The following is a 72,089-nucleotide window of genomic DNA, read 5'->3' on the forward strand; positions in this document are numbered from 1 at the left end:
GATGTTACTGTATTAAGAAACATGCCTTATTGTATTTTGAGTAGCTTCCCCGAAGAGAATATCATCACCAAGAGAATAATGCTGTATTAAGGAACGTAACCTATTGTATTTTGAATAGCTTTCACCGAGTGGATACGAAATTATTATATATTAATAAATTAACAAATTAATAATATAACAATAAATTTTATTTTCAGCTCAAGGCCATATAGTAACATGGACTACACAAAGTACAGACACTAAAATGCACAATCTAGATACATGAGATAACAAGATAAAAAGAAAAAAATGACTAATCGGAAATATCCACACAGTTGCTGAAGTAGTATAAAAGTTAGTAGTAATCATAATAAAGGTAATAACAGTAATAATATTGAGACATAATAATGGTAATAACAGTAATAATATTGACAATAGTTAAAAAATGAAAACTTCCCAATAATACAGGTAGCGACGATTCCAAGAAACGCTTAACGAGGAGGAGACATTCCAGGAGTTAAATCGTCCACTGGCCTTTACATAAATAAAAAAAACTTATGCAATAACGCCTTTCAACCAATTGACATGATTCAAAGTGACAACGTACGTAAGTTTTACAATTATGGCCGACACTCGGTGAAGTCGATCTAATCCTTCTTAGTATCGATTCGCTTCCCCCAATCAAAAGAGCTGACAGAGGACGCTGACGATGATCGAACTATAGTAGATTCACATCAACCGTGCATTTGCCGTCTAGGACAGTCCATTACGACGCTCCTGATTGGCTGTTGATAAGCCAGTCACAGGGCTGGAAACTCTCCCCAGTCTCTCTCGAGAGTTCACTTAGGCAGGATGTATGGTCCACCTCTCCTGAAAGACGCATACCTCAGGAGAGATAGAGCATACATCCTGCCTATGTGAACTCTCTCGAGAGACTGAGAGTTTCCAGCCATGTGATTGGCTTATCAACAGCGAATCAGGAGTGTCGTAAGGGACGGGCCTAGACATCAAATGCACGGTTGATGTGAATCTATTATAGTGTGCTAATATCGAGTCGTTGGAACCGAGACTTAGCAGGAGAAATATGTGCGAGAATGGAGGCTTATTTCAGGTATACTTTTGAATAGAATAGTATGTAGAACTGAGGCCAAGGGCCAAGCGCTGAGATCTACGATGATGAGGTCATTCAGCGCTGAAAGGTTAATTAACAGTAAAAAGTTCTGAAAGGTGTAACAGGAGGAAAACCTCAAAGCGGTTGCACTATGAGTCAATTGTTAGGAGAGGGTGGAAAGTAAGATGGAAGAAAGAGAATATAAACGGAGATACAGTAAAATGGAATGAAAGGGGTTGCAGTTAAGGGCCGATGGGACGCCGCGATGAACATCAAGGAATGCCTACAGTGCACTGCGGGAGGTGCACTGGCGGCTTTTGATACAATTCCTCCTTGGATAGAGGTAACCGGTTGGCAAAATTGGACATCCCAAGGGAACTCGGATACGAAAAGATAAAATACGGGCGATAACTGAATGAATATCTATGGAGGATACAAAACTCTTCCTCTTCACGAAAAATATACAAGATTAAACACCACTGGCATCTCTCAAATACATCTAAATATATCAAATAGTAAAAACATCGGCTATACCATCAAAATAACCTCAAAATAACCAAATAACTGCTATTCGGTACCTTTCTCATCAGACCTTGAAGACAGTCGATTACGCGTAAATCATTAAGTAGGATGTGGGCTGACCTAGTTAAGGACTCCCCTATTCGTCCTTTTTCATCCTGTAGGACCACGACCAATGTAGATGTGGCTAACTAATTAAGGACTCTCCCTATTCATCCTTTTTAACCTTGTAGGACCGCTGCCAAAGTGGCTACTACTGTATATGCATACAGCTAGGCTACTATTAATAATAAACAGTAGTAGTGATGTATACGTATATCTAATAAAAGGAGCACATGAAAACTCCAAAATACAGAAAGTAAGTACTATATTTCAGACACAGCTGTCTCTCTCTCTTCAGGTATAGGTATTGAATGAGAAAAGTTACAAAGAAGGCAATATTTATACCAAAAGATTCATCCACAGGTAGCCGTTTTACTAAGTCACCCACACTGACAATTCCTCTTTAATCTTCGTAAGCATTGGTTGAAGGAAGAGTTTATCTATAATACCTGAATCTCAGGCGCCCTTTGAGATCTTTCTCTTCAGATATTGGGTAATGAATGAAAAAAGTTACAAAAAAGGCAGTATTCACACCAAGAGATCCATCCTCAGGTAACAGTTTTACTAAGTCACCCCCGCTGACAATTCCTCTTTAATTTTCTTATGCGTTGGGTGAAGGAAGATTTTATCAATGCTATCAGAATCCCAGGTGTCCTTTAAGGAGCTCACTGCCTGTCTTTGTTTAATCAAGGCTGAATCTACCATATTCGATGGAATTCTGCTGTATCAGAACATTTTTAACAGTCGTATATGTATATGAATGTATATCTATATATATACATATAAAATACAGTATTTATGCATAGAAATCAATATATATATAATAAATATGTACACATAAAGACACATATATTCGACTTCAAACCTAATTAACTCCTCTGTGCACGAACACTAACAAACTGAAGCCATAAAAGACTCGTAGCAGAATCTGAAATCCCAAACTAGGCTCAACACCCACTTCAAACACTTCCGGGAACCAGACGTCGTAGGCCTACAGAAGACAGTTCATCGGTATACCAGACACGCCTTCGAAACAGGGTCTCGCTGGGGCGCAACTATAGGCCTAATGGAAAGCACAGATTGTCTCAGGAGTCATTTTTCTCCCTTTTGCAATGTTCTCTTACGACTTTCTCTTTATTTGTGAACAGTTTCATCATTTGTTCTCCATGACAGACAGTGGATCTACCAATTACTAAAAAAAAAAAAAGAAAAGAAAAATACTGGTAGGCCTACCACTCCAAGCAAGAGCATTCCTACCTGGCAACAACAAAATATCTGGGATGCAGGATTTTTGCTTTATTTTCAAATGCAAAATAAAAATGTCCCGAGAAAATATAGGGATAAAAGACCTTTCCACATTTAAAGAAATCATTATTACTTAAGGCTATCTACAGATTCCCATTCAATACTAAACACATAAGAATGATTAAACCCATCACAAATTATTAAACCCATAACAATTAAACCCATTAAAAATTATAAAACACATACAAATTTTAAATTCCACAAACTTTATTAAACCCATTACGAAATATTAAACCCATTAAAAATTATAAAACCCATAAAAACTTATTAAACCCATCACGAAATACTAAACCCATAAAAATTATTAAAAACCATTACAAATTATTCAAACCATAAAAAATATTAAATCCATAAAAACTTATCAATTAAATAATTTATTTAGTTATGTGTAAGAACTGATTTTCAACTGTGTCGAACTCAAATGACTATAAATGGACAATCATCTTGCTGACTTACATAAGAAGATTCCTCGAAAAAGCAACTAGGGGGGGGGGGGGGGGGGGGGGAGGGGGGGGGGGGGGAGGGGGGGGGGGGGGGGGGGGGGGGGGGGGGGGGGGGGGGGGGGGCGGGGGGGGGGGGGGGGGGCTACTAAGCTATAATCAAAAGTCACTGAATAACCTTCATTCACAGCTGGTATTCCGTTAAGTACTTGGATGGGTGACCCATTAACAGAACGCCAGCATAAACATCTGGTCTATTTGTAATACTTCAAAGTGGAGCATTTTTCAAGAAAGCAGAGAGAGAGAGAGAGAGAGAGAGAGAGAGAGAGAGAGAGAGAGAGAGAGAGAGAGAGAGAGAGAGAGAGAGAGAAACCCTATCCCCCCAAAAGTTAAATTATGCTCACAAACTTGCAACATTTTAATAAAGATGAGAGAGAGAGAGAGAGAGAGAGAGAGAGAGAGAGAGAGAGAGAGAGAGAGAGAGAACCCAAGCTGACATTTGCTCAAATGCAGCTGAACTTTACCCATGGAGGCTAAAATCCAAGGATTAAATCCTTATTATAAAAACTGTTGTTGTGATTTACCGGAGGGTTTGAAAAGCCACACTGAACAAACTGGATTAAATAAGCCACAAAGGAAAAACGAGAAAATTAAATATATTATCCCGTTCTGAATGAATTAATTTCAATACATATATATTATATTATACTAAAGGCGCGAAAAAAACATAATATACTCTAAAGACTACATATATAATATATATACTCTAAAGACTAATTCAAAATTAAATAGCGTGATCTGACCTCCAGCTTACTCGGGGCCCGTGCTAAAATCTACGGTCAGATAGAGCGTTGGTTCAACAACGAAAATTAAAATGAATACCCTACATTTTATAGGAAATCATTTTTCTGTGCTGTTTAACATGGACGTTATTTATTTTTTTAAATTTTGATTCTAATAAATAAATCATAAATATCCTATCATACAATTCCTGTATCTTTAACTCAACGCGAAACGCCTTTTTTAGACCTATTTAGGCTCCTCCATAGGCCTTTCCTACACCCTCCCCCCAACAACAACAACGAAGTAGTTTGGAAGCTTACTTCCCGAGTAAAGGAAAAGTTCAATCCTACCGATATATATCACACTGTGTAACACTTAAAAAATATATTCTCAAGGTTAATTAAGCGTAAAAAATTTAATCCTACCGATATATATATATATATATATATATATGTGTGTGTGTGTGTGTGTGTGTGTGTGTGTGTGGTGTGTGTGTGTGTATTGCAAAACCAAAAATTCGGCTATTTCGAGAACTAAATCCTTTTTAATATCTGGAACACGAGATAAAGATTTCGTCAACAACTGAAACAAAAGATTAAATTTCTTTCAATAACTGAAATAAAAGCTAAAAAACATTTCAATAATTGAAATAAAAGCTGAATGTTTTTAAAATAACTGAAACAAATTTTAAAACATTTTCTTTGTTTTTAAAAAAAATTTTTCTCAATAAACTGAAAATAAAAGTCTAAAACATTTTCTTTTTCTTCAATAACTGAAATAAAATAATTTCTCAATAATTGAAACAAGGTAAAAAAAATTTCAATAACTAAAATAAAAAGCTAAAAAAAAATCCCAATAACTGAAACAAAAGCTGAAAAAAATTCAATAACTAAAATAAAAAGCTAAAAAAAAATTCCCAATAACTGAAACAAAAGCTGAAAAAAATTTCAATAACTAAAATAAAAAGCTAAAAAAAATAAAAATACCAGAAGATAATAAAATACCAGAAGATAATGCACAAAAAATAAGACGTTCATTTGCAGTTACAGATAAGTCCCTTTCTCCTCTTTCCTTCAGCTAAATGTGACGCCAAATCTCAGTGGCAAAATGGACGGTCCTGTGTTCACGAGAAGCACAACGAAGAAATTCACAAAAGCAGAACTCTGAGAGAGAACAGTATAATAACTGTGACTGGCTGCTTCCCTGACCTTTTGACATTGAGAACAAGCAACAGGCATCGACAGAGAGAGAGAGAGAGAGAGAGAGAGAGAGAGAGGAGAGAGAGAGAGAGAGAGTTCTGTCCAATGCTTTTCTGAAATAGTTCGAGAGAGATAATGCGAAGTAGTGTCAAAAGCTGCCCCTCCCACTAATCAGCTGTTTATTCAAGGCCTTAATACGCATGCGCTGCCACCAGCTGATGATAATACACACACACACACACACACACACACACACACACACACACACACATATATATATATATATATATATATATATATATATATATATATATATATATATACCCACGTTTTACTAAAGGATTGAACTGAATATAAAATTTACTGTCAGTGCATACTCAAAGGAGCATCTGCATAAGAACTATCTCGCGTCAGTCTGGAAAAAACACAAATAAAAGCTAAACCTCTCAAGTTGTTCGTCTTGAATAACTTACGAAACCCCCTTGAATTTTATCACCTGCTTACATTTTTATCTGTTCATTTATCAATTTTCTTTTTTTCTAATAACTCGCCTCTTGATAATCACTGTCTGTTACTTCTTTCCTACGAACCCATTATTCTTTTGGAAGCTTGAATTTCGACCTAATACCTAATCTCCTCTTTCTGTATTGCCAATTACTTTGTTACTTCCTTCAAATGAACACCTTCATATCCTTTGGCCGCTTGAATTTCCAGTCAGTAGCCCCTGTGGTGGGCTTGTTCTGTATACAAACAGGTTTCACCTTCTGAATATAATAATAATAATAATACTGTTAAAAAGAATGGCAGAATTAAGCAAGTTAATTTTATATATAGTTTTTTTCTATTTTCTTACAATAGACAAAACAATATATAAAATCAATTCGCTCAATTCTGCCATTCTTTTTAACAGCATTTGCCTAAAAGAGGGTCTTCTACCAAAATTAATAATAATTAATAATAATAATAATAATAATAATAATAATATGTTGGAAGGAGACTGTCATTAATACTGGTTTTATTGAAAGTAATGGCTAATTCAGCTCCGTTTATTTTGTATAGATGAATAGAGAAACTTCACTTCTACACAAAATAAATGCGGCTGAAATAGCCATTTTTTCAATAAAACCTGAAATATAATAATAATAATAATAATAATAATAATAATAATAATAATAATAATAACAACAACAACCAGTTTTGAAGCAAGCAACGTCTTCATTTAATTAAAATATTATTACATCTTCCCTAACACAACTTACAAAAATCACTTCTCAGTTCCCCTTATATTCAATGCTTTGTTGATCATACGTGATATAATACGTAATATATATAAAGCATTATTCACCAAAGGTTCTCAAATTCAGTCTCATTGGCCATGTGTAGGATTTCGTCTCGATTCGCCAGACCTCCTCAAAACAAACAAACAAAGGCAAAAAACAAAGATAACAATCACTTGTCATAAAAAAACAGTCCTAAAACAAACATAACAATCACTTGTCATAAAAAAAAAAACAGTTCTGGTAAGTCTTTCAAAACTAATTGCGCCCTGTCCCCAACGCCAATTCAAGTTCAATTTTCCCAGGCAAGGAAAAGATTGAATTTCACTCGTCACTGAAGTCAATGAACTGGAAGAGAGAGAGAGAGAGAGAGAGAGAGAGAGAGAGAGAGAGAGAGAGAGAGAGAGAGAGAGAGAGCTGGTGAGGTGACCAAACTGTTGATTTTCCTGTTAGAGACTATCATAAAAACTTGAGAGAGAGAGAGAGAGAGAGAGAGAGAGAGAGAGAAGAGAGAGAGAGGAGAGAGAATTCATCCAGTTCATATGCCAGTCAGCTAACATTCACGTAAAGCAAAAGATGAAAGCAATTCGGATAATTCTACATATTTTCCCAAATAACATCTAACGCCAACAAATTCTGGGATAAGTTTACGACCATTTTAATACTTAGGAGAAATAAATATATTATATGATAGCATTGTATAACTGCACCAGAGTATCTGGCCCCACTTCCCACCCCCCCAAAAACAAAAAAATATTACAAATCGCACAACACAGACTAGAACATTGAAATATAGGCCGAAGGTCAAGCACTGTGACCCATGAGGTCATTCAACGCTGGAATACGAACGGTAGTCCCATAAAGACTCGCTGACGTTACACAGTCACGTTGACAACAATGTCTCCTTTATGCAAATGCAGATGGAGAAGGAGGAGGAGGAGGAGAGAGTTATTCACGACAGGCATCATGAAGAATGCATGAAGTTCTTGCTAACCGTCGCTAATTGGGAGAGAGAAACGTGGATTGGTGCTTGGGAAAAGCAATTTGAATGTTTGCAAGGTCCAAAAAAAAAAAAGCCTCGTGATCTCGAGCGACGAATGAAAAGCGTATTTAACTCACGAAAGGGAATATATACTACTAAAAAATTCCCAACAGCGTCATCATCAGGATTCCCAATTAGCGAACAGCACGAGGCCGAGCGGGGGGGAAGAGAGAGAAGACCCTTTGAAGAGAGGACCGGGAAGGAGAGAGAGGAGAGAGAGAGAGAGAGACGAGAGAGAGAGAGAGAGAGAGAGAGAGAGAGAGAGAGATTGCCACAAAAGGGCCAAAAGGAGTTTCCCCTCTCCTTTGTAAATGAAGGAACATACCCCCTTGACTCACTATACGTTTAATGTTACACGCTGAACGAAAGATGTTGGACCCCATCCTCCCAAATAAATGGAGCTTTGGGGAAGAGTAAATATTTTAGTAAACTTCAGGTAAAACACACTCAAACATACTGAACGAAATTAGTCCCCACATTATACACAGGAATGTTCAAAGAAGGGCTTCTCCATAAATATACTGTCTTTAAAATACTTCAAAAAAAATAATAGTTAAGAACTTATATATATATATGTATATATATATATATATATATATATATATATATATATATATATATATATATATATATATATATCAGCAATAAGTCAACAAACAGCACGTGACAAATATGTACCTAAATAGCCACATGAAAGGTGAAGAATCAAAGACCAGGTACCAAGCGCTTTCGTGTATTGCGTACACATCTTCGGGGTACACGAAAAGCGCTTGGTACCTGGTCTTTGATTCTTCACCTTTCATGTGGCTATTTACGTGTATATATATATATATACATTAACATACATCAGTTATCAACATACATTCACGCATTTCACACATATCAATTTTCTAGACTAGCATCGGAATCGAGCCAGGTCTTTCAAATTGAGAGGTAATTGAACTGAACTGAAATATGGAATTTAGGCCAAAGGCAAGCACTGGGACCTATATGGACAGGGCGCTACCAACTACTGACACCAAGCAAGTCATAAAATATGTATACGAATATGACTGTATATATATATATATATATATATATATATATATGTGTGTGTGTGTGTGTGTGTGTATGTGTAATGCGCGCGCACGCACACACACACACACACACCTTAAGCTCAACAGTATAGATATAGAATACACACCAAAAGACATAGCTTCCTGAAACTACAAAAGGTCTAGAGAGTCTACCTTGACTCACGTCACCTTCCAATATCAGGGCACCAGATCACCAGCAGATGTACTACTGATGATTCCATCAAACGACGTAAACAAAAACCTCTGGAGGGGGAGGAGGAGGAGGGCTACTCCTCAATGGTACTACCTCAGCTGCTCCCTCAATAGAAACTTCAAGACACAACACTGCGGGCAAAGAAAACACAAGCACCCTTCTTCCCTGAGAGAAGAGAGATGAGGAGGAGGAGAGAGAGAGGAGAAGAGAGAGAGGAGCGGAGAGGGAGACGAGGAGAAGAAGAGAGACTGTAACTGATCTTGATAGCTAACAGCGTGTAAATCAAATGCAGCGTAAGTATGCATGAATAATGAAGTGTGACCTACGGAATATGAATAAATAAATAAAAGGTAGGAAGATAGTTGCAAAACATTTACAAATAATATAAAACACTTCATACCAAATACTGATGAACTTAAAGTATGCATAGTTTATATATATATATATATATATATATTACTGCGTATTCCACTTGCTTCATACCTCCCCCACTGGGGAAACTCCCATCATATTTTACTCCACACCCTAGACGAATACACTAATTTTCATACCAACAACTACACATAGCTGACATAAAAAACAAGCATCCATAATGACACAAGCAGAAAGAACAATTCGACGGAAAATAAATCAACTAGCTCACAAAACATCCTGGGAAATCAATTCACGAAGAACATTCAGTCTACAAGAACAATGATGGTGCACGAACACTCGGCAATGAAAGATAGTAAAGATTATACAAGATGACATTCTGTAAACGGTTGACACCACGAGAGAACAAAAAACAAAACAAAAAAAAGGTTATGCGATTAGAGTTTGAAAATACGTGAAAATGTACAAGCTTAACGTGCTACCAATCGAGAGAGAGAGAGAGAGAGAGAGCAGCGTCCATTAGGCCTAGACTCCAGAATCACAGGCAGCCACTTTACATACATCACATACTCCAGAATGAAGGACGAGCTTCCTAAATATACCGGCGCTTAACAAACCTTCTCCAACAAGGTTAAGGTTCCGCAAGAAATAACCCCCAACCCCTCCCCCACCACACACACACACACCCCCGGTGCCACGACCTTGAAAATGTTCCAGAGGTAAACATCAGGTGCGGCAAAGACGTACACACGTCCACACACACGCGCACACAAACAGTAATGAGAGTCGCAATTATCACAGACCTTTTCTTTCGCGAAAAAGGAATAACGACGACGAGACAGAAACAAGGTCATAAAAAAACGGGGCTGACTCACGTCACTCGACGGCCCCTCCGAGAAGAAAGTCCTCCGAGGAGAAGAAGAAGAAGAAAAAGATCATCATATAGGCGCCTAACACCGTTGCCCGAACACGAAGGATGGGTGTAGTTCCCACCGCGTCATCCTCGAGTCGTCGATAATACCGCTCACGCCTATCTTTGTATAGTCTCATTTTCATTATATGTCTGTCCCGCTAACATTATCGACCGCAAAACAACCACTCCGCCGCCTACGCCACCAAAATCAATCCTAAAAAACCTACGAACCCACATTCACCGCTTGTTTATTCATGATCCCTATTCCTAGCTGCATCGAGTAGAATTCCCCTAGCATGCCGTAAGAGCATAATTTCCAGATAGGAGGAATTCCGCTGTGAAATCCATTTGACCTCGAATTCCAGAGGGCAATTCATACATTATTCACTCTCACTTTCAGATACGTAACTAATCTGGTGTAAAATATAGACTTCACTCTATTTTAAGTCACTTACATAACCAGTCTGTTATTTACACTCACGTACAACGGCACAATATGACAAAAGATGCGCAAATACGACGCCAATAACTACTAGTCCTATGGTGAATCTATGCAATTCGACTGTTTCGCTGCAAAAATAAAATCACAGGCATACAAGGAATTAAACAAACCATATAGCATTGAGAATGTAAGACATCAATGACGAAAGCCTTCCAGCTATTCAAAATGTGTATCAGAGCCAAAATCAATATTGACAATGGACCAGGCTAAATGGAATAAGATACAAAAATTTGGCCCAAAGACCAAACACTGAGACCTATAAGGCCATTCAGTACTGAAAGGGAAATAGAGAGTAATAATGTTTCAAAGGTGTAACAGGAGGAAAACCTCAAAGCAGTTGCACTTTGATACCAACTGTTAGGAGAGGGTGGAAGATAAGAGAGAGAATATGAAAGGGGGTACAGTAAAAGGAACGAAAAGGGTTGCAGCTGCGGGCCCAAGGCACACTGCAAAGAACCTTAAGTAAAGCCTACAGTGCACCGCATGAGGTGCACTGACTGCACTACTCACCTACGTTGCACATGTGGAATTAAGGTAAACGATACATGAAAGCTTTCTTCCATCCCGAATATCTCTGCAAATTACTTGATTCAATTTCTCCTAATTTTCAGTTTTAGCATCTGAAACATTTCCGACTTGCATAGATTTGAAAATACTAAATGCATTTACCTACCCATTAGAAAACCCTTCTTTTTATTTTAAAACTGTATTTCATCTACAAAAAATTATATAGGATGATTTACCATTCTCTCCTAGTATCAAGTTTTCTTAATCCACTAAAAGGCATAAAAAGATGCCAATGTTACTGTATAGTTAAATCTAAACTCATGCTCTGGAATATATTACAACCAACTAGTGAAAATCACACATCACATTTCAAACCATGGCATCTTGACTAATGTACACTAGTAAATCTTTTGAAAAAAGAACTGGGCCAGGTGGCTTAAGGTTTTCAATACCACAAACTTATCGTTAAAAAGAACTTATCTATGTCAGAACTTATATTATAGCTAATGCTCACTAGGTATTATAAACCAAATGCAGTTAAATGATTTCATGTTAATAATTTCTCTCCAAGAATATTTTTGTAACACAAAATCTGCGACGACAGTGGACCCCCCCATTCACAGTTCCATCTATTCGAGGATTTTTCTGTGGAACATATATTCACATTATTAACAGAAAATTCAACTGTTCGCGGTATTTTTCAAAGGAAAGTATTCGCTAATATACTGTATTTTTATATAATTTCGTGACTACATGCATTTTTTTTGTGATACTATACTACAAAACTCAGGTTTAAGCATTTGTAGAGGGGTTTTTGGTTTAGAGATCTTAGCTATTGGCAGGGGTTGTGGTACCCATCCCACGCGAATACCAGGGGTTGACTGAAAGTATACTGTACGCAAAAATCTTAAGATTCTTTTCATGTAAGTTGCCACTGAATACTATACGCACACAGTTTTGGTTTTATAAGTTACATTAGAAAATGCATCCTTTAAAAATATCTTAAGATCTCTATACTGTCAACAGGAAATAATGATGAATAATCAACTCTGGCCTCATATAAAAGTGAAAAAGCCTCAACCAGTAGGCCTAGGTAGCATCCTCTTTGATCAATTTAACTGTTGCTCACTTAGAAACAATATTGAAAACCTCAGCAAACCTGATAACGACCACATACACTTTCAATTCCTTCCAGAAAAGGGAACAAGAACATTGGTTCATTCGTTTTGCATCAAACTCTGCTCATCCATGATAAGAGATCATTTTAAGAAGTGACCAAGGCAAGATACAGAATGTCTGACATACTGAGTTACAAAGAATGGCACACTTCCCAAGGTAGAGGTTGTGGTTGATAAAAGTCTCTAGACTTTGAGAACTTCCTCATATCCAAAACATACATAAATCTATAAGGCTTTTTAGATAACTTCCAGCCTTCAATTGAAATGAAATTAATCAGCATTATGACAAAGCAACAGAAAGGCAAGTTTCTGTTGTAAAGGAATTTCTAATGTGGTAGCAAAACATGTGAAAACTCTGTACGTACATCAAGGAAAAACAATGCCAATGTTTTGGTTCATCCTACTAAAATGTTTTAATCTACTAGAATCCTATGAACCCTATTCATATAAAACAAGCCCTCAGGGGGTCATTGAGCTGAAATTCAGGCTTCCAAAGAATACACTGTTCATTTGAAAGAAGTATGTACAGGAGATACTAAGAAACCCTGAAAGAAATCAGTTATTAGAAAAGAAAAAATAATTAACAAATTAATAAACAAATAGGATCACCTGAAGAAAAGCGACCCCAACACACGCTGGGGTCGCTTTTCTTCAGGTGGAAAATATTGGGGTCTTTCTTAAGGTGAGGAATTAACAAGGTAAAAAGCCAGTTTATAAGTTGATGATTATTAGTGTAACGACATAGAGACTACCCAATAAAAGTGCTAATGGTACTTAAGACATATTATTTTTCTTTTATGGCTAAGAAACAAAACTTTTTACTCTTTAACACAAAACCAAGTGGTAAAGCCCTCATGGACCGTGCAGTTTATGAACAAGTTGTGCAGCCACTTTTAACAGATCATCCCCTTCCTGCTATCAACTGGTTGAAGAGCAAGAATCTTTTGAGGAGAGAAATTAAGTGCATTCAGTGCAGAAATTCAATGAACTGGACTAAACTCTCTTCTATACTACAAGATAATTATGTGTGGAAATGCCAACTTAAAGAGTGTACTAAATTTAAAAGCAAAGTTTCTATTCGTAAGGACTCATTCTTTGCTAAATCTAAACGTCCACTGCAGAAGTGGATTCAGGCTATTTATTACTGGTGTAACAACATGAGTGAGAATACAGTGACTAATATTCTAAACATTTCAGAAAAAACCATGATTGATATTTACAGTTTTTTTTAGAGAAATCTGCATGAAGTATTTTGAGGTAAACCCTGTTAGACTTGGTGGTAATGGCATAATTGTGCAAATTGACGAGTCTTGCTTTGCACGAAAAAACAAATATCACAGAGGACGTGCACCAAATCGGCCAATATGGGTACATATTTGGAATGGTCGACACTAGCATTAAGCCAGGTGTTGGATATTAGTATATGGAGATTGTTGAAACACGTGATGCTGCAACTCTACTTCCAATCATAGAAAAAGTTGTATTGCCTAGTTCAGTAATATGCAGTGATGAAAGGAAAGCTTATTCAAAAATACAATCACATCTAAGATTTCAGCATCAGACCATAAATCAATCCCGTAACTTTATTGATCCAGAAACAGGAGTACACACACAGGCCATCGAAAGTTATTGGAACAAGCACAGCACAAATCAAGTATTAAGACAATGCGAGGATGCAAGAGAGAATTTTTTAATTCATATTTACAGCAATTTATGTGGTTTAAAAGACATGTTAATAGTAGGTTTGATTATTTTTGTACTGAAATTGCAAGACAATACGCTTTTCATTAACTGTTGATTGTTTGTCTAAATTTGTGTTTTTAACAAATGTTTAATAAAGTAGTTTTTAATGAATATATATATATTTTTTTTTCTCCTTTTTTCTATAAAGTGGGTCACCTGAAGATTGGAGACACCAACAAGCAGGGGTCATTTGTTTATCTTCAGGTGGAAAATATTGGGGTCGCTTTTCTTCAGGAGGACAATATTGGGGTCAATTTTCTTCAGGAGAGGTATTAGGGGTCGCTAATCTTCAGGTGATCCAACAAATACATATAAAAGAACAGTAAATTATAAAAATACATGGAGAATTGCTTTACTGTACTAGTCATACATAGCACCTTTGCTTCAATGTTTAAGGCTCCAATTGCACAACATCCTCAGGGATACTGTTTCACAATTCAACGAGTGAGGAATAAAAGACCTCTGGAATTGAGAAGTTTGAGTGCATGCGAGACAGTTACTTGAAGGAACCAACATGTGGTCTAGTTACATACTGCAAGACACAAGGCCACTTGTTATCTCCATCAAATGTTTAATCTGAAGCACATTATTCCACATCACTAACACCAATCATATGCAGTATGTAGATGGTTAACATCTAATTTGGAAATCAGCCAGCAACTACTAGCATTGACCTTAAGCAAGGCTATCATAAAATAGAATCCATGTGTCAAGATATAGTTCTCCAGTTGTATTCATGTGTACGTATATATATATATTCACCTTCTACTGATGTACTTGGCTGGGAAGTGACAAGACTTCACAAAGTCCGGGTATTCCACTAGAAGTGACATTATCATTCAAACAAATTTCTCTCAAATAACTGCCCTAAATGTGTAGCCCACACTAAATATTAAATTCCTACCACTGCAAGCAGCACAACTAACAACTCCCTTTACACTCCAAACTAAGACACCTAGAAAAACACAGAATGTAAAAATGACACAATGTTGCAACTTGCACTTAAGTAAGAGAAAACTAAGATGCTTTTCCTAAAGTCAATGCAGTACATCAATCAAAGGATTTCTGATAACTTCAAAGATCATAAGTGTTATCATTTTTAAGTCAGACATCAGATGCATCTACTTGATGTCTGATGGCATGATCTAAGACTTTTGCTAGCAGGTATTAAAAACATTTTACCACTTTTGTTGAATAACATGGTCCAACACTAAAAAAAAATATTCATTCTCCTTCCAGGACTGTCTCGCATATCACACTCAGACTCACTCAGAGGAATATTATTCTGGAACAAAGGTAAACGCATTACGCACTAAGTCAAATCTGTACGAAAACATGAACATCTTGCATCCCAAGGTGAAGATATATCCCACACATTCTACAAAATCATCCTTCAAGCCTTAATTAAACTTAGATGTAGGTCACACATTCTGTTTTCATTGTACTGCATTGGCACACTCTAAATGGCATTAACTTCACATATCTTTCCGACCCGTATACACTAATATACTAGTTGACTTTTGTGAAATGATAAGAGCCACTGACATGGGTTTTTCTAACATGTGATTCAACCCTTCAAGCACTCTTTATACATTATCTACTGATGCCATGCCTCTCAAGGACTACGTCAAGGGTCCCATAAACTTGCTTCTGATGTGGTACACTTCAGTTTGTAACTGGAGTTCTCTTCTCGATAGCCGAGAGCTCAAAAGATCATATGCGTATGTTGCAATCTTCTTCATAAGGGCACTATTTTCTATACCATTAATTACAGGAAAAAATGCATAAAATATAAGAACAAGGAGAATTACGTACAGAACATTAGCTACAATCCTTCAGACTACATCTTGGCAAAAAGTAATGAGTAAATGCATACAGTCGTGTCCTTTTGCGCTATTATCAAATACTGTGTCATACATTCTTACATGAAAAAAAAAAACATCATTCCTCAAACTCTGCATATGATTGACCTGCTTGCATTTTAAAACTGCTTAAGCCAAACATTGCTGAGGTGTGGATGCCCCTTTGCTTGGCTAAATTCAGTTCAGTTCAACCACACTGATAATGATATGACTCAGCATGATGTTTTCATAGCTACTGCAGGCACAGAAACAGTTCCCTTATCTCTGGGAATATAAAAAAATTCAGCCAGTATTAACTTATCTGTTAGAGTAAAAAATGTCTTAAAAGTTCTATAACATGCTGAACTTCCCAACATTTACAAAACAAAAAACAATGACAGTTAATCTACCATTGATGAAGAAGAAAACCTTACAAATAATGAATAAGTTGAACCAGTCAGTTCAATCAATCAATAATACTGAGGATGCCAGTCTCAAGAATTTACTAACTACTATAATAGGAATAAAGTGGAATATCACACAACCAGATCACCAACTACAAAGTTTCACTATAAAGTGAAGGATCTATCAGATGCCTATTCTTCTGACACCTGGTAAAATATTCCACAAATTGACACATGGATGAGCCAGTTGCATACAGGTAATATCCAACAATGCAAGCTGAAATTAAATGCCTTTCAGCAGAGTGTACGAGTGAGAGAGATAAGAACCAGTACACTGATGCACCTTTCTCTTATCAGCTCTTTGTAATCACTGCCTTGTACATTTGTTATAAATGTACTGTATTCATATTTTGGCTATGTGTATTTTCTGTGTACTGTATCTGTATACAGAATAGCTTTAATCCTCCCACTTTTTGCAAGGAAGTGCTTAATTTAGGGCAAGTTTACAACCATTAAAGTTTAACATACAAAGTTATTTTCAAGAATAAGCAACCACAAACCCACGATTCTCTTTGGCAAGATTTTTTTCACTGAATTGGCAGCTTCTATTCTTATTTATACCCTACTCATGTCACTAAATAAGAGACAAGGTACAAAGCCAAATTTCCTACCCAAGGATAAGGATTTTGGTGCCAAATCACAGCAAAAACCACTTTAGCTTTGTCACGAAATACTGTCATAGTTTGTTGCATCGAAAGCCAGCTGTTAAAGGTTGCTCTTAATCATAAGATGACAATCATATACTTGCTTCATCGTTCAGTCATCACCTAGTCTCACCCTAATATCCTTTTTTTTTTTTCTTATTCTGGCGACATAGAAGTGATGAAATTGGTTTTCTTATCTCTTCCACATTATTCAATTCTACTTTTCACTTTGTGACCTCTGAATCCTTGAGTGTTAAATTCAGCACATTGAACAATGAAATTCTCTTTGGTATGAAGATAAAGACTATGAACTCAATCACGCTTTATGCAAAATACATAAATAAAAATCTTAATTCTGTACAAGACACTTAATGAAATCAACATCAAACCCTTCAAAAAAAAAAAATAAATAAATAAATAAATAAAATAAAGCTGAATGAAGCAAGACAAGTGCAGTCTATGTATGCAAGTACAGGGCAAAATGTGCAATTATGCTATATGTAAAAAGTGAACTCTCACAATAAAGAACAGGGATATACATGTGGCAAGGTTAATCACTAGTACAGTACACAGCCAGGTTTGCTAGCCTACATGTACATTAATAAGAAAGGGACTGGATGGGCCATTGTTTTGAGCAGCACAGTAAGTAAGAAGCTTATGAACTAATATACAAGAAAAGCTGCAAGGCACGAGCTGAAAGCGTGAACTCTCATTACAAAATACACGCTGTAATATGACAGTTATGAATAGCATACAGTGATGAAACAAATACAGCACACAACTCTCAAGAAAATGGAGAAAATCTTCAGAATTGAAGCTGTAATAATGAAGACACCTAGGATTCACTGCCTTTAAACACAGTTATGAAACATTTACTTTGGAAAAAATAACTAAATTTACAGCCTTGAAATTATAAGCTACAAATAATATAGTACAAATAATTACCATTAGGCTAATGAAGTAAATTCCACCAAATGACAGACAACACAAAGTAATGAAGAATTGCGCAACCTGGATAATTTCACACATGGTTACGACACTTTACGACTCACGAAAACCCCAAAAAATGAAAAAAGAAATGAAGATGTTGGTAGACCCAAAAGTTTAGAAAGAGGAAAGGGTATACTATCATGATTCAACCAAAATCAGAAAATGTAAGTTGGGTATATTTCCTGTTTCCATAAGAGTTACATCTGAAACACTACTTTTTTATATAACTTCCATTGCAAATGTATCCATGTGCAATGTATAAAATTACCTACATATGCTGCCATATTCATGAGTATTATCCATGTTGTACTATTTGGTCTTATGTGATACCATATGCAACCCTTTTTGTAAATTAGAACATTACCAATAACCACCGACAAATGGTATTGCTGTAGAATAATTTTAGGTCCTCGAATATGTAGGCCCTAATTTTTCCCATATCTCTGTATTTTTGGCTCAAACAATTACCAGCTAAAAGCTCGTGTTGCTTGTCCCATATACTACCTACCAGAATTAATGTGTAGGGATGTGAAGAGCTAATTTCATTCTTGTGAAGAAGAAAGGAAGCGAACATCAAGTTACATTTTTACCAACAAATATACCAAGACTTGCACTGTAATCCAAGTGCACTGCTCTAGCTGTTTAAAAAGTGTTCCATAACTTCCTTGAGAAGTTTTACTTGCCTGTAGCATATGCACAACATACAAGTGTTTGTACAATCTTTTATTGGTTTTGTGCGTTATGTAATAGGAAAATTTTTGGCAAATAAAAACATAAAACCTTCCCTTAGACGAGATCACAAAAAAATTATATCGTTTAAGCTACTTGCAAAATCAAGAGTCAAATGGTTCTTTATCAATTTGGCATTAACTTCTTACAATGTGAAATGAATTACTGCCACAAAACAATTATACTAAATAATCCAGTCAATTACCAGCACTGGAACACAAAACTGTACTACCTTCTATAACTGCATCTCGAACTCTCACACTGATAGGTTATAGAAGGTATGGCTAGAATGAATCCTTGTAATTTAGCCTTGCAACATCCTGTGATTTTGGTTTTGCCCCACCCTAAAAACTGCTACATATATGGTGCTACACAATTGAAGGGAAGGAATCACAAAAAAGTGGCATCTCATACCAATAACAACGATCAGGAATACCTAAAACATGAGATAACCAGCAACAAAAATAAATACTAGTTCATGAAATTCATGAAAAATTTTAGTAACCCATCATAATAGAATTTTACATTAACCCATTACAGAATTTTGGACGTTAAAATATCATTTACCTGCATTTTAAAGTGTCTTGAATTTTTCTGATGTTCATTTCCTAAGCAAATGACCTAACCAAACGCATCGAACCTAACCAGGGGTACCATGTCCTTACCCTAGTGCATAATAGCCTAATAGTTTGACAATGTTGCAAGAACTTCTCTAAATCTGAACAAGACCTATCGAATAGTTTAAGCTCCTATATTTTATTCATTTTATTTCTCTCACACTGGTCCCCCAAATTGTAGGATAAGGAGAAAAGGGTGAGGTCTCTGAATTGTGGGTTAAAAGCCTAAGAAAAAGTTCAAAATCCTCAAAAGCACTCATTTGCTAATGAAACAAATAACATTAATGCTCAAAGCACACATTAAAACTCAGTCAGATGATATTATCAAGTCCAAAATGCAAAATGGGTTAAAGTAAGGTAATACCATACATTATTTTCTTTTGGATTTTATTTCGTATCCAATTTACTCAGTCCCCACCAGTAACTGGAATATGTACATACCACCTTTTGTTAGGGTTTTTCTTAGCATTCAAGTTTATGATATTTGCCATCTTCTCTTTGCGTTTTGGCGCTCATCCCCTAAACACAGCAGCCATTTTGTGCGTAAACTGGTATTTACCAAATTACATGGTGCGGTGGCAGTCTTCCAATTTTCCAATTCCCTTCCTATCGAGCCAAGACACAATAGTGTCTTTATCCAAATATCACTTTTTTCAAACAAAAATTATCACCATATCTCATTTTGAACAAAAATTATTGCCAAATTTGCTTTCAAATGAAAATTATCACCATACCTCTTGCCTTGCGAACAAAAATTTTATATCACCATCTTTGCTTTCAAACAAAATGTATCACCATATTGGCTTTCAAAGAAAAATTATCACCAAATTTGCTTTTAAAAGAAAATCAGTCAGCGGCATATTTGCTTTCAAAGAAAAATTATCACAACATTTGCAGGTCACATCACCAAATCAAAAACACTTATTTCAAGGAGAAATCACCATCTCGCCAAAAAAGAAGAAATTTTGCCAAGAAAAACTAGGCCTAGTACATGTACTGTGCATAAAACATAGGCCTATACAGGAGGATGAATATAATCTGGCCTAAAACTCAATCAGAGTGATTTGCACATAAGCCTGACCCAGCAGGGAATGAGCTAACCGTGGATAAGGTTAGAGCCAATACCTAGCCTATGGCTATCCTCATTATCATACAGACGAATTGTTCATATCAATATTAATAGGCCTAGGCTTGCATGTAATAGCTAGCCTCCTCATATAAGGAAATATGTTATCGATATAGGCCTAGATGTAATGAATACCTTTTTCATAGTATCACCAAAACAAGTAACCTAACATAAGCCTAGACATAAGACATAATGACTACCTTCCTCATATGCCAAAGAAAAATTTCTCGGCTTAACAGGGCTAGATTTAATGGCTATATAACTGATTTACACTAATTTACCTTATTATTTTTACCTGTAATTGAGGAAAAACTAAACACCTATATAGCTAATTTAACTGAATAACTTAGATCTCATATCTCATTATGTTTCACCTTAATACAAACAACAGAAGAAAAATTTACATAACTGAATTACTTAGATCTAAGTATACCTTATCATTTTCACAAAAAAAAAAGAAAAATCTGAATAATTTCCTGAATTAATCAAGTCTACCTGTACTATTTGGTTAATAAAAAAACATAAATCTACATAATTAGCTTTATTACTTAAATGTACCTTATTATTTTTATAATTAAGAAAAAAAGAAAAACCTAGTTAGCTATACACTAATTTTCTTAATTAATTAAATCTCTACCTCATTATTTTTACCCTTAATGAGGGAAAAATTCTATAAAGTAATATCCTAAATGAATGACTTGAGACCTAATTATTATTTTTACACTTCATTACAAAAAATAAAATATAAACAAAATATATGTATCTAGCTGAATTACGCAAAATATTTTTACCCTTAATTACAAAAAAATAAATAAATAAATATAAACAATAGAGGAGAAAATCTACATAGCCTAATTAACAGAATCAAGATCTTATTATTTATATTCCTTAAATACAAAAACAAAGAAATAATAATTATATAATACTCTTAAAATACAAAAACAGAGATACCATTCAAAAAACAAAGAAATAATAATTACTTAGCTATACCCTTCAATACAACAAAACGAAAACAAAAATATAAAGAAAAAAACCTGTCAAATCGACTGACAGACAGACAGACTGACCTATGACGTCGCCCTTGGCGTGCTTGACCACGAAGTAGGCGTCGTCGCCGAACTTGCCAGGCTTGACTTTCTCGAGGGTCCTGTTCTTCGGGAAGCCACTGACGGCCGTCAGGAACCTCAGCTTCTTCCTGCTGGTGGTGGTCGTCGTAGGCCTCCTGCTACTCGATACGACGAAGGTGGAGGAGGAGGAGGAGGCATCAGAGGAAGAGGAAGAGGAAGAAGAAGATGAAGAGGGGGGAGGCGAGGACGACGACGATGATGACGACGGAGTACTACTCGCTGCTGCTGTCGTCGAAGAAGAAGATGGAGACGTCTGCTGTCCACCTCCTCCTCCACCGGTGCTGACTGTGTAGATGCCGTTGGCTACGGCTCGCGAAAATATACGTCCATAGGCAAACACACTCTGCATGATTCGATTCCTTTAGACTGCGCTACTAATCTCGCTCTTTCTTTGGCAAATTGCGATTCTCACATGATGGCGCTCTCCCGCAATAGGCCTTCACCCAACAACAGCTCACCCTACACTGAGAGTGACTGACGAAATCTCTCCTCTCCCTCCCCCCCACCCCCACCCCCCCCCCTCCCGCCAACAAAAAACATCGCTGCTGTTCCTCCGTCGTCTGCTAAGCGACTAAGCCACCGCCATTTTTAAAAGAGGCCTATTTTCCCCCTCCCCATTTCATTCCCTTGCCATCCCTGTTCTAGAATATATATTTACAATTTTTCTCTCTCCCTCTCTATCTCTCTCCACCAGCACCCAATCAATTCCCCATCACTCCCACCCAACAAAAACATCGCCGATATTCCTCCGTCGTCTGCTAAGCCTCAAACGCTACTCACCGCCATTTTTAAAAGGGGCTCTATTTTTTTCCACCTTCCCATTTTATTCATTTCTGTTGCCTCCTGGCTCTAAAAGATGGTAAGAGTATAATACTTTTTGATGAATTTGTCTACGTTGCCATATAAGTATCATAGAGTATATAATCTAAGCATTGTATGTTAAGTGAGAGTTCTAGATTTTGAAAATTATTTTTCGTAATCATCCTTCTTCGGATGTTGACTGAACGAAACTCTTTAACAATGTTAACTACAACGTCTTTTACCGTAATGCAGCATTGTAATACGGAGATGAATAGGCCCATGAAAACATTATTCACACATTTCAACCATATTTTTCTGATAACAAAACTTCTGTAGCATATCCCTGATCATTCGCGTTTATACATAAGTTTTGGTACACGAAATATGCATGGTCGCAGAATGCAGTACGTTTTATGGGCCATTTTTTGGTCTTAATTTCATAACTAAAAATGTTCTGCTTCAAATCTGCAACAATCAGATGAGTTGCCGCTATTTGACCGTAGTATGGACGCACCTTTAGGTTCATGAAAGATAAGAATACATCTTCAAAGGGATCTGGTGAGAATGTTTGCTGTTGTTCCAGTTTCTTTTCCAGGGATTTTCCAGTTTGACCTATATAAAGAACTATGCGACAACACGTCCTTTGGTGTTGCTTTTTACTTTGTGGAATTACTCATAACTGTCGATTAACCCTTAGGTTTTCGAGCAAATATGGAATATTTTTAGATTTAATGCTACGTAGTGGTACTACAAGCAGTTTTTTTTTTACATATAATCATATGTTTCTCTTTTATTTTTAGAAAAGGGATATTAAAATTTGATGTTTGTATTCCTATTTATATATATTCCATCATCAATATTTTCAGTGCTACATAGTGTAATACTTATTTGAATGCTAGTTTCTTTACTTAACTGCTGTTCCCACGGTAGAAACATACAGAGAAGAAACATTAGTATTTTTTCCTGCAAGCACTAAACCTCTGTGGATTCGGCAATCGAATAAAAGCGTAGGTTGGAATAGTTTTTCATTTCCCTAGTAATTTATATATCGATGGCGCCAATTCATTCAGTCTACCAAAGAAAGCGTTTACGTTTTCTTTCATTGGCCAAATACTACATGTTATATTGCTAAAATACGTAAACTATTTTACATTGCGTGGAATGCTATTCCTTAATATAATTCTGTTCTCTAAAAAAAAAAAAAAAAAAATTCCGTGTGCATTGTCTGAGACGGGAGTTGTGGCTTTCCCTGAGCATTCTACGAGAATGGTATAACCAGCTGATGGCTGTCCAAGTTTTATTAGCTAAAATTCTAGCAGATCGCCAACAATTTCTTTGGCGAATGATATCACAGTAAATACAAGACACGTGGGATTACTATGTATCCATATGTTATTCGAGTTACCGGTGGGGTCTGTAAAAACAGCTTAGCGCGGGAGGTCACTTTAATTGCTTTCAACCATGATGACTAGGGATTTCCTGGTGTGTTGTAGTGAAAACTGGTTCACAAACCAAGCCCGTAAATTTGAAGTCCAAGATATCTAAGGGAGTCGCTAAACGTGCGGGGTTTAGTCAGTGTAATCATGCCTTCCTACCCTCTATAGGCCACAAAATCTCGATCTTCATGCAGATACCTTCATGAATATTGTATTCACGTCAGCAAACATACTTCAGTAATTTTGCCTTTTCTCTGGTATATCTCAATTGTGTGTCAGTATAGTCCTGTATGCTTATTGCTGATGGGTGTAGATTAATTTCAGTGAAGATCTCCAGTCACAAAGAAAATTCCACTAAAAGGGTAATCTCTTGAATATCTCCATATTTTAGCATAGATCCTCATCTATCACAGACGGCACCTGACTGAAGAGACTAAGTGTTGGTGTTGTGTGTTGAAACGTCTTTTTTCCAATTATGTGCCTTTATTGGGTCATATATATAGCTCCATTAATGAACAATCGTCTATACCGAGGAGAGTTGTTGCATCTTGAAATGGGATGTTTGGAAGGTCTGTCGTATAAAAACGTTTGTAAGCAAACGGTGGGAAAGAAGAAGATACACATGATCTGACATTATTTTCCTCTTGCAGTTCGACACAGATCACGGTCATATTTTTTCACCAGAAACGTTCATGTGATAATATTTATGATAATTGTGATGATAGAATGAAATGCGAGTATAGATCAAAGGGCGTACATACTTTAACCTCTATTGTATATTAAATTTTGAATAAATAAAAAATGAACCGTACCCAAGGTAACTTTTCTTGGGGGTACAAACTCTGATGCCATTTTTGGAGACATGCAAATGATGATATTACTTATTATCTAATGAAATGAGTGGGTATTATTAAAAATTACCCAAATAAAGATTAATCACGTCTTTTTTTATCAGGTCACACCAAAATATAGATGATTTTAATGCATATATAACTGTACCCAAGGTGACTTTTCTTGGTGTCCAAACTCTGATTTTATTTCCGAAACATCCGGATGATAATGTCTGAGATAATCGAATGAAATACGAGTATGGATAAATAAAATTGAGACAAGTAAAGATTAATCGCGAATTTTTGACCAGGTCACGTCGAAATATAGATGATTTTAATGCATATATCCGAACTGTACCCAAGGTAACGTTCCCTCAGACCCTGGTCGGGGGTCGAACCTTTGGGCTTTGGCTTTGTTTACGTTAGTGAGTCGAAAACTGCAGTCGAAGTGTCACTACTGCTAAATAATTTCCGACTTGTCTACGATTTACGGGTAATTTTGATTTCCTTTTAAAAATTTCGACTTTATTGCTGTTTGATTTCAAGTGATTTCGAAGTCTGTTTCATTTCAATACATTGGGTATCTTGGAATAGCTTCAGGTGTAGGTAGCCTAAGTTAATTTGGTAGGTAGGTACCTACTATTACTTGCCAAGAATAGCTTAATGTACCTAGATGGTACCTAGGCTAGCTACCTACTAGTATGGCAGTTGAGTGTCTTACGTTATTTAAATTAATTAATAGGTTTTTCTAAGCCGGCTTGTTCTGGTCCGGGTTACCTGCTTATTTTCCACGCCAGTACACTACCTAATAGACTTGACCAGTCCCAGTAGGTTATAGGGTAGATCACCACGGCAGGCCAACCAGGCCACCTACATTCAACGTTTGCCACCCTCCGAAAAAGTACATTATAACGCGTCCTGACACCCGAGATGGGCATCAGTCGCGACTTGTTGTTGGTGAGAAACGGAGCTAAAGAACCTCTACCCTCCTTTGAAGTAAGTATTTTCTCCAAAGTTAGAAATTAAGGCCAAATTTTCAAATTTTAAGATTTAAACAGAGGGTACTGAAAATGGTGCCCCACCGCAGTGGAAATCTCACCAAAACGCTTTTGAAATTTTTACTTAACTAAAAATGTTTTCGAAGATTGACGCCATCTCGATGTTTACGGAGTCGCTTGTTGTCAACAAAACTTTCCAATTCCTGTGATAAATCCGCACACCACTTGTACCCACAGACGCTGGAGCACTTTATCACAACAATCGAAACACGATTCTCACCAACAAACAAACCAGGAGTAAACAGCTGTTTTGGTAGAAGATGACGAGAAGCGTCCTCTTAGTAATTTTAATTTTTAAATAAGTAGTAAAAACATCAATATTTTACATATTTATGATGATTAATTTGAAATATTCGTTATTGAAAAAGTAATTCGACTCTGACTCAAATTTAAGTAATTATTTTTCTGAATTAGAACGTTCTTTTAAGTTCCATATTATGACGTCACGAACATCTTGACTTTCGTACCTATTGTAAATAATTGCTATAACTCAACTGTCATTGCAGAAACAGTTACCAGTTATTCAATGCAGAATTGTTTTTATCAGCTATACATGTAATTGTTATAATCGTAATGCGCATATATATCTTTATTATTTACTTTTGGATATATGAAGATGTTTCTTGCTGGATTATCGCCGTAGTGTGACGCAATCGTTTTCGGTCCATGGGCCTCTGTCTGTTTTCGCACCATAAGAAATTATGGGGCCGAATTTGCAATGACCAGAAAGTCGTTAAAAAGAGGAAAGTTAGCATTGAGGGCATATGTTTTTGACTGAGAAAAATACAAATTTATTCAATAGCTAGCTTGTAAAAATACTTGGTTATAAAACTTGATTGACAACCAAGCAGCATGTCTACTATGGGTTTCAGAGACAGTGCAAGCACATTTTTGGGCAATACCTATTTCTGTAACACTCGTACAGAACGAGATTTTTGCTATAGTGCATTACACCCAGTGCCGTAATTTATAAGGGTATCGTGAATCACTAATCGTAAAGAATAACGACACTTGCCTTGTACCAAGAGACAAAAACTCCATTATGCAGAAAGGATACGAACACGCGTATCCATTGGTTATAAAAAACTTGATTGACAACCTAAGCAGCATGTCTACTATGGGTTTCAGAGACAGTGCAAGCACGTTTTTGGGCAATAACCTATTTCTGTAACGAACACTCGTAACAGAACGAGATTTTGCTATAGTGCATTACACCCAGTGCCGTAATTATAAGGGTATCTGTGAATCACTAATCGTAAAGAATAACGACACTTGTCCTTGTACCAAGAGACAAAACTCCATTATGCAGAAATGGATACGAACACGCGTATAAAAGCTCCACCTACCCTCTCCCCACCCCACCCCCCCTCCCCCTCCACCGCCATCCCTTTTCTTCTTCGTTCCTCTGCCTTCCTTTCCTCTCTCTCTCTCTCTCTCTCTCTCTCTGTCGCCATTCGGTATGTGTTGACCCTCCAAACTGGGTATAAGACTACACACAAAACGTTTGAAATTGGTGAAATTAGGCTATGTATTGGAAGTATATATACATAAATATTAAAGCAATTTTATCATTATTGCATTACTATGACAACTAGAATTCATGGAAAACAGTTTATAATAATGGAACGGCGTATGTGTGAAGCCTCACTAATGTGGCAACGATGATTTTGCCATTCTTAGCATGCAAACATTAAAGCATGCAAAACATTAAGGTTACATTTATTTCTGGCATACGATTATTAAAGAAATTCAAAATATTAATAAAGACTGAAATCAATGAAAAGTGCTAGCAAAAACAAAAAAAGCAAAAAAAAAAAAAAAAAACATAGTCGTTCCTCTATGCACTTTTCCGTATTCGTTCCTCTATGGGTGGTTTTCGGCAGAGCAGATGTACGAAAAACGTTAGAAACATTTGATTTTATCTACTTTAGAAATATCTGTTAATTTTTCGGGGTAATTTGGTTGCAAAAAAAGGGATAATATACATGAATTAAATCAAAATTTTTAAATAACAAAGTAAATTTAAACTAAATAACGAGTAAAGTAAACAGTTTAGGGAATAAAACTTTGCAGTTTCGTCGTCGTCTGTCGTCGGCTGCTGTTCGTAATTGTGTTTATGGCGCGCGCGCTTAGAAACAGGAACAGCAACGGGTTTAAAGTGCAATGTGGAGTGAACTGAGACCAAAATGTGTATAATAACAATCAAATAAGCACTGTGGAGTTTCAGTTGTGATGGCCAGTAAGGATAAAAAAACCGCCGATTACAAGGTATAAGAATGAATTCAGTTCAAACCATAACCCCGCGGGAATAACAAGGTTTCATACTTTCACTAATATATGGCAACAAAATGTTGTTTTATTGTGCTGATTACAACTGCAGTCTTGAGTAAGATCAATAAACGTTACATACATACGCTAACATTGTTCAAATGAGTGCTGGGAAGGCTGGGGAAAGATGGTGGCCGTCACTGATGAGAACCGTCCATGGAAAACGTAGCCGCCATATTGGATTTCAAAACTGCCTTGAAAACATATTTTACGAAGAGCTCACATGCTTATTTTAGTTCGTATGGGGCTTTCATATATCACAATATGTTGACGAAACTTCAGTCTTTTAAATGGTATGCTTAGAGTTGCAATTGTATTCATGTTTCACCAATTAAATATCGAGTGAATAAGACCCGTCCACCGTGATGAGGGTTGGCCTGTCGTGATATTCTACCCTACTACCTAGCTAATCTTTTCATCAAATAGGGTAAACAACCGCATGGCCTGACTCAACTCACTGACGATCACGGCTGGACACCCTCCGAAAAAGTACTTATAACGTGTCCTGACACCGGAGATGGGCATCAGTCGCGACTTGTTGTTGGTGAGAGACGGAGGTAAAGACCTCTACTCTCCTTTCAAAGTAAGCATTTTCTCCAAAGTTAGAAATTAAGGCCAAATTTAAACCATTAAACAGATGGTAGTGAAAAGGTGTCCAACGCAGTGCAAATCTCACCAAAATGCTTTCGAGATTTATGCTTACGCTTAAATATCATAGTCTCAATGTTTGTGGAGACGCTTGTGTCAACAAACTTCCCATTTCTTGTGATAAATCTACACACCACTTATACCCATAGATGCTGGGGCACTTTCATCACAACAATCGGAACACGGTCACTGGCCGCAACGTTTTTAAGTAAACAACTGTTTTGGTAGAAGAAGACGACGACGAAGTGTGCACTAGATAATTATTTAAATAAATAGTAAAACATCAATATTTTACATATTTATGATGATTAATTTGAAAATATTTGTTATTGAAAAAGTAACTCGATTCTGACTCAAATTTAAGTAATTATTTTTCAGAATTAGAACTTTCTTTTAAGTCCTGTATTATGACGTCACGACATCTTGACTTTTGAACCTATTGTAGGTGAATTGCTATACTCAACTTTCTTGCAGAACAGTTTACTAGTTATTCTTGCAGATTATCAGCTATGCATGTAATTGTTATAATCGTAATGCGCATATATATCTTTATTATTTACTTTTTGGATATATGAAGATGTTTTACTGCCGGATTACCGCCGTAGTGAGACGCAATCGCTTTCGGTCCCTGTGCCTCTGTCTGTTTTCGCACCATAAGAAATTAATGGGGCCGAATTTGCAATGACCAGAAAGTCGTTAAAAGAGGAAAGTTAGCATTGAGGGGCATATGTTTTGATTAAGAAAAATACAAATTTATACAATAGTTAGCTTGTAAAAAATACTTAATTACAAAAAACTTGATTGACAACTAAGCAGCATACCTACTATGGGTTTCAGAGACAGTGCAAGCACGTTTTTTGGCAATATTTCTGTAACAAACACTCGTATCAGAACGAGATTTTGCTATAGTGTATTACACCCATTGCCGTAATTTATGAGGGTATCGTGAATCACTAATCGTAAAGAATAACGACACTTTTCCTTGTACCAAGAGACAAAACTCCATCATCCAGAAATGGATACGAACACGCGTAAAAAGCTCCACCTACCCTCTCCCCCCCCTCCACCGCCACCCCTGTCCTTCTTCCTTCCTTTGCCTTCCTTTCTCTCTCTCTCTCTCTGTTGCCAATTGGTATGTGTTCACCCTCTAAACTGGGTATAAGACTCACACAAAACGTGGAAATTGGTGAAATTAGCCTATGTATTGAAAGTATATACACATGAATATTAAAGCAATTTTATCATTATTGCATTACTATGATAACTAGAATTCATGGAAACAGTTTATAATAATGCATCGACGTATGTGTGAAGCTCCACTAATGTGGCAACGATGATTTGCCATTCTTAGCATGCAAACATTAAAGGTTACATTTATTTCTGGCATACAGTTATTTAAAAAATCAAAATACTAATATAGACTTAAATCAATGAAAAGTGCTAGAAAAAAAAAAAAATTATAATCCACTTATCCATAGTCTGTTCTGCTATGGTTTTCAGCAGCCAGATATACAACAAGGTTAGAAACATTGGATTGTATCTACTTCAGAAATATCTGTAATTTTTCGAGGTAATTTGGTTGCAAAAAAGAGGTAATAGACATGAATTAAATAAAAATTTTAAAATAACAAAGTAAAGTTGAACTAAATAATGAGTAAAGTAAACAATTAAGGGAATAAAACTTTGCAGCGTCGTCGTCTGCTGCTCGGAAACTGTTTGTTTGGTGATTTGTGAGCGCTTAGGAACCAGGAACAGTAACGTGGTTCAAGTGCAATGTGGAGTGAATTAAGACCAAAATGTGTATAATAACAATCAAATAAGCACTGTGGAGTTTCAGTTGTGATGGCAGTGAGGATAAAACCACCGATTACAAGGTAAAAATGAATTCAGTTCAAACCATGACCCCAGGAATAACAAGTTTCATACTTTCACTAATATAGGCAACAAAATTTTGTTTTATTGTGCTGATTACAATGCAAGATCAATAAACATTACATATATACGCTAAGTGTTCAAATGAGTGCTGGGAAGGCTGGGAAAGATGGTGTCCATCCGTGACCAGACCTGTCCAGCCACACGATCGCTGCCATATTGGATTTCAAAACTGCCTTGAAAACATATTTTACGAAGAGCGTCGCATGCTTATTTTAGTTTGTATGGGGCTTTCATATATCACATTATGTTGACAAAACTTCAATCTTTTGAATGGTATGCTTAGAGTTGTAATTGTATTCTTGTTTCACCAATTACATATCGAGTGAATAAGACCCGGCCAGCTTGTGATGGTGGATCGTCCGTGATTGTTTCTCCTAACTTACCTAGGCTAAAACATTTTTTCCAACTGCCCACCTCGTGTATTTTTGTAATTTGACCGTTATTGTTCGCTAGACCACACGTTGGGTCAGTGCAGTCAGTGTACCTCACGTGCTGCACTGTAGGTAGGCATTACTTAAAGGTCTCTGCAGCGTCCCTTCATTAGGCCCCTAGCTACAATCCCTTTCATCCGTTTAACTGTGCTTCCTTTCATATTTTCTCTCTTCCATCTGGCTTTTCACCCTCTCTGAAACTTATGGTAGTTTGTGTATCTGCGGTACACAGTTACAGCTCCTATCTAAGTACCCAGTTGATCTTAACCCTGAGGCTAGCGTATGCAGCGAAACAATTGCCAGAACAAACGAGCTTGCCAAGAGTATTTAAATATGTGGATAAGGTGCGAAGCCCCGTTCCGTCACGTTTTTACTGACAGCACACATTAACAAGAAAATCGGCGGACCGCGGATATTCACTCGCTCTGGAAATTGTTTCGTAGTGCAGCCGAGAGGTTTTCCTCCTGTTACACCTATCAAACCTTCTTACTATCAATTTCCTTTTCAGCGCTGCGTGACCTTAGGGTAAACGACCAAATGGCCACCATTTCACTTGAAATGACCACTTTTTTCACTCGATATTTAACTGATAAAACAATACAATGACATCTTTAAGCATACCACTCTAGAGACTGAAACTTAATCTTTTGAATGGTATGCTTAAAGATGTAATTGTATTGTTGTTTCACCACTTGAATATTGAGCGAAATGGTGGTCATTTGGTTATTTACCCTATAAGTTCCAGGGCTTTACCATTGGCCTAAATTCTGTATTCTATTCTAGTCCCCTAAAGGCCCAGCTTATATAGGTAACAATTATAGGACACCCTGGTACGAGACTGGGTTGGAGAAACCAAAAATGAGCGTATTGCTCCTACACTATTATTCTGAAATACAGAAACCACATTACAAACAGTTGGACCAGGCTAATGCATGGTTCCTGTTTTTTAATATCTTATCAGTTGCACAGTTCTTTAGCATGTAAGTTAGAGAACAGAAATGTCACAAGGCCAATTGCATGGATGCTTCTGAACCATACCTTCCCCAAATTAACCTAACGTAGGTACCAGATCCTATCTAGTTGGGGCCTTCATAGCCTGGGAACCTCCCACCATCCTAATGTGACCAAGACTGCCATAAATCATACAAGTGAAATAGGCGTACAGGAATTCATCTCAATTTAACATTGCATTCTGGCTCCCAACTTGCAGGGGGCTACCAGCACCCTTTGTGAGTTTTTGGATAAAAATTAGGTTTTCAGTTTATAAGATAAGACAGGGCCAATACCAGTCTGTAGATAGGAAATAAGTGTGCTGAGGCTGGAGCCCCCAAAGGGCCAAAGGTTATTGAATTATTGGTGCTCCGCACTCGCTTCTGGCGATCGTGACAGGCAGGACAGAAGTTGATTTTTTTTTTTTTTTTTTTTTTTTTTTTTTTTTTTTTTTTTTTTGTGGGGAGGGGGCAGACAATCAGTCTGGTTAGTACTGATGACTCTAATGCCAAGCAAAGCTTGATTGGTTCAATTTTTATGGCAATTTGATTTTGATGTCCAAAAGGCACCTAAATTTAAAGCAACTCTCTTGACTCAACTGAGTTAAAACAATATGTACAGGCCATTGCTTCACAAGTTGTAGAAGGAATATTAGGTTTGTTAGCACTTTTTATTAAATACAGTGGTCCCCCCGTATTCGCGGGGGATGCGTTCCAGACCCCCCTCGCGAATAGTTAGAATCCACGAATGTGAAAATAATTCAGTCCCCCATAAGTATTCAGTATGCACATTTTCTTTCATACTGTTACTATTTGAGACATCCATTTTCTTTTTACAAGGGACACAATTGTATGTGAAATCACAAATACCAAATGTCTACTTGAAGTATTATCCTACATCAAATATACCATTGAATTGGTATTATTAATATCATTTTAAAGTCATCTTAAACATTTTACCATTAAAAATAGAGAGAGAGAGAGAATAACTCCTTACGATTTCAATAGATTGAAATGAACGTCTGTAGGCAACTTTTTTCCCCTCCCATAAATACGTACATATATTTCTCCAGAGAAGAGAGAAAGAGAGGACTGTGCAATTATGTTTGTCTGTCTATCAATTCTTTTGCTGAGAGCGAGAGAGACAAAAGAAGGAAGAAATAGAAACGCCAAATGTATACCTTATGTAACATCCTGCATCAAATTTACCTTAAATTATTATCATATTACTGTATTAATCTTAGAGATTGTATTAATATAATTTCAAAGTAATCCTAAACATTAGTAGCCTTAAAGGATACGTACTTATAACACTTGCAGCCAAGAGAGACAGAGTTACCACTATGACAATTATCTTGTGGAGGAGAGAGAGAGAGAGAGTTGTCCTTACAGTATTTAAAAGAGAGAAATGGAATGATTATTGTATTTAAAATACTCGCATATGAATTTTGTACTTACAGTTATAGTATTATTATTGGAAAATATTAATGATAAACTTGTTACATACATGTCCATGAAAATGATCTCATCTCAGTAAGAGAGAGAGAGAGATAGAGATATTACATAAAACCATTAAATTCGTTAACCATTGTATGGCATCGTTACTTTCCCAGCTCCGAGCGTCACTGGAGTTGAGGTATGGAAATTGATACAGGAAAAGACGAAGGGAAGAATTTTCATTTGAAATTAGTTATCGTATTATTACTACTTCTATTATTATTATTTATTATTTTATTCTTATTATTTGAAAATAAAATGAAACACGTACCATCACCCATAAAAAATTCTCTCATCTCGGTAAGAAAGAGGAGTTATCCTTACAAGTGAAATGGAAAGGTCATTTTCATCTCTTTAAAATAGTACCATTATGAATTTTGTAATTACAGTTTTATCATTATTATTATTATTATTATTATTATTATTATTATTATTATTATTATTATTATTATTATTATTATTATTATTATTAAATAACTGAAATTATCAATAAACATTTACATACTAGTACCATAAAAATTCTTTCATCTCGGTAAAAGAGAAAAGAGGAGAGAGAGGAGAGAGGAGACGAGAGAGAGAGAGAGAGAGAGAGAGGAGAGAGAGAGTTAACCTTAATTTAAAAGTGACATGGATAGATTAGTATTGTATTTCTTTAAAATACTATCACATAATATGAATTTTGTAATTACAGTTATTATTATTATTATTATTTGAAAGTATTAAAAACAAATAGTACAAGTACTATAAAAAATCTCGAGTCTCAGTAAATGAGAGAGAAGAGAGAGACGAGGAGAGAGGACGATGAGAGAGGAGAGAGAGGAGAGAGTGAGCGAGAGAGAGATGAGAGAGAGGGTATGATGAGAGAGGAGGGGAGGGGGGGAAATTTCATGAGCACTTGATGGCAGCAACAAAACAGCTCCTTCCCCCTCCTGTCACTTAACTTGATACATATATCTGACAGTTTTAGAGAAAGAAGACTGGGATTTCCTTCATTCTTCCATAGTTTTTTAAATTTATAAGCTAAAATCTTACTAATTCACTATGGTATTTTCTTTAATGAATTGATATTATTGCTGTATAAATTAATTTTAATATTTGAAAATAGTAAATCATTTATTTATCATACAAAAAAACATACATCTTTGTAGTAGAGAGGGAGAGAGAGAGAGAACGAGAGAGAGAGAGAGACCGATAGAGAGAGAGAGAGAATTATTATTTTTATTATGAAATTTACTTATTATTACTTACAATACAGTATTTATCAAAATTAATATTTGAAAATTAGTAAATCATTTTTGTATCATAAAAATGTATTTAGTCATGAAAATAAACATCAAAATACACTAATTAGTGATTATTTTCGTCGGAAAATTCCGCGAATGGGCGAGTCCGTCCACGAATAATTTCTAGATAGGTTCCAAAGAAAAATCCGCGAATGTGTGAGTCCGCGAATCCGGAGAACGCGAATACGGGGGGACCACTGTAATTATATAATGTAAATATTATGATTGTTTAGAGCCTGTGTTTGAAAATTATCTCAACTAGACTAGCTTAATCCAAAATGAGTAAATCTCACGTACGTATAAGTATCAATAATGTAATGTTAATGTTTGAACTTATAGCTAAATTTTGCCCAAAATTTTACCCAGCCAAGCTACAGACACAGGAAATCTGTCGGATATCTCTGATGCTACTTGAAACCCAAAAAAGAACCTAGGTCTTAAAACATAGGCTGCACCAGCCCAAGGGTAGATCACATTTTACTAGAACAAAATATATCCAGCCCAGACAAGCTACAGACAAAAATAAGTGTCAGATATCTCTCTCAAGCTACCTTGAACCCCAGCATATATATTGACAATAGCATAGCCTACATTAAACTGGAAAGTATACTGAATTCTTATTTGAAATCAATTGAGAGTTTAGGACAAGCAAGTCAAAAATGTAATAAAATTAAAGTACCATGGATAAGGCCAGTTAGAATGCCATGGAAATCATGAAAAGGTGGAAGGTGGAGTTAGAGACCAGCTTTTAATTCAGGTTGAAGGTACATAGCGCAGAAAAGAATGTAGAGAGCTCAGGATATCTCTAACCCAGTTAAGCAAACATATGATGTAAAAGCATAAATGATGGTGATATAGCATTGTCAAAGGTGATGTTCAAGATTATTTTTCACAAACACAGCATTATAGCTCCATCATTTAACTTTTTTCATGTATATGGTATTCAGGTATATATAAACTTAAAGTCGATAATTTGTACAAACATTTCAATTTTAGGCCCTTTCTTCCTTAGCACATGAACTAATATCATACTTTTATTTCCTTTTCCAACTACTATTTAACAGTGATTTTCAATTTTAGGTCGATGCATTTTGCCATTTTACTTTTAAATGTAGGCAGTTCTGTAATATACTGTACTGTACTCTGTATGCTGGTACTAGTCACATTAGTCATGGTTACATTTCAGCAAGGCTTTGGTTTTTAAACTAGTCATATCAAAGTTTGGTATATTTGATTAAAATTTGAAACTTATTTTTTGTATCATTCTTGTTATGGAAGTTTTATGTTGCTGTTGGGTTGTAATTCAACTGGTTTTTCAGTCTTGAGTTTTGTTTCAGATCTTTAGTTTTATTTTAGACTCTCTTACTAACCAAATAGAATTCCAGGGAAATACTGCATTCACTAATGCTATACAGGCAGTCACCAGCTTACGACGGGTTTCGTTCTTAAGACGCGTCATAAGCCGAAAATCGTCGCAAGCTGGAAAATCATCAAAAATACCCAAAAAACTTTACTTTTAATGCTTTTGGTGTATTAAAAACCATGTTAACTGCATTTTTATTGCATTTTTCATAAAAAAAAACTTTTTGGAGTCATATTTCTTCCATCAGATCAACATCGTAAGTGATGTAACCCTGGAACATGCGTCATAAACCCGGAAATAATTTCTGATGAATATAATTGAAAAGCATCGTAACCTCAGAACGTCGTAAGCTGAATCTGTCATAAGCTTGTAGTCTTTTATTTCTGTGAAGAGCAAACGCATAGGGCCTTGAAAATGTATGATTTGCAGCATTATAAGCTCATGTATTGAAAATACTAGAAAAATTATACAATATTCTAATTGATGGAACCAGTAGCAGCCATATACTAAAACCAGAAAAAATAGTTTGTTGACAGGTAATGTATTCTAACTCAAGTGTGTATGGATATAGTTTCCATTATATTTTCTTTATATTACATTTAAATTTTAATTTCAGATCACATCAAAATGGACCGATCACTGATGAGAGAAAAGGAGGCCTTTATGAGGCGTGCCATTGCTAACCCGTCGTAAGTACAATTATATTCCTAATAGCTGCTAAATTAATTATAGACTAAAATATACAAATTCCAGGTAAATTTTTTAAGATTTTTACCAAACATAATTCCCATTCATGGCAGTATTATTAAAGTTATTCTGCCAACAGATTATGTAATTTTTTTGCTTTCATATTACACATTTGCTCCTAATTTTTAGACAAATGCATGGTACCTTATTAGCCAAATCTGTTCAAGTCTTTACATCAGAAAACCAACACGTCTTTACATCAACCAACATTATAAAAAGAAGTATAAAAAAAAATCCACAGAACAGATAAGGTACTATTTTTAAAGTGAAGGCTTGAAGATAGTACAAGGTAAAACTAAAGTACTTGAGCATATGCATGTGATATTGACATTTACCAGTAGAACAAAAGGTACATAGTTAGAGATGAGCATTAATTACTGATGTCAAGGAGGTTATACATATTTTTCTTTATTTGTTGGTAAGGAGGATTATGTAAAAATTAAATGGTAAAGTTTAAATATTTTTGGTTCACTTGGAACATGTTTATTGGGAGTTATTAAAGAGAATATTTGAAGTAAATGGTAGGTTCTTGCTTTTTGTGAAAGACATTATTCATGGTACAGTGTACATTGCCAATTCAATATTGAAGTTTACATTCATCCTTGCAATCATCATTACAGTACATATTTCCTTTCTTTTGGGATGTTTTTCAATTGCAAAAACTTGTCTTTTAGATGTCAGTAGTACAATGTTATCTGCTATTTTATGATGACCTGTTCAAGACGATCATTATAACAACCCTGAAGTGTATTCCTCAATTTTATTTTTCATATCCTTAAAAGATTCATGTGGTTTATAGTATACAGTTTTATTTCTTTATTGAGAAAGCTGTGTGTTTAAAGTGTTTTGCACGCCTCTGATTTTGCTGTATATTTTTCAGTGTTGAAGTTAAGAAGCGTAAAACTGAAAGTTCACATGTTGATTCGGCCAAAAAGAAGTCTGCAAGTAAACCTCCTACAACCGACACTGGCGGGTAAGTCATGCGTGGTTTCTTTCCCATTAAGGCTATTTCTAAAGCTTTAATATTGCAGCTGCTACCCAACCAGAATTTCATTTCTGTTTTAAAATTATGATTTTTTTTGTTTATCTTCAGCAGCTAAATCAGTCTTAAAGTATTACTTTTTGTTATAGAAACTTAAAGAATGTTCTATAACCATTTTATAACGATTTATTTTATAACAATTTTCGACTGAACATGAATTTGAATAGGAATTAAAGCAGAACTCAGTTTTTTCTGTTAAGTAATAACTAAACTGTTAAGAATCAGATATGAAATTGTTCATATTTTGTAACTTTAAGTACACATTGAAAGATCAATTGTAAAATTAAAATAGATAGAGACAGTTTAAAGAGTTATAGATCCTAAAAAAACTCTCTTTACAGTTAATGGATATCAAAGGAGTAAGGTGTAGTAAACAGCATTACACAGATTACAGTAGTACTGTAAACAAAAGTCATAGCATGGCTAGTAGTATAGTAGTAGTAGTAGTAGTGAGTTACATTAAACTTTTTTTTTCTCTATTGCATCACTTCAGTTGAAGTACAGTAGCTTATATTTGTAAGTGTGAATTGTATTTAAACTTAATTATTTATATTATTAGGTACAAAAGTATGTCTGGTGCTGGGCAGCACAAATTTACAGCCTTAGCCAGAATTGTCAAGCACATGAAAGCCCGTCATCAAGATGGTGAAACTCACCCTCTCTCCATTGACGAAATATTAGACGAGACAAACCAACTTAACGTTGGGTCGAAAGTTAAGCAGGTATATAAATCTTTTATATATTCTAAATGAACCAGTCAAATTTTTATATTGATCTGAAATGTTTGAGAATTATTTCTTGTTTTAATGCTTAGGTGCTAAGAATTATTGTTGGAAGTTTATCCTTGTATTATATGAGGCAGCTCTGAAACATTGTTAGTTTTTTTATTTTTAATGCTTTAGTACTGTAGTATATGATATTTAACTAGATCACTGAGGCAGAATTCATAGCACTTACAGGAGAGAGCATAAATAATCTTATTTAAGAGATAACAACATACCAGAAAACTTTCTATCAGTTGGGCTGTCATGGTTTATGAATTACTGTAGTACGTACTTAGGTATTTGATTTTCAGGTGTGCTTTATTTTATGGCAACTCTAGTTATTTAGCATTTTTAAATTTTGGGGTTTAAATTTGATTCAACAACTTTTCAAGGTGATTCCTGTGTTTTCTTCTTGAGGTGCTCTGTTGATCTTGGAAGGAATTTGTACAGGGTTAATTTTGCTGCTGAATTGCTGTGATTGCTTTGTAGTTTGGCATTTCTCTTTAAATTGCCTTGTGGATAATAGGTGGTAGAGCCAGCATTCCTGAATCAAGAGAACATTAAAATTTTGTAGTCATAGAATTGTATTTATTGTGCTGTAATAGAATTTTCATTGGAGGTTCATTTCTTACATCAGTGATGTATGTATAGCAGTACTACATAGGAAATTTCTGTAGTATCTTCAAATATTGAAGTGAAAATAATAGACAACTTGAAATGGTTCAGATACATTTGAGTATTTTTAGGTGTTTCCATTAAATTTATCTTTTCAGTATCTAGATCCAAGTACCTAATGATTTTGATAACTGTTAGATGTGATCATGAAATGATATGAACTTTTTAGTATGAAGATCCAGTTTTTTATTGACCTTTAATATCTGTCTAGATGCATATTTTAAGTGTACATTCTGTCTTCCTGTGACTTGCCCTTTATGCATTAATCATTTCATAAGCATAGACAGATGCATATGGTAAATAATACATAGGAATGTATGTATACGATGTTGACAAAAATGTGCGGAACATGAGAACTCAGAATTAAAGAGGTTCAACCTGTAAAACTAAAGATATTGGGGTAGGAGAACTAGTTGCTTTGTTGTGTTTATCACATCAAACTGAAGTTAATACCAAATATATGTATTATGAAAGAACTGATTACGTATTGAAAAATGCCAGATGTAACTCATTTTAATAGAGTAAATTAAGAACATTGATATAGGTAACAGTAGTAAAAAAAACAAGCCATTAACGATTACGTATGTTATTTGTATAATGTGCTTCACTGTATATAATGTATACAGTAACTGCATTTGTATATATAACAGTATAGTATATATACATACACTGTCTGGATATCCCAAATGCAAACATAAAAATATAGCATTCAAGCACAAACTGTCAGTACTTACATAATCATGTACGTGTTGAAAATGAATTGACCAAAATACAAATCATTGCCAGTTTAGATTTTTTTAGCCTCATATATAGTAATTTGTTGGTTCTAAGCTTTTCTTTTAATTTTTTGCAGTGGTTGGTGAATGAAGCCCTCCCAGATAATCCAAAAATTCAAGAAGTAGATGGCAAATATCTTTTTAAACCTGCTTTGGCAGTCCGAGATAGAAAGACAATGCTCAAACTTCTTCGTCATCACGATATGAAAGGTTTTGGCGGCGTTTTATTGGATGACATTCAAGAGTCTCTTCCTCACTGTGACAAAATTATGAAGGTTTGTAGATTTGTTTTTAAGTACGTATGAGTAATTTGATTCAGTTTTCTCCATGTAAGAGATAGATATAAAAATTGCAAGGTAGGCTTAGAAATATCAAGTACTTCATAGCATTTGAAATGCATCCATAGTATGGGAACCTGCCTTTGAAAGGGAGGAAGCAAGCTGTGATTATGTTGAAAAATGTTTCTTGAATTACAGTGCTTTGTATCAGTCAAAAATTTTTTTTGTAACGCATAACACATTTGCCATGGAAACCATTTATTCATACTGCAATGGACCTCATTTGCACCAATCAAGATCCAGATACCTTCATGACGATGCCTAGTCCTGTGGTCCCTCATCTTCCCCTCATTCTTTAATGTCCACCAGGAAGTAAGGTCGAGTGTTGGGGAAGGTAGAGGACACTGTGATTCAGTGGTTTATAAGAAAAACATGATGTATCCATGAAGATACAAACCTCCTTTTATATAAATATATATACCTCAGAAAGCTAGCTGGTCAGGTTCACAAAGCTTGGTCCCCTTTAGGGGGGGTTGTGCCATCAGTGGACCTCATGCGGTGCACTGTAGGCAGTACTTAAGGTTCTTTGCATCGTGCCTTCGGCCCTAGCTGCAACAATTTTAGTTCCTTTTACTGTACCTCCTTTCTTATTCATTTCCACCCTCTCCTAAGACTTGATTCATAGTGCAACTGCGAGGTTTTCCTCCTGTTAAACCTTTCAAACCTTTTACTGTCAATTTTCATTTCAGCGCTGAATGACCTCATAGGTCCCAGTGCTTGGCATTTGGCCTAAATTTTATATTCAATTCAATTCAACAAAGCTCGGGGATGAGGTAGTTTAGTTAACTAAGAGGGGGTAGATGGGGGGCCCCATCCACTTCAGCTCTCGGCATCAGCTTTCCCAGATGATGTCCCGTAACCTTTTGACTTTCGTTGATGGTGTTTGGCATCATTTTCAGGATTGATACTTATTCAAATGTTGGTACCTGATTCTTTTCCTTTGAGAAAGCATGATCTTTTTGTGTGGATGCTTCACGTCACCCCTGAGCATTTATTTTTCTACTTGAAATCAGAAGGTAAAGAAAAGGAGGGTGCATGATCCCTCATCATCATCAGAACATGTTCCAGTGCAGCAATTGGACAAAAAGAGAAAAACTGTTGGTATGTATATAAGTAATATTGCATAGAGAGAATTTTGAAAGGTCTATTGGCATCGACATGTACTCACTCGAAAAATGGCAATGAGTTCCAGGTTATAATTAAAAGCCAACGAAGAGGAAAGATCACAACCCTATGATCCTCAATCACCACAGTCTTGGCTAAATATACAGTAACCAAAGCTCCCTGACCAGGTAGACTTAAAGGTTGCTCAGTTAATAAAAAAAGAAAGAAACAATATCAATGGAAAGGTATGACATGCACATATGACTTGAAGACAAATCTGAAAAAGTTTATGCACTTGCCAAAGCGAGAATATACAGCATTCTGCTAGTTTGTATGGTGTTTTTATGTTGCATGGAACCAGTGGCTATTCAGCAACGGGACCAACAGCTTTAAGTGACTTCTGAACCACATCGAGAGTGAACTTCTATCATCAGAAATACACATCTCTCACACCTCATACTCGCTGCCACCGAGGTGGTATGCCAACACCATACCGACCACACCACTGAGGTGCTTTGCATTCTGCTAGTGGTGAGTGAGCTGATGAATGGGGTTATTCAACTCTGCCAAAACAAAACACTTGCAAAAATACCATATCAACCAGAAGACCACTTCCAGTGAATATTTCTGCTTTGTCCCTAATTATTTCTGCTGTATAATTTGAATGGATGCATTGAATCATCGACATCATCACTGATGAAGACAGACCTCCTCTGTAAGAATTTGAAATGTTGACTGGTGGTATGCCAGGCCAACACTACATTCACTCGACTACAGGAGGGATTAAATGAATGGAAGCAGTGAGTAGTGAAAGAGAAGCGGCTTGGGAAAAATTTTCCTAGTGGTTACTTTCTAAAGGAATGGCTCAGAGCCTGAAAACAGGAGGTGGTTCATGCACAGAAAAGTTTGTAAATAATGTGGTTTTGCATAATCTACAAATGCCAAGTCTCTCAAATCTTCATATCGTTACTCGTCTAAACCAGTTCTTCTGTCTCCATCCACCTTTTTAATTATAAACTGTATAAGAAGGGCAAACCCTAGCTTTACATATTTAACAGAAAAGCCATAGTGATAAAAGACCTTCCATAATAAGGGTCTGTGGTACTGGTAAATGCCTTCTTGTAAATCAGCCAAAGACATAGATATGCATTATGCAGTACCAGTGCACAGTATCTTAACAAATGTTTAAACCCTGCAACTCCTACCTTAAGTAAAAACAGCTTGGTCATCAAAGTTTTTCATCAGTTTCTTTCCTGTAATTTCTTACTTACATGTTAAAAATTGTCTTATATTAAGGTTCTTCACTGCAATTTGATTGGCTGAAATTTTTGTTTGAATTTGAAGTGTAAGCTTTAAATTTGAGCATTGTGATGTAGGGTAACATTACCAGCTGAGGAGTATTCCATATCCTCCAGAAAGCACAAGTGCTGTATTTGAATATATGTACAGAATCTGTTCCGTCTGTCAAGTGCTCTGGTAAGGCATTGGTATGTGCCTGCGTAACATTAAATTGTTTTATATGTATATTTTTGTCATATTATTATGGAGAACATCTCAGATTTCAGTGTTATGGTTTTTACTTAGTAGTTCACATGAAAGTTATCATATTGGGTTTGATGCCTTAATGTCAAATGCCCATCATTCAAAAGAAAATTGATCAAGGTTGCCATGGTATTGTATGCACTATAAATAAAATCCTGTGTACTTTAAAAGAATGTTTGTGTACATTTTTCTTTCGTAATAAAAAGAAATGCTTTCAATCACGTGACATTTTCAATCATGTGACATTATTTTTCAGCAACTTGAGAAAGATATTCTTCGCATTACACGACAGACTGATAAAAAGCAGATCATATTTTACCATGACAAAGGAATACAATTTCCTGTTGAGAAAGAATTTCAAAATCTTTGGAGGAATACCTCGGTTGATGGCCTTCAAGATGACAATATAGAAGAATACCTTAATAAACAGGTAAGATATTGACCATTAAAATGGTATCATTGTTGTGTAGTTTTTTTTTTTTTTAGATGAAAGTTGTCTTGTAATTAACTTTATGAAAATGGTATTTTAATAATTTTTATCTCATTGGTAACACTAAATGTTAACAATGACCAGATTTTTAAGGTAAAGTATCGGAGATCTATGCGAGCTCGGGGATATGCAGTTAGGTGAAATCTTGTTATTTTTTAGAATCATGTTAAAAAATTGAGTTAATTTCCACTGGCTACATATTAATAGTAATAATGACACACCCTGAGTGAAGATGTAAAAAGATTGAGTGAAACTTATCTTGCTAATGTCAGTAAATTTTGAATGGACTTTTTTCCAGTAAACCAATTTCAAGAAAACATATTTTATAGGTAGTCTAGATTTGAATGCGTATGATTGTAACTTTCACAAACTTTTTAGTTGGATATATACTTGTTTAGCTAATGTTTTTCACACTAATTTGTATCTTAAGGCCAAATTTTAAAAAACCGTAGATTGATTTGAAGTGTTTGAAATTTCATTTTAAATGGAAGTTCATTCAATTTTTCTTTATACACACCATCTAACTAGGGTGGATGCGAGACGTACTACCAGGACATTTTTCAGAAAAGGTCATCTATTATATTTTCAGGGGTTAGGGTTTATTTATTAGGCTACTATGTTTCAAGTGTGCCTAAGTAGATGCATAAAACTGAGTGGAGCTTCAAATCAAACACAAAACTGACTGGAGCATCAACTCGAACAAAGTGATTATTGTACCTCTCTGTCTCATGGAAGAGGAAGATACGTGGTAAATCTACATTGCTATTCTCTTCAAGTGCATGAGTAATGTACTGTGAGAGACTTCCATATATCTACCTTGCTTGAGGGGTGTCACAGATTCTTATGAAGTTAGTCATTATGGTCAATATTCTTTGGTCGTTCCCATTCCAGTGTAGGTAATGTTATGGACATTGCAAGACAAGTGTGTTGTAAAAAATATAGCTTTTACAAATGAATTTTTATACAATATTTTTATTTTCAGGGTATCAAATCTATGCAAGATACTGGACCGAAAGTGAAGCCTATCAGAAGAAAAGTCAAGAAAAGTAGACAGAGAGCCACTAAAATCTCCGACAATGAGCATATGCAACACGTGCTTCAAGACTATGATGCTGTATGATCATTCCAGCTCTATGGGATATAAATACTACATATATATATTTTTGCACAACATTTAAGAGAATGGATTGCTTAGAAAGTAATTAAACATTTCTAGAACTTAAAACAGCTGGCTTTCTTTGACCAAATTTAACTTTTCAGTCTGAAGCAAAGGATATTTCAAAAAACAGAAAATTTTTTGAAAATTGCTGGGTCTAAAATTTACTGGCAAGATAACAGTCATTGGCTAAGGACACTACTCATGTCTTTTAGCTTTTCCTCCCAGAGTGCATTACTAAATTCATTTATTGCTATTTCACCTGAATTCTGATGCTGTGGAAATACTATAGCTCTTATATGTGAAAAAATTAATTTTTGTGGATTAACATTGATTGCTTCCTCCAATTCTGAGGATGCTAGAAGTAACCAAGCATACAAGTAATGCAAAAGGCATATCCTTGAGTGACCCCCAAAAACTTGTGGGGCAGAGGTCAGTCTGAAGAACAGGATTTTGAAGTGGAAAATAAGTCCCTTGAGCACTGATGGATGGGTTTCTGAAATACACATCCTTCAGTTCCACCCTCAGCATGAAATTGCATTCTCTAATGGAATCCAACATAATGAGTTTTTCCATCTTGAACCAAGTTTGCAGCACAAACTCATTCAATGGAGAAGAAAGATCAATAACTGACTGGCCTCCAGGCCCCAGCTGACTTCTCCCCCAGAAAAAGATAACTAGAATCCAGGAGGGTTATCTTGTCTTTGAGCTCATTTTGTCCCCATATCATCCTCAACTCTGCCAACAGGGGCCAGACATGGGAGGTCCTGGCAGGTAGGCTATAAATGGGATGGCATCGGAGCGGGGGAGGGTGTTGGAATGACACATAGCTCTAAGGAAGGAGCAGCCTGAAGTTGTCTTGCTTTCGAGGAAGGATGACCCCTCTTGACATCAGATGTAGGTGTGACTGCCCAAGGTTTTGACCACAGTTCTTTGAAGTCCCCAGATGACTTGAGGGCTGCATGGCATGCAGAGGAGTCCTGAGTATTAGAATGCCTTCTCTCCACTGTCTACTCTTAAGAATGAAAGAGGCGCTTAGAAACTGATCAGTTTCAAAAACAGGGATTACTGGTTACATTTTATATAGGCTTCTGGTATTGTTCCTGGCAGTACTTTTTACCTTGAGGTCTTGACCAGTCCCTGGAGGGTTTCTATAATTTTCTTTTTCCTTTGACCTATCATCACTCCATTTGCAGAACCCTTCAGGCCAACCTTAGCCCTCATGTCAAATGTTCCTCAATGGTTTGGTTACAAGAATTTCTTTCATAACAATGCATGAAAAATAAAAAGATGTGATTTAATGTATAGTACTACAAGTCAACAAAATATAACAATAATAAACAAGGTACATACATAAAAGCAATAGTCAATCCCTCACAGGAGGAAAATTAAATATCTTACTATATGTATTAACTGATCACCTTCACTCACATGAATGACAGAAACAAGTCATGCTGCTTTATAATCAATGACTTCAGAAATCAATTGAGGACAACTTTCCAGTAACTATACAAATGATAAATAACATAATAAAGCTGAAAACTGACATATCCTAAAAATTAATTGAAACTGTACATCACATACTTACAAATGACAAAAAAAAATTCCAATCTAAAACACAGCATTTACAGGCTTATACAATTTACTTAATATTTTTTTATTCTGTACACTAAGGCAAAGAGGATGTTAACTTTCCTAAAACAACATACATCTACTTAGACAAAATATAAAACAATTTCCTCATATATCTTCAACCAGAGCTCATGTCATAGTAAAATGACAAATTTTTAAATCAACTTGTATCTTTCAAAGCTAACAAACCCTCGGTCTTAACAATAGGATAATCTTCCGCCAGCTGGAAACCGGTTAAATTCAATCAAAGATTGTAAAGCATGGAATTTGTGGCATCTGGCAACTCTTGCGTATATGAGGTGGAAGCTGGTCGCCGACCAGGCAAAGGTTGTGAATTGAGGCTATTTTCTGAAGTTTAAAAAAAAAAAAAAAAAAAAAAAAAAAATCTGGCATGAAGCTTACCTTTTTCATCTCAAAACATTTAAATTATCAGTTAGTTTCCCAACCCCATTTGTTCAGAAGGAAATGTTAAAAGATTTTTCTCAAAAACATCATGAAATATTATGGAACATAAGTACTATCCACAAAAGGGTAGATGATAGATACAGGTCAAAACTTCAGAACTGTGACCATATATTCATAAATACTCTTGAAAGGTAAAGAAAATCACTTCATTAAAGCAAATACATATATATTTCATTTTTTCTTTCACTGCGACTGACTTACAAGAAACTAGAAGCAGACAAGACAAAAAGTCTCATTTTGGGTAATACCTTACAAGCTTGACTGAAATTCTTTGAAAGGCAAATGTGGCTGAAATCAAAGCCAACTTACTTTAAGAAATGAGATGCTGCAATGAGACTTTCCGCTCCATCAAAACTGATATCACAAAAAGGGTTTGCTTGGCTCCTATCTCCTGGAAAATTTCCATTATTAATTATAAACAAATCTACAAAGCTTGTATGGAAATATACAGGTTTTATAAAAGAGAACAAAAAATAATGCTTCCTTTATCCAAGATCTTTTCAGAAAATCTGATGTATTATCAGCCAAAACCATTTCCTTTACTGGAAAATTATTTTTACATAAATGAGCTCCTACAAGATGAAATAAAAAGTAGGCATTTTAAAAAATAATTGTAAACAAAGCTTACCAATGTAGACGTGTAGTATGTACATAACTCATAATTCCATCAACTGTTTTCACGTGAGGCTGCATCCAGCCATTTGTAGGTAATTCACAATATGAGCTTGTACTTCTTGATTAGTCTGTGCTAGACGAGGTTGTACTGTGCCTGGCTGCACCTGAGAGAGCTGGAAGAGCCGTTGTGCTAAGTATATCCTTGCGTTCTCTACCTGGCCCTTCAGAGGATCCATATCACTTCGAGCTGCATGCACCAATCGTGCTGAGGAGCCCTGATAGGCAGGAATATCTTCAACTTCAATGTAATGCTCCCCTGAAGGCAAAGCATCATCTTCAGGACATTCAAGCAATTTGATTAGTGTTTCTAACAAGGCATTCCAGTGTGAAGAGTACGTACCAGAAAAAACTACACTCTCGCTTATGATATTACTTAAACCTACAGCACACAGTTTTCGTTCTATTTCTCCTGAGACTTTTTGTAAATCTGGAATTATCAACCTTTCTATTACCATGCCAAACATTCCAGTTTGAAGGCTGTCAATGATCTGAATAAGCCTTGCAGATGACATCTGACAGGTAAACAAACTGAAGAACACGAGAAGCGACTTCACATACTTTGTGGTCTTGCTGGAAGTTAACCTCTTAAACATCAAAGAGAAGAGCTGACTCCAGTAATTTTCCAATATTTCCTTTGGCATGTGAAGTAACATACACTGAAGTAAATAGAAACCTTCATGGTCATTTGTCTTGGAGGCATTAAGCTTATTAAACACTCCAAGCACCGGTTCAAGTTTCCCCAACTGCACAATCTTAGCATGGGCTTTTTCAATGTATGCCTGTAAGAGCCTCACCATTGGGACAATATAGCCTGGCCGCTCCCAAAGGACTGGCATGACCAAGAAAGGGAGGAGTGACATATAGGCCTCAGGAACATCTACCTTTTGTCTTTCTAACAGCAGTGATATGATCTGGAATATATATGGAATAAGACTATCAACCTCATTCTGAAGGATTTCTTGAAATATTGGGAACAGATTTCGGTCAAACTCTCCAACTGCATTGTCCACAGTATTACACACTGTCTTAATAACTAACGACAAAGTTTCAAACAGGTAATGGACGTAATGTGGCTTGGATGGATTTTTGGCGACCTGCTGAAGTTTGATCACTATTTGAGGAACAATCAAACCTGCGTGTTGCATCAAGTCATCCTCAATTATATTCGTCACTCTCATTAAAGCCTTCATCACATACTCATTTTGTTCAGATCCAGGGAGCGTTAGAGCTCCTAGCAAGTTAGTATACAAAACGCCAGCCATTGGAGAGACATTATTCTTCTGAACAATTGGCTGATTATTGCTTTTAAGCAGGAAGATTTTGTCTAAAGCTGCAGCAGCATAAGTGTGCACTACCACTGACTGGGCAGTAATAAGACGAGTCAAATCAGGTACACACAGCTTCACAGCATCAAAGGGAAGGGCACTGCGAAAACTGATAACATACTTGATAGCTTCTGCCTTCAGTATTGGAAGTCTGTTCACTGTAAAAAGAAAACACAGATTACAAAATGCTCCAAAAGTAATTACTAATTACTCTAACTTCTTAGGATCTATTGAGATCCCCAATCAACTAAAATTTCAATGCAGCAATGCTTCAGTTGGGACTAAAACATTTCTATACACTCCCCCATAATAATGCATAAAATAATTACTTTTTAAATGATATTTTTGTCACATGGAGTTATAATAGTAAATTTTCAGATTGCCATTACACAGACACCTAAAGAAGATGGTCTCCATTCAATTTTCCTGTGACTAAAAACAAACAACTGTACAAGGAAAATTCTTGAGTTGGAATGAAGGAAAATAGGGAGCCAAAGCAATGCAATTAAAGAATTAAAAACAAAAAAAGAAAGCAATCTGAAAGTTAAAGAAATAGTTCTTAAAACACACTTAGCTTTTTATATAATCCTCTCAATCACATTTAATTCACAATTGTGGTGTCAAATGTCTCTAGACACAATAGTCTTTTGTCTACTATGAGATGAACATTTCAAGCGAGAATGAATCTACTACCCTTTTCAATATCCGTGTATTTAGATGTGAGGCAGTGAGAACAAGGGCTAGGAAGTGGGAAATTGGTAAGACTGATGGGTTTGTATGAAAAACTAAATTGGTGTTATAAAATCTGTTTGTTTTATTATGACTATCAATTTTAATTAGCCCACTAATGGGTGGGAGGTTGAAGTCCTGAGTACCTTAGGTTGTTTGAAAGGGGATGTGCATGTAGGGACCATGTGAGTAAAAAAACCCAGGTTTAATTAAATTGAAGGGTTATTCACAAGAGAGGAAAACCTGGCACCTGTATTGGTAAGTTCAAGGTAGAGAGGAGACATTAACCTATCATTCAAGAGATGAAGATGCCAGTAACCCTGTACACTTACATTACTAAATGACTTGAATGAAAGACTGAGGAAGTGCAAGAAGTATGAAGTTTTAACTTTTGAATATCTTTTGCCAAAGGCGAAGCTTGGGCCCATGTGATCTACCATTCCCAAGCATAAATCCAAAGATTTGGGTATATTACCTCTTAATACAGGTACCTGCATTTGTAATTGAAACTATAAAAATAAGCTTAAGGGGGCCGGCCGGCTAATGCCGTTTTTTAACGACAGGACTTTGACATTCATACCACTTAATAAGGTGACTTGGGACATCTCCAAACCGCATATGATTTTCGCCTCTGACCTTCGGTTTTGTGACGCCAGGGCAATTTATCCCGAAAATAACCATTTTTCAAATTCTATCTCCTCCTTTGATATTTAATATTAAGACCTGGGATTACTACCATATATAGACCTGATGTAGACCTCCAATCAAACGGAAAGTTTTTTTTCTAAAAGTCATTTTTTTGCTAGATATGAATTTTTCAATATGGTAAAAAAATAAACCCTATAAATCACGAGAAAAAAATTTATAAAAAAAAGACGAAATAAAAACTGGAAAAAAGGGCTCTATTTGATTGTTCTATAATGTCTTTCTGAGTTATATACCAAATTCCAATGTTATAGCTTTAAAACTAAGTGAGGAGATAGATTTTGAAGGTCAATAAGTATAGTTTTGAGATACGGGCGTTCAAAGTTTTCCATCGTATTTCTATAAGGACAATGTTAATAAATAATGATTATTATGAATGTATATTTCTTTTTTGTGTATTAATAAACCAATACTATTTTATTTATCATAATTTAATCATAAATGATGATCCCTTTGCTCATATATCGTAGCCTGGGGCACTGCTTCCTACGTAACCCCCTCTCTCCCCTTCACTAACTCGGCTTATTACAGCGAATTTTCTTCTGCATGTTAGCGAGATGTTTTCCTTGTATTTTCTTCTTTGGCATGATGACATTCTTGCCGAAACAAAGATAAACAAACGTAAATGCAAGAGAATATCAGAGGTGAGACTCGAAGGTGTACTCTCTTTTTACAAAGACAATTTAATAAATCATGATTATTATGAATTACATATTCCATTTTGGGTATTAAAAAACCAAAACTATGTTATTTATCATAAATGAAGATCTCTTTGCTCAAAGATCGTAGCCTTGGGCACAGTGTGACGTGTGCTGTCAGGCAAGAAGGGGGCGTTACTAAGCAACCCTCCCCTCTCTCTTCACTAACTACGCGTATATTATGATATTCTGTAATAATACTTGAGCGATTTTTCTTCGTCTGTATGTTAGCGAGATGTTTTCCTTGTCTTTTCCTCATTGGCATGATGAACTTCTGGCCGAAACATACATAAACATACGTAAAAGCAAGCGAATGTCACGAGGTGAAACTCGAACGTGTAATCTACTTGAAGTCTATGGTCCAACTGATTCATGATTGAACCAGATACTCGCTTATGCGAGCCACGGAATCTCTACAGATGCCATTTCTCACAATTTCTTTGTCAATAATTATAAAAATTTACGATAACAGAAGAAATATTGCATTTTCTTGTACGGATGAATGTTTTAGGCTTATTGAGTTATGTTTACTAATTACCCTGTAACTACGAAAGTAAGAGGAGTTTTGACAAAATATTTGTATACGTATTCTCAATTGCCATATGAAGCTCCATGAATTTTTTCATGACTTTGCATTTTTCGCCCTATACCACTATATATAGGAGTTCCGGCCGGCCCCCTTAAACAGAACAGATGTGGCCTCACTGTCTAATATATTTCCTAAATGCTGTATCATGTTGCCAATGATGGAAGGAATAGGAAAAGCATAAATCATATGATTATTATTAGCTGTTTGAACTCTTGAGGCATGAAATGAGGACCAAATGACAAACCACCCAGCAACCAGCCTCTGCCATGTACAACTATTCTTGATGCACATGTAGTTGACTACACTGCCTCAAAGACACAAAAGCCAGCAGAAATACTATCTAAATACAGTGAGATCCAGCAATGAAGAAAACTGGAGCTCAAATATTAGCTTAGAGTGACTTCTGTGAGCAAGAGAAGCTGAAATTACTTTTGTGAAACCTCCTTCGGAAAGTCCTGATAATACTTTTCAACTCACCTGAAGTGCCCACACCTAGACCTAAAAGTCTGAGCATCTGCAAAGCATCAGGTATACAATCCTAAACTTGTGGACTGCACAACGTAATTAATATTAAGAATCTTAGTAGTTTCTACAGAATATTGAGTATTTTACCACAACCTTCTGATAGCTGCTGGCTTTCTATGAAACATAACTTTCTTTCATAGAAAGTACTTGATAGCAGACACTTGGTGCCAAATATTAGCCCTAGTTGCTTTCCCAAACCATCCCATAAATGACTAAGCCTGATTACCTCATAAAAGTACCTCTACAACTCTAAGCCTGCAAGAATTCTTTTGGCAAGGGACCACTAGGTTCAACGGAATCTAAGACAAGTCAAGAAGGACCCTATGTCAAAGCAGAAAGTGAAGACATGGCAGTCTGACCCTGCACCTATCCTGAGGATGGTGCTGAGTCTACAGTAATCCTCACATAAAATCACAGTTGAAAGACATTAAGTGATAAACACAAGATCACCTTCAATACTTTTAAGCTTTATGTTGAATATATCATGCTACCTGACCAAGGTGAACAGGAGTGCACTTTTGTCTCGTACAGCATGACATGGAACTGTGCACAGGCCAGGATAACCCTGGCTTAGCTCCAAGCACAGGAGTAAAGCCATACTTGCGACAGTCCAGGGACCAGTCCCAAGCATGTCCCTGGATGTACTGAGCTACTCCCAAATATCTAGCAAGGTCACAATCCAGAAAATTTGAACTCTTCCTTTTGGGCTTCCAGAGAAGCACAAGCATATGATGAGCCAGGGCTGATCTTCCTCTCCCTACAAGGTCTTGAAGGTAATTGTTTTTTATGTTTATAACTTCATAGAAGTGTTTGATGTGGTTATGGTAATAGTAACAAATTTGTATACATTTTATCTTTAATAACTGCAGTAGTAATTTCTTGTTTTCTTATTTAAACTGTAACTTGTAACTGCAACTTTCAATAAAAAATCAATAAATAGTCATTCATTATAGCTTACTTACCATCTTGATTTTGCAGTTCAGGAAGTACATGATTTTGGTAAAATTCTGTGATGTTGACAAGTTCATTAATTTGTGTTGCTCCCTGCCTTGCAGTGCTTCCCTTAGCAGAAAGTGTGGTCACAAGGTATATAGCAGCTACTTTATTCCGCCAGCACTCGTTGGGTTTTTCATTATAAGTGACGAGCATTGACTGGAAATAAAAAGATTATTTCTATTATTAAATAGCTTAGTCATACTACAGTTAAAAACTCACTTCCTTATGACTAGAATGACAGATTTATACTTGAAAAAAAACAACTGGATTCATTAAAACCTTGATAATTTCTTGTCAAGGAACTGACACTACAGTAATAAATATGTACTAAACAGTGTTTTGCTTCTTATATTTGTTTTTCCTTAACTTAGAACTCTTTTATCTTACTTTTAATATACTCATATATAAAGAACATCTTGGACGTTTTATTTGATTTTCCATTTTGTTTCTATAAGAAAAAATCAGAAAACCATATGTACATCTATGAAGCTTACTATACTTAAAAGTTTCTTTTGATGACTAACACATAATGACAACTTAACAACAACCTAAGAAAAAAGCTGAAGACCCTTCTACAAAAACTGGAAAAACATTTTCTTGGAGAGGTGGATAAGTTTTCCTAAATGAAGTTATTCATATTTTTCCTTTGATCTGAGATATCAACTCTAACATGGACTAACTTTGATAACATATGCACTTACCTGAACATACTGACCAAATACTTGGGTCATTTTGGCTTCAAAGTGACGTGACAAAACTCTTACAAAATCAACAGCCGCTCTACGTCGAGTTTCAGAATCAGCTCCTTCCAATTCCTGTGCAACCCACTGGTCTGGACTGTCCTCAAACAATTCTTCATCACAGGCTGGATAAATAAATAAATAAATATATGATTAGTGAATCAATAAATAACAGACTTATTTTCCACTTAATACCCTCTTCCTCCAATATAAACTATACATTAAACATTGCACACTCCGAGAGAGAGAGAATAATACATTTACTTGTTCATTTATAAGAAGTACATAAAAAAATAAACAGCCTATCATATTCTACAATAATTCCAGGCTTATGTTCAAATGACAAAATATATATGTATTACTTTCCACTCCTCTTGACAATAAAAATTCTAGCTCGTCTACGACACCCAACAAAGAAATTTAAATTACAGTGCAGGCATTAATATCTTTTTACAAACTACACAAGGTGGGCTTGATTAATATATTAAGTCCAAGTGTAATAACACTGAGATGACAAAGATTCTTGGGACCTGATGAGGTACATGCATGGTCTCATGTATAAACTTCTTGTACAAGTTAAAAAGGCCACGGTATTAACTTGCTTAACAAAACTAAAGAAAGAATGCAACAGAACAATGTCCAAGATAATGAGAGAAAAGTACACTACGAGAAGTATATTTGAAAATGATACTTTTATAATAAAATAAGGTTTTGTATATATACTTACCCAGTAATTACATAGCTCCGATCATATAATTACTGGGTAACCCTCATAGAAAATGAAAATTGTAAAAGATATAAAATGTAAAATTATTAACATCACTTACTTCGAAGATGCATGTTTGGCAGTATGACTTTTTCACATATGCCTGACAACACCTGCTCATTTTCAAACAGACGTTTACTGTGATCTCTTTCAGCAACTGCACAGAGGAACTGTATAGCATGGCTGACCATCTGAAAGACAATACAGGTTTAGTTTTTCTTAAATGTACTCTTTATTTGTGTAATAACATTTTACAGTCTTTCATTTTATTTATACCACAACTAATGTATACAATAAATACCTAACGCAGCGAATACAAATTAGCATCCGTCATATGTGTAGCAATACAAAGGCTTCTGAAAATATTCTAATTCCTCCAAGATTAATTCCCACTCTCCTTTTTTTTCCCTTCTTTTTTCTTGCTGCCTGACTTGAAAAGGGAATTATTTTGTCCATACCATTGGCCTCTGCTTAGAAAACAAAAAATTTACATAAGCATTCATTACCTGATCATATTTCACTGCAAGTGTCGTGGTAGACAAGAGATTCCATACTGCTGTGACAAAGTTTTCTACAAAAGGTTCAAATTCTTCCATGTACTTTGCTGCATACATTGTTAGATCCTCACAAACTTGACTCTTCACCTGATGTAGGAGAAATAAAAATAATTACATTAAATCTCAAGGCTCTTTTCCAAAGCTCAACCTGCAAAAACATGTTGATTCATTCTGTAAATAATAAAATCCAACTAAAACATACTTATGATAATAATATACTTTATAACTACAACAGACAAAGTTTGATACCAGGATGCTGGAATATAGGGGGATGGCTGAGTCAGTAAAAAGCAAGTGATTGCTTTATCATCAGTTTTAAACAAAAAATGCTCCAAAATTGTTTTCCACTAGTATAATTATTAAAATTGTTCAATAACTCTAGTTGAAAAAACCCATATACAACCAATGAATTAAGTTTTGAACACTAAGCATGACTTCTTAATTATGGCTATGGTATTTTACATAAACTACCTTGTAACCAAGCTTCAACAATTGGACCCACTTTTGCTGAAACTACTATATCCACTTAAGAAAATAAAATTTGTATTGTCAAAGCAGCAGCAAAAAGGGATTTCTAACTCATATGAATACAATGAAAACTACTTACATTCAATACTCCTATGTGCAAAACAAACAATTCAGCATAGTTTAGACCACCAGTCATTAAATTTTTAAGTATGGGGGCCACATAGCATATTTTACAGACTTTTGCAGGCCAAAACCAAAGTTTTAAGATAAGACAAAAACTGGTTGAAGGAGCATGTTAATTTACTTATTTCTTGAAATCAGCTTGTGTCCAGAACATGAGAAATTTGAGCTTAAATGGAAGAATGCAGTAAACCAACTGTAATATCATAACCAGTAAAAATTTCACACATTAGTAGGTAAATGCCTGACAAAACAATGATTTTCAGTATTTAACTGCAGATGAGCAATGCAGCCAATAAAAGATATATTATCTTACCACAACTTTGCAAATGTTCATCTGGAATTAGAATCAAGATATATTAATGGTGCACATGAAAAATAAACTCACTTTAGGTAAAGGCTTTAGTAAAACCAAGCAGACAAAATGAATCTGGACACAAGCAAAGGTTAAAACATTACGTCCAGATATTCCTGTAATTCAAGCAACTGAAGTTTCCTATCAGTCAACAAATCGGGAAGTTTTGGGGTATAAAGGGAAGGAGTACAGTAGAGCCCCGTATTTGCGAGGATGGGTACCAGCCACACCTGAATAGCTAAAATCTGTAAATAAAAATTCCTATTAAAAAAGCTTAGAACTGCCTATTTTGATACTTAAAACACTAAAACACCCTCTAAAATCCTTATACCTGAGTTTTTTAATAGTTTTATCACAAAAAGTGCATTCAGTAACAAAAATTATATGAAAATACAGTCATTCATGAAAAATAGCGCAAATAGGCAAATTTTTTGTGAAAAATGGGTGTATACGGTCCAAGAAAAATCTGCGAATAGGCGAGTCCACGAATCATGAGCTGGGGAAGACTGCACAGCAGACAGGAGCTGCATCTATAACTGGAGGTTTAGATGTACAGTTTGGAAAACTGGCCTACACCAGTCATACAATAATGGTATATAATGAGAATCTTCAACAGTTTTACAGTTAACTATTTCTTTTGTTCTTCACATAAATGCTGCTTTTTCAAACACAATTTTGGAGTAATATGTTAACATCTAATCAATTTCCCTCTGTTAATGCTTTAACTACAAACAAATAACAAACAACCAAATCAATAATAATGAACTGATCAATGATGAATGCTTTTTCTTCAAGCGTCATCACATAACTTATGCTACTTAAAACATACAAAATAATCATAATATGTACGTATAAACATTCTTAGTGGGTTTTTCTTGAGTCTTAACTAACAAAATAGGCAGTTATAAGCATTTTTATTGGGGTTTCAACTATTCATGGAAATCTGGCTATTCGCTGGTGGGTCTGGTACACTTCCCCCACAAATACAGGGGAACACTGTACATTCATAGCAAATCTATACACACAAATTAGAGCATAATTCCGTAAATGTCTCACCTGTTCCAAAACGCCAACTTCTTCGTCATCAGTTGCTAGTAGTGGACTTGAGAAATTCAAAAGTGTAAGAAAGTTCTGCATCCAAACCGTCATATTGTCTTCAAAGAACTCGGGCAGATCTTGTGAATTTAGAGCTAAGAAAAGTTTACCGACTGTTACCAGAGAGGACATGATCATCTTCAAGGCTGCTGCATTATTAACATTTTCTGCAGTAAACTTCATCAACTCAACAAAGAGATTTGTGAGAGGCTGGGCAAAATTGTTCAGTACGAACAATATTTCCCTCCACAAATCTTCGGATTTGTTTTCATATTCGTACCTCCTCATAACAGAGTAGGACGTTTGCAAAACTCCATTTATAACGTTGAAATCGCCCGACTTGAATTTTTCAGCCATGTATGGAATAAGTTCCTCCCACTGGGCAGGAAAATCATATTTCCCGATTATAGATATTGCTTCCGAAAGCTGTCGCTGGATGCCTTCTGGGGATCGTAACATGAGGTCAACAATCTCTCTTTTGATGACCACTCTGTCATTGGTGCTGATTTTGTTCGTTCCATCCTCTTCTATCATCCAATATTTCTTCACAAGATTTTTAAGATTGATGGCAGCTGCCAACTTCACTTCTGCAGGCACTTGAATATCATCACGGGTTAATAAAGTCAGAAGGAGAACTGGGTAGTTTTCATTTCCTTCTACTTGGCTCACAAACTGCTCAGCTGCAAAAATTCAAAACATGTAAGATTGCATCAAGTAAATAAACTTAAGTAAAACTGTGCTAAACACTAACACTAAATCAATGTCAGTGTCTTCTTATGATCAACAGAAAAACAGTCACAAAGGTTATACAAAGAGTACATGCCTGAGGTGTATGGTTACCATAAAAACTGGCGCCAATACTATAATTTCTGATACAGAGCTAACTGTGGAGAAAAAGTAATATGACCAACAGAAAATAAAATTGCATTAAAAAAATGTTTCCAAATGTATTTATACAACTTGTAATTATCTAAACTTTAAAAAGCGAAGTAAAGATTTTTTTAAAATAAAAAATCTTATTCAAATGCACAGAACTTTACAAAAATGATCCTGGTGGTCACTAAAAGGTTGAATAACTTGAATAAAAAAGAAAAAACTCGCAGAAAAACGAAGTCTAATATTGCAACATAAGAGGGACTTACCAGTTCTCCTTTGGCTAACTTCTGGAGACAGAGTATGTGTAAGAACCTCAGTGAGCCTCTTCAAATTTTCTTCAGTGACCTCCATGTCTACAAATAAAAAAACATTTCAAGTAATTATTTTAATATTCCAGGAATTAAACATCTAAAAAATTTACTATACACAACATAACTCATCATGCTAAACATATCTGAAAATTTTAGAAGAAAATTCTTAAAAAAAAAGTAAAAAAACAAAAAACAAAACAAAACTATTACAATCATAAAAAGTAATTATAATATTAGCACATAAGTGACAATGCTTGTCAGATGAAAAGTTGTGTGTATTCATTGTAAATTCACCATTCAGAAATTAACCAGGTCACATGAAGGTATTATTATCCAGTAGTGCATAAAGCCTAAATGATGGTGAAGGGGCAACAGCTGAAAGGGCGCAATTTCAAATGCAATGTCCTCTTGTCTCTACAGAGTTAATTTCCAGTGGGACCCTTCACCAACTAAGATACAAAGATATAACCAAGATGAAGAATCTGATACTATAAGAAACTCATTTGCCTCATCTGGAAAACTATCCAAATACTAATCCATACTTTGATGATCCCCATCATGGCAATAAAAATCAAGATCCGGAAAATGTCTGTGACAGCAAGACTACAAAACCCAAATAGAGGAGCAAGGAGAAAAAAGTATGTAGAGTTTTGAAGTTGGGGCTACAATAATAATGAGCTATAAGACAAATAACTTGACCTTTTACAATGATCTAAACATACTGCTTCACTCACTTCTGAATTACACTACAGTATACATACTGCACATACTTCCCATCAATTTATTAACCTCCATTCTCTCCACGTAATCAATATTAATTAATATCTATTGCAAAAAACATGCATCTGCCATCATTTTTTCATCTTACTGGTCCACGTATAATATGCAGTCAGAAAAGATATAGTTATACACTGTGAACCATGAGCTTTTTGATTTTGGAAATAAGCTGTCAAATAAACATGCTTAGCTTAAAACAGTTACATTCAGTGATTATTTGAATAAGGTAACAGGGCAACCTTAAGCAAATGCTCGAGCGAATTAGGATGGGTGTGCGGAAGCAAAACCCGAGTAAGAATGCTTCAACAAGGGTGGGGTAGGTATGAAATGTTTACAAAGTGGAGGCAAGGTCAGGCCGTGTTATCTAATGGCAATAATTAGTAATCATTCTTAAAACGCATCTTAGTTTTAGTTATTTTCCATTTCTTCTATATATTTAACACAATACACACTCTTGAAGTGTTTCATAATTTTCACATTTTTTACAATTCAATACCCCCTGGGTCTGCAAACAAGCTCAAAATAGTGTATACTAGAAAATAGCCAGGTCAGACACAATGCTAGCCTATCAATCCGTGTTACACGAACTGTGCTCATGACCGGCTGGCTATGGTGGGTAATTCTAAGGCCCCATCCACAGAGGTGAGCTTTGCTCAATGTGACATCAGAAGTGCAGATACTGCAGGAAAAGTCCCGACTTTCCCTGCTTCTGACATCACATCGAACACAGTTCATCAAGCAAAGCTCGACCGTGTGGACGGGGCTTAAGGGACTTAAGGAAGAGCTCTGCACAGATATTTTATAACTGAATTTTTTTTTACTGAATAACACAGAAAAGGGTGTATATGGTGCAGTACAGGTGAGATAACTTGAAAATCTACCATACTAATCTGAAACAATTACCGTCCTTTGTTTATGGTTTTACGCTGATCCCCTAAGGGATAATGCTAGTCTGTTTGTGTTTTTACATTAATCCACAAGGGGGTAATGCTAGTCTCTTTTTGTTTTTACATTAATCCAGGATGGGGCTAATACTAAACATGGAGTTCCATAAAAGTTTTCTGTACACAAAACATAAAGCAAAAGATGGTAAATTTCTCACATTATTTCTGTATATGTTCTAAAACTTAAGATTTCCTTTATATATACAAATATATATATATATATATATTTATATATATATATATATATATATATATATATATATATAGATATATATAGTAAATATATACATAATATTATAATATATACATATATATATAATATATAACCTAATATATATATCATATATATATATATATTTGTATATATAAACTGTACAGTATACTATTTCCTTACTTTTAAGTATAAAGATGCCATAAATTTTAATATTTTCTCATTAATTCTAAGTCAATTTTCTTCACAAAAATCCCCCAGGAACTTCCAATAAGACAAATGGTTGGTTGACATTTTGAAAACATCTTTTGAGTTTTACTGTGACTGCTGTGATACTGTTTTCGATGCCTAATCTTCCTCTAGCCTAAACACAAACTGCTCTCCTTGTCTGTTCTGTATGTAACTGAACAGATGCCATGTGCAATATTGCATAATTTGCTATAGGGTAAAATAACAAGTGGCCAGCCTCTACCATAGCGTGACCATCTTCCCGAAAAAGTATTTTAACATGTCCTGTAACCCAGGATAGACATTACTCCAGAGCCAGCGTCCGTCGAAGCAACACCTCGAGACCTCTACTTTCCTCTCGAAGCACAGTGGGGCACCCGTATTTGTGTTCTCCGGATTCACGGATCTCTCTCTGGACCATATCTACCCATTATTTGCAGGAAATTTGCCTTTTCGTGGTATTTATCTATGAGAAATATCCATTCCATCATAAAATTCGTTTGCTTGTTTGTTTGTATGGTGCTTTTACATTGCATGGAACCAGTGGTTATTCAGCAACGGGACCAATGGCTTTACGCGACTTCCGAACCACGTCGAGAGTGAACTTCTATCACCAGAAATACTCATCTCTCACTCCTCAGTGGAATGGCCGAGAATCGAACCCGCGACCACCGAGGTGGAACGCAAACACCATATCAACCAAGCCACTGAGGCGCTCTTTTTTCACAAAAAGTACATTTTATCATAAAATGCACTTTTTGTGATAAAACTATTAAAAAATCTGAGTATAAAAATTTTTAGATGGGTTTTTCTTGAGTTTCACCTGACAAAATAAGCCATTTTCAGCGTTTTTATAGGGATTCCAACTATTTGCGGATTGTAAACAATCACGGGGGGGGGTGTCTGGTATGCATCCCCCACAAATACGAGGGACCTATGAAAGTTTTTTCGCCCAAGTCACAATTTAAAGCCATAATTAATTTTTCGGTAAGGTGGTCACGCTATGGTAGAGGGCAACAATTCAGTATTTTACCCTACAACACTTTTTTTTCTGAAGTAATAATGCTTGTTCATTCATGCTACACTGTGGTGTCATGACGTTTCCATTTCATTCTGTTACACTATGACTACTACTACAGCCTGGTTCCAGCCAGTCAACGAACAGAACAGTTTTGTTTATGATTTTGTATAAGTTTATGCTATCTGGGCCTGACATCTTTTGTTTATGTTTTACTTTCTTCCCCAATAGGCTGGTACTAAACACAGCACCCATTTTGGAAGTATACTAGCGTTTACATAACCAGAGGAGTGCCGTAGTTTTCAATTTTACCAAGAATGGCTGCTAGGTATTTTACGGGCTGATCTATGAGCAAGAGCCCGTGCTGACACATGGCCAGCTTAATCTCAAACATGCTATATAGCCTATACTTATTCTTCTGTCGTGAAGCTGAGAAATGGAATACGAAGTAGCGTGTCCTTTGTCATAATGCAAGTTAAGTGTTCAACAAAGGAGATCTTAGCTAGTAAACATTAAGAAACATGGATTTCTCTTTAAATTTATGTGATTCTAACAAATAAGAAGTCTGTTTCTATCGTAAACGCTTGGTTAACTCAATACAGTCGCCCACGTCTATTACGGTCGGGACGCCCCGCTGAGAAGCCATATCCAAAAACTAGCCTAGAGGGAAGGATGCGCCAGGTCTATAGAACCAGTTGTTCCAAATCATTGCATAAAATAGGGGAAAACAACATTTCAACAGGTTTAGAAAGAATATATAAATATATAGGTATCCTGGATGCATAAATTACGAAGGTAGGCCTGTCTGACCTTCGTCAGCATGGAAGATTAGAGTAGTTCTGCCAATTCATACCAACCTAGCCATGAATAGGCTGCTAAAATATCGAGAAAAAAAACAAGTAAAATAAAATAATAAATAAAATAAAACAAAACCGTAGGATTACGTCGTAGATCACAAGGCCAGGATCCTTCATTAGCGAGCCTGGCGGACACGCGCGATCAATTCTCCTGGTCAATCCTACGCCCTGGATTGACCCCGTCTGCGTAAAACCTGATTAAATCGACGGAAACGTGGATTTATTTAATCGCTTTTAATCCTAATCAACAAGTTTGCCCTCAGGGCAGGGGGAGGGGGAGGGTCATACTGGAGGAGGAGGAAATTCCGAATCCCGAAGGTGGCGGCGTGACGGGGAGGAGGAACTTCGCCCAAGGTCGAGTTTGACCGATATTTTAACGTCGTTTCTCATCGCGACGACGCCCAAATTCGTCTAAATTTCCCCCAGGACTTAAAACGACGTCATGACAAGGGAAAGTTCACGAGGAAGGACGGGGAAAACTCACCTCAGGTCTTTTGTTTACCGTCGCATCGGAACCTCACCGCAGGTTTTTAAAACACTGTCAAGGGAGAACTGTACTCGTCGCTGATTGGTCGGGAGTCCCACGTTCGACCAATCGGCGTCGAGCGCTGTTCTCGGTTTAAATAACCGCCGGGTTTGAGAGTGACGTTTTCTCCGTATTTTATTAAATTTCGTTTATTTAATTTAAAACATAATTTCACAAATCGTTACTTGTTTATTTATTTAATATGCACCGTAATTTTATAAAGCGTTACGTCTTCATTTTGGTTACGGTTAAAACAACTGCCGAATTTAGAAGTTGCAATTTCACCATATTCTGCAACATGGTTAAAATAATCGCCGAGTTCAATAGTGATATTTCTCCGTAATTTACCGTCTTTATTTATCTATTTTAAAACATGGTTGAAATAATCGCCCGAGTTCAAGAGGGACAATTTCAAAACTTTACTGTGCTTTCTTCATATATTTATTATTTTGCAACCCGGTTAAAATAAGCGTCTAGGGTAAGCGTAACATTTTCACCGTATCTTATTCTTCATTTGTTTAATTTGCAACACAACTTGATATACCGCAATCTCTTCATTTATTTAATGTGCATCATAATAATTCTATACTTGTTTCACTTGTTTGTCCAGCGCTCCACATGAATGATTCCCTCTCTGGCAGACCCTAGCTTGTGTACGTTTTCTAAATAAGTTCTTATATTTTATAATAATTGTCTTTTAGTGTTTTCTCCTCAGTATCGTAGCTCCTGCAAATGTTCAAATGCTCTCTCACCTGACTTATAATTTGTCCTAGGTTCAAATATCTTCTTATATGCTTCACTTGCACGTCTAATCACAATATTCATTCCAGATCTAAAGATTAGATTACGTTGGTTCACCATAAGACTGTAGGAAGTATATTGTATCCTATTCTTGCTTTTACTGGGAGCCAAATGTAGCTCGATTGGTGCCGGGGTTATTCTGTCATGATAACGTAATCCTTTTATTATTATTTTTTTCTCTCTATCACAGTCCTCCAATTCGACTGGGTGATATTTATAGTGTGTGGTTCCGGGTTGCATCCTGCCTCCTTAGGAGTCCATCACTTTTCTTACTATGTGCGCCGTTTCTAGGATCACACTCTTCTGCATGAGTCCTGGAGCTACTTCAGCCTCTACTTTTTCTAGATTCCTTTTCAAGGATCTTGGGATCGTGCCTAGTGCTCCTATGATTATGGGTACAATTTCCATTGGCATATCCCATATCCTTCTTATTTCTATTTTCAGGTCTTGATACTTATCCATTTTTTCCCTCTCTTTCTCTTCAACTCTGGTGTCCCATGGTATTGCGACATCAATGAGTGATACTTTCTTCTTGACTTTGTCAATCAACGTCACGTCTGGTCTATTTGCACGCATCACTCTATCTGTTCTGATACCATAGTCCCAGAGGATCTTTGCCTGATCGTTTTCTATCACTCCTTCAGGTTGGTGCTCGTACCACTTATTACTGCAAGGTAGCTGATGTTTCTTGCACAGGCTCCAGTGGAGGGCTTTTGCCACTGAATCATGCCTCTTTTTGTACTGGTTCTGTGCAAGTGCCGGGCATTCGCTTGCTATGTGGTTTATGGTTTCATTTTTCGTATTGCACTTCCTACATATGGGAGAGATGGTATTTCCTTCTATCGTTCTTTGAACATATCTGGTTCTTAGGGCCTGATCTTGTGCCGCTGTTATCATTCCTTCAGTTTCCTTCTTTAGCTCTCCCCTCTGTAGCCATTGCCATGTGTCATCGCTGGCTAGTTCTTTAGCCTGTCTCATGTATTGTCCGTGCATTGGTTTGTTGTGCCAGTCCTCTGTTCTGTTTGTCATTCTCCTGTCTCTGTATATTTCTGGGTCTTCGTCTACTTTTATTAGTCCTTCTTCCCATGCACTCTTTAGCCACTAGTCTTTACTGGTTTTCAGATATTGCCCCAGTGCCCTGTTCTCGATGTTGACGCAGTCCTCTATACTTAGTAGTCTTCTCCCCCCTTCCTTTCGTGTTATGTATAGTCTGTCCGTATTTGCTCTTGGGTGTAGTGCTTTGTGTATTGTCATATGTTTCCTGGTTTTCTGATCTATGCTGCAGAGTTCTGCCTTCATCCATTAGACTATTCCTGCGCTGCATCTGATTACTGGCACTGCCCATGTGTTTATGGCTTTTATCATATTTCCGGCGTTGAGTTTTGACTTGAGTATCGCCTTGAGTCTCTGCATATATTCTTTCCTGATCGTGTCCTTCATTTCTTGGTGTTTTATATCCCCTCCTTCCATTATTCCCATGTATTTGTATCCAGTCTCATCTATGTGTTTGATGTTGCTCCCATCTGGTAGCTTTATCACTTCAGTTCTCGTTACTTTGCCTTTTTGTATGTTGACTAAGGCGCATTTTTCTATTCCAAACTCCACCCTGATGTCCCCAGATACAATCCTTACAGTCTGGATTAGGGTATCTATTTCCTTGATGCTCTTACCATACAGCTTGATGTCGTCCATGAACATCAGATGGTTGATTCTGTTGCCTCTTTTCTTGAGTTGGTACCCGGCATCCATCTTCTGTAGTACTGTTGTCATGGGAATCATGGCTACTACTAAGAGTAGTGGGGACAGTGAGTCGCCCTGGAAGATCCCTCTCCTGATATTAACCTCTGCTAATCTTATTCCAGAGCTTGTAAGTATTGTATTCCAGTTGCGCATATTTTTGAGGAAGCTGATGGTGTTTTCCTCTGCCCCATATATTTTCAGGCATTCTATTAGCCATGTGTGTGGTATCATGTCGAAGGCTTTCTTATAGTCTATCCATGCCATGCTTAGGTTGGTTTTCCTTCTCCTACTGTTCTTCATTACCATTTTGTCTATCAGGAGCTGGTCTTTTGTGCCCCTACACTTCCTTCTGCAGCCTTTCTGTTGGTGGGGGATGGTGTTTGTCTCCTCTAGGTAGTTGTATAGCCTTTCACTGATGATACCTGTTAGTAACTTCCACATTATTGGTAGGCAGGTGATAGGCCTGTAGTTACTGGCTATATTTCCTTTACTCTTGTCTTTTATATAGTCTAGAAAGGAGAAGAGAACGCTACATGATAATTCAGGCATGGAAACAGATAGAAGGAATAGCAGAAAACATCATGGAACTAAAAATATCAGAAAGAGCAAGCAGAGGTAGATTAATAGTGCCCAAAACTATACCAGGAAAAATAAGGAAAGCACACAGGACATTAATCCACTACGTACCAGCATCGATAATGCAGCGTCTATTCAATGCGTTGCCAGCTCATCTGAGGAATATATCAGGAGTGAGCGTAGATGTGTTTAAGAATAAGCTCGACAAATATCTAAACTGCATCCCAGACCATCCAAGATTGGAAGATGCAAAATATACCGGAAGATGTACTAGCAACTCTCTGGTAGACATTAGAGGTGCCTCACACTGAGGGACCTGGGGCAACCCGAACAACATGTAAGGTCTGTAAGGTAAGGATCCATTTGGGTGCATGGTGATTTGAGATACAATGCTGGAGTTGTTCTGCTATTCTTGGGTGTAGGGCCTTGAAGTTTTTGACTCAGTATCCATGGACTTCATCGGGACCTAGGGCTTTCCAGTTTGGCATTTTCTTTAGTTGGTGTCTGACTGTGTCTGTCGTGATCTCTGTGAATCTTTGTTTTATTCTCCCTGTTTCTTCAGCCTTGACTTCCTGGAGCCATGTTGCAAGTTTTTTGTGTGATACCGGATTGCTCCAGAGGTTTTCCCAGAGTCTCTTACTTGGTTCGGAGCGCCTCAGCGGCGTGGTTGGTATGGTATTAGCGTTTCACCTCGGTGGTCGCAGGTTCGATTCTCGGCCATTCCATTGAGGAGTGAGAGATGTGTATTTCTGGTGATATAAGTTCACTCTCGACGTGGTTCGGAAGTCACGTAAAGCCGTTGGTCCCGTTGCTGAATAACCCACTGGTTTCATGCAACGTAAAAGCACCAAACAAAACTTACTTGGTTCGGCTTCAGGAATTTCTTGGTGGTTGTCTTCCCCTCTTAGTTGGCTGTATAGTCTTTTCTGGTTGGTTCCGAATAGTTTGTTCTGTTGGTATCCCTTATTCCTGTTCATGTACCGTTGAATCTTATGTGCTTTGGCCTTAAGCTTCTGTTTTACATCTTCTATTGTGTTGTTCAGTCCCCTCTCTTGTACTTTGTATTTCTCGTTGAGTTCCTCCCTTGTTTTCTTGCTTCTTAGCCTTTTTTCTGCCATCTCTTTCAGTTTACTCAAGTCAGATCTCATCACCATGATTTGCTTTTCCAGGCGCCTTTTCCGAAGAGGTTGCTGTTTTGGTTTCTGTTGGGTTGGTTGTGCTGGTGGTGTTAGTGTTCGAATCCCCATCAGTTCTGCTACTAATCTTGCTCCTGCATATGTCAAGTTATTTGTTTCTGTGATACTGGTGGTGTGTATTATGTCCATTATTTTCATCACTCACTTATTAGTTATTATTATATTATTATTATTATATTATTATTATTATTATTATTATTATTATTATTCTTATTATTATTATTTAAATTATTATTATTATTATTATTATTATTATTATTATTATTATTATTATCATTATCATTATTATTATTATTATTATTCTGTTAAAAAGGATGGCAGAATTAAGCGAGTTGATTTTATATATTGTTTTTTCTATTTTCTTTACAATTCGCTTCTCAGGCTCCGCGATGTTTCTGAGTAACTGGCCAATATTCACATTGGGAATTTTCAAAAAATTGTAAATGCTGAAGGTAATCTTTATTAGAACAGGATATCAGGTCCAGGTCAAGCAGGGGTCGTCGTCAGTGCCGATATTATTCCGTAGGCGTGGTTCAGTTCGGGCCGGGGTCGTCTTTGGTTTTTAAGGGCTGGTATTGGTGCTGGTATCACGTGACGTTTCGACCTTCTCGCAGGTCATCTTCGAACGAGTCGGTTGAGGAGACTAGCAAGGAAGGTTTGCAGGGCGGTATTTATAGCGGCTCGGACCTAGAGTTGCATTCTCATTGGTCGGGCCGGTCTTGGGCGAAGTCGAGGATCTCGTTGTTGTTTTTGATTAAGCTGACCTTGTGTCAGCACGGGCTCTTGCTCACAGAGTAGCCCGTAACACGGATCTCGCCTCGAAGGTCTCGGGAATGTGTAACGGTTACACATGCCCCGTCCGAGGATGCCTCGGCAAATACGTCGGTATGACCTCCATGCGTTTCTCCAAGCGAATCTCCTGCCACGCCCAAGAAGGAGCCATATTCAACCACGCCAGGACTGCTCATAACAAACGGATAAAAAGTAATGATATTATCCCTAATATCGAAATAACAGATCAGACAACGGATCCCCGACGTCTACGCCTCCTAGAATCCCTCCATATAGGTAAGGAGAAACCAAATTTAAACATCACTCAAGAAACGTCTCTCCTTCCTACCGCAGCCCGAAGAGCAGTGAACGACCCCCCGACGATGCCCGATAATCAGGAGCCCCCACAGGATGATAGGATTCCTGCTACAGACGGAATTCCTGACGTTCATCCCCAGGCACACTATTGTGGCGCTCGCACGAGAGAATCCCCGAGACCTTCGAGGCGAGATTCGTGTTACGGGCTGCTCTGTGAGCAAGAGCCCGTGCTGACACAAGGTCAGCTTAATCAAAAACAACAACGAGATCCTCGACTTCGCCCAAGACCGGCCCGACCAATGAGAATGCAACTCTAGGTCCGAGCCGCTATAAATACCGCCCTGCAAACCTTCCTTGCTACAGTCTCTTCAACCGACTCGTCCGAAGATGACCTGCGAGAAGGTCGTAACGTCACGTGATACCAGCTATACCAGCACCAATACCAGCCCTTAAAAACCAAAGACGACCCCGGCCCGAATTGAACTACGCCTACGGAATAATACCGGCACTGACGACGACCCCTGCTTGAACTGGACCTGATATCCTGTTCTAATAAAAGATTACCTTCAGCATTTACAATTTTTTAAAAATTCCCAATATGAATATTGGCCAGTTACTCAGAAACATCGCTGAGCCTGAGAAGCGAATTGTAAGGAAAATAGAAAAAAACAATATATAAAATCAACTCGTTTAATTCTGCCATCCTTTTTAACAGCATTTGCCTAAAAGAGGGTCTTCTACCAAAATATTATTATTATTATTATTATTATTATTATTTTATTATTATTATTATTATTATTATTATTATTATTATTATTATTATTATTATTATTATTAATCATGCAGCTCCGTTTGTACGCCTTGCAATTTTCTTCATTTGATTAATTTTTAAAACAATTTTATCAATAGTAATCTCGACACATCGTTGTTTGAAGTCAGTTCCTAATAAATGTTTCCGTCTCATCGTAAGACAGACTATGTAAGCGCAGTGAGGTCGCGTGTTAAGATAATTTCGTTCAACAATAGAACATTATAATACATCGAAAAACAGAGAAATAAAAGAGAGAGAGAGAGAGAGAGAGAGAGAGAGAGAGAGAGAGAGAGAGAGAGAGAGAGAGAGAGAGAGAGAGAGAGAGAGAGAGATTTACTTCTATATCAATTACCTATAGTAGAAAATAGAGAGTTATGGTGAAACACATTCAAGTTTTCTTAAACTCATTAACATATGACTGTATCATTCACTGAGGAAAAGAAATATGATTATTAGCCCATCGTAAAGGATATACTAAACCACTTTAGCCTTTACTTAAGAATGCTCTGTCATGATCTTTTTTATGACAAATATCAATTTTATTGAGAACATCTCTATTAAAGTGAAATGATCCAATCGCCTACTGTTTTAAACTTTCATTATTGCAAAAAAATCTTCTCGTTGCTAACTATACCAAGACAAGAGTTGATGTTTACTCTAGTTTGTTGACATCTCTGATCATTGCATTACTTAAACGAACCCAGGTTTATCGGTTCACTCTTAGTACAAATAAAAAAAAGAAGTGCAATTGAAGATTCGTGATTCTGGGAGACAACGAAAGGTTATAAACACGACTGGTAACCAATAAGAATCGAGATTCATAATAAATTTTAAATTGCTCATTCCTAAAAACCGTAGAAATATTAATTTATTTTGCTGCTATGTCTACATCGTGCGATCGTTAACAATGTTCAATTATTTCAATCTTAGATAAAATATTTTGGTTTATAAACATAGATATCAGATAGTTACATTTACTCCCGCTCTCTCTCTCTCTCTCTCTCTCTCTCTCTCTCTCTCTCTCTCTCTCTCTCTCTCTGTAACTAAGCTGGAACATTCGTTGTTCCTCGCGCATATCTTTCATGAAGACGATGTCGAAAGTAGAGCATTTTATAACAGACAAAGATAACCTGCGATAAGATTACCGAGGTCACCATCTTCTTCGGAGACGGGTTTATCCTCATGGATGCTGTTGCTCCCTTGTTCATTAAGACCGATATTAAAGAGCCTGGGCATTAATTCTTAAATTACTGAAGGAAGAGAGGTGAAAAATATGTTACTGGTTTATTGACGAGTGGAAGTTACCCGGAATACTTAACGGGAGATGCATCTATTGTGGTAATTCTGTAATATCGAACGTAAATCCGTAACGACAAAAAGTGCTGCGTATGGACTCATGGTCTAGTGACCAAAAGTCCACTTACTGTCCAGTGTCATTGTGTGTCTTCGTAGAAGGAGAAAAGGGAAAATTCCTGCTCTGAAATATTCATCTTGTTTGTCTTCACTCGCGAGTGCGTGAGTGCTGCTTTTTCGTACAGAATTAAGTCTGGGTGAGTGAATTCTCCTGCGATGGTGGAGTATAACTGAGTGCTAGGTCTATTGTGACAGTGGAAGTTCCTGGTTCTAATTTGTTCTTGAGTTTAATATAATATATATATATATATATATATATAGATATATATATATATATATATATATATATATATATATATATATATATATATGTATGTATGTATGTATATATATATAATTTGAAGGTCACTTGTTCAAATGGTTTGCATTTCGCTGGCAAATATCTATATGCCTAGAAGCACCTTGTGCAAATATGAGCATGGACTGGCTACTCTTTCATTCTTTTTTTTTTTATTTCTTTCTTTTCTCTGACCAAGGGTACAAACTAGAGTTACAAAATGATCATCGTGCCAATCATTATCATCGTCTTGATCCTATTCCTTCGTGCCTTCAACAACGAAATGGAAAAACAGGCCCAACTCCGTCTCAACGCTACGCTCAGGTTCGTAAAATCCAATAATATCTCACTGAAATCAGCCTTGCCATAGGCAGTCGACTATATCTAAGCTGAAACAACCTTAAGTTACAGGCAAGTAGCGAAACCAAGGCTTTTCGCGAACTTCCTGAAATTTCAGGTAGATGATATTAACCCTTTCAGTGACTCACCAAAACTGTTTCGTAGTGTTTAGTTCTAGTCCCGGGGGGGGGGGGGGGGTGGGGGGGGGGGGGGGGGAGTTTGTCAAATGTATTTCGCCGTGTTTAGTACTATCCCCCTAGGCCCAGGGGATCAAAATTCCCTAAATGCATTCCTACCTCTATATGCCTGAAATTCCAAGCAGTTCGTGAAATGCAGTTTCGCTCTGCCTGTAACATAATATGCGTTTATCTCAACTTGGACTGAGCCTAGTTAATGTTATTTGGTTACATTTATTTAGATTCGATAACGACTTGACTCAACCAATAAGATTTTAGACATTAGGCTTGTACTACAACTCAACCAGTTATTAGACATAAAGCTTATAGAACTAACCCAATTTTAAGACATTAGGTCTATTAAATTAACCTATTTTTGGACATTAAACATACGTTTATCTTAGCTTGCAA

At 36.3% G+C, this 72,089-nt stretch overlaps 4 protein-coding genes across 6 annotated transcripts in view; 2 read left to right on the forward strand and 2 right to left on the reverse strand.

The window, feature by feature from the left end:
* Nucleotides 1-16,315: 16,315 nt before the first annotated feature.
* LOC135198946 (uncharacterized) lies at nucleotides 16,316-22,128 on the reverse strand. Its single transcript, XM_064226864.1, has 2 exons — nucleotides 21,720-22,128; nucleotides 16,316-16,404 (listed from the first exon to the last, which is right to left on the reverse strand). The coding sequence occupies exons 1-2, from the start codon at nucleotides 22,126-22,128 to the stop codon at nucleotides 16,316-16,318; spliced, it is 498 nt and encodes a 165-aa protein (XP_064082934.1).
* A 3,071-nt stretch (nucleotides 22,129-25,199) lies between these two features.
* Nucleotides 25,200-45,084, forward strand: LOC135199242 (transcription initiation factor IIE subunit beta-like). The gene is made up of 7 exons (XM_064227113.1): nucleotides 25,200-25,339; nucleotides 36,995-37,067; nucleotides 38,006-38,098; nucleotides 38,727-38,889; nucleotides 40,460-40,657; nucleotides 43,623-43,796; nucleotides 44,839-45,084. The coding sequence occupies exons 2-7, from the start codon at nucleotides 37,006-37,008 to the stop codon at nucleotides 44,974-44,976; spliced, it is 828 nt and encodes a 275-aa protein (XP_064083183.1). The 5' UTR covers nucleotides 25,200-25,339; nucleotides 36,995-37,005; the 3' UTR covers nucleotides 44,977-45,084.
* Nucleotides 45,085-47,258: 2,174 nt separating this feature from the next.
* Nucleotides 47,259-63,345, reverse strand: LOC135199240 (exportin-2-like). 2 transcript variants are annotated; one of them, XM_064227112.1, is made up of 9 exons: nucleotides 63,219-63,345; nucleotides 58,655-58,741; nucleotides 57,474-58,192; nucleotides 55,364-55,501; nucleotides 54,919-55,048; nucleotides 54,053-54,216; nucleotides 53,318-53,507; nucleotides 47,738-49,267; nucleotides 47,259-47,500 (listed from the first exon to the last, which is right to left on the reverse strand). In XM_064227112.1, the coding sequence occupies exons 2-8, from the start codon at nucleotides 58,737-58,739 to the stop codon at nucleotides 47,787-47,789; spliced, it is 2,907 nt and encodes a 968-aa protein (XP_064083182.1). In that variant the 5' UTR covers nucleotides 58,740-58,741; nucleotides 63,219-63,345; the 3' UTR covers nucleotides 47,259-47,500; nucleotides 47,738-47,786. The 2 variants fall into 2 exon arrangements, with proteins under 2 accessions (XP_064083182.1, XP_064083181.1); XM_064227111.1 differs by having other exon boundaries at nucleotides 47,259-49,267.
* A 7,271-nt stretch (nucleotides 63,346-70,616) lies between these two features.
* Nucleotides 70,617-72,089, forward strand: part of LOC135199243 (uncharacterized) — an 8,696-nt gene continuing 7,223 nt past the window's right edge. Inside the window, exons 1-2 of one of the 2 annotated variants that reach the window (XM_064227115.1) lie at nucleotides 70,617-70,737; nucleotides 71,363-71,487. In XM_064227115.1, the coding sequence (XP_064083185.1) occupies nucleotides 71,384-71,487 (104 nt within the window). In that variant the 5' untranslated portion in view covers nucleotides 70,617-70,737; nucleotides 71,363-71,383. Of the gene's footprint in view, nucleotides 71,024-71,362; nucleotides 71,488-72,089 lie in introns of both variants that reach the window. The other variant, XM_064227114.1, reaches the window with a different exon arrangement.

The sequence above is a fragment of the Macrobrachium nipponense genome, chromosome 25 (genome assembly GCF_015104395.2).
Source record: "Macrobrachium nipponense isolate FS-2020 chromosome 25, ASM1510439v2, whole genome shotgun sequence".
Taxonomy (NCBI): Eukaryota; Metazoa; Arthropoda; class Malacostraca; order Decapoda; family Palaemonidae; genus Macrobrachium; species Macrobrachium nipponense.

Coding starts and splice junctions, on each gene's coding strand:
- LOC135198946 (XM_064226864.1), bottom strand. CDS start 22,128: ATGCAGAGTGTGTTTGCCTATGGACGTATATTTTCGCGAGCCGTAGCC. Junction 16,405..21,719: donor CGCCAAGGGCGACGTCATAG/GTCAGTCTGTCT, acceptor TTACTCTAACAG/ATAAGTTAATACTGGCTGAA.
- LOC135199242 (XM_064227113.1), top strand. CDS start 37,006: ATGGACCGATCACTGATGAGAGAAAAGGAGGCCTTTATGAGGCGTGCC. Junction 37,068..38,005: donor CGTGCCATTGCTAACCCGTC/GTAAGTACAATT, acceptor TATATTTTTCAG/TGTTGAAGTTAAGAAGCGTA. Junction 43,797..44,838: donor AAGAATACCTTAATAAACAG/GTAAGATATTGA, acceptor TTTTATTTTCAG/GGTATCAAATCTATGCAAGA.
- LOC135199240 (XM_064227112.1), bottom strand. CDS start 58,739: ATGGAGGTCACTGAAGAAAATTTGAAGAGGCTCACTGAGGTTCTTACA. Junction 54,217..54,918: donor GCCAAACATGCATCTTCGAA/GTAAGTGATGTT, acceptor TTATTTATCCAG/CCTGTGATGAAGAATTGTTT. Junction 53,508..54,052: donor TATTTGGTCAGTATGTTCAG/GTAAGTGCATAT, acceptor TTTTATTTCCAG/TCAATGCTCGTCACTTATAA.